The sequence below is a fragment of the Chelmon rostratus genome, chromosome 10 (assembly GCF_017976325.1).
Source record: "Chelmon rostratus isolate fCheRos1 chromosome 10, fCheRos1.pri, whole genome shotgun sequence".
In the NCBI taxonomy this organism is placed as follows: domain Eukaryota; kingdom Metazoa; phylum Chordata; class Actinopteri; order Chaetodontiformes; family Chaetodontidae; genus Chelmon; species Chelmon rostratus.
Genome location: NC_055667.1, coordinates 1,084,835 through 1,153,993, shown reverse-complemented (window position 1 = coordinate 1,153,993; position 69,159 = coordinate 1,084,835). Strand labels below are relative to the sequence as shown.

The following is a 69,159-nucleotide window of genomic DNA, read 5'->3' as shown; positions in this document are numbered from 1 at the left end:
CTGCCCAGGTCCTGTCTGGTGGCGGCCCTCACCTGGGCCATTGAGGACGTGGTTCGTCAAGCTCCAGACCAGTCAGACAATCCAGGTAATGAGCCATCTAATTCCCTGTTTGTGCCTTACTCTGTCCGATCTCAGGTTCTTCAGTGGGGCCACTCATCCCGGCTGATGTGTCATCCGGGGGTCAGCAGAACACTCAGTGTCCTGAAGCAGAGGTTTTGGTGGCACTCTATGGACAAGGATGTGAGGGAGTTCATTGCTGCGTGTCCTGTCTGTGCACGCCAAAAGACGTCCAATCAGCTGAGCTCTGGCCTACTGCAGCCCTTGCCAGTTCCCCGGCGCCCTTGGTCCCACCTCGCTGTGGATTTTGTTTCCGGATTGCCCCCGTCTGAAGGTAATACCACTATTCTTACAGTGGTCGATCGCTTCTCCAAGGCAGCTCACTTCATCGCCCTCCCTAAGCTGCCCACGGCTAAAGAGACAGCGGATGTGATGGTGAAGCAGGTTTTCAGGATTCATGGGTTACCTTTGGACATTGTCTCTGACCGTGGACCACAATTCACCTCTGAGATATGGAAACATTTTTGTAAAGCTTTGGGAGCAACAGTCAGTTTAACCTCTGGTTTCCACCCTCAGTCCAATGGTCAGACAGAACGGGCCAATCAATCTTTGGAGACATACCTTCGATGTGTCACAGCAGACAATCCCACGGCATGGAGCAGTCAGTTGGTATGGGTCGAATATGCACACAACTCATTGGTGAACTCCTCTTCTGGCCTTTCACCTTTTCAATGCTCTCTTGGCTACCAACCTGCCCTTTTCCCAGCACAGGAACAGGAGATTGCAGTTCCCTCAGTTCAGGCGTTTGTGAAGAGGTGTGAGAGGACATGGAGGAGGGCTCGAGCAGCATTAATTCGTGCCAACCGGAGGATGGAGGAGCAAGCGAATCGGAGACGAGTTGTGGCTCCCACATATGCCCAGGGAGACAAGGTTTGATTGCGAGCAAAGGATCTTCCCTTACGGGTGGAGTCTAAGAAGCTGGCACCCAGGTTCATTGGACCGTTCGTCGTGGAGAAGATCATCAACGCAAGCTCGGTGAGATTGAAACTCCCTGCCTCAATGAAGGTTCATCCCACCTTTCATGTTTCACAGCTCAAGCCTGTCAGGGAGAGTGTTCTGGCCCCCCCTGTCCGTCCCCCTCCACCTCCCAGGATGCTGGATGGCCCTGTGTACACTGTGCGGAGATTGTTGGATGTGCGCCGTCGTGGCAGAGGACTTCAGTTCTTGGTCGACTGGGAGGGCTATGGGCCCGAAGAACGGAGTTGGGTTCCACGACGACGGATCATGGATGCAACGCTGATCCAGGACCTTAGACGACGTCGTCCTGAACGGTTCCAACATGCACCTGGAGGTGCACGTAGAGGGGGGGGGTACTGTCACGCCCTCCACTTCTGCCCTCTCCTAGTGGCAATCCCTCTTCCCCTCCCCTCCTCTCTCTCCCTCTTTCTATCACACTCATCCTTAGGTGGGCGTGTGCAGGCTGGTGTGTGAGGCACGGACAGGTGTGGTGATCTGCTGATTGTCAACCCTACTCACCTGCAGCAGGGTGTGGTCTACTCAGCTCCATTGTTCTCCTTGCTGCCATAAATACCAGCTTCAGTCCATGGCTCGACGCCGGACTGTAAACTACCTCCAGTTAGTTTATTCCCAGCTGCTCAAGATCTGTAAGTCTGCTTTTTGTCATTTCGGTGCTTGATCTAATTGTTTCTTTGCTCTGCCTCAGTTTTGGACCACCCTGCTACCTTCTGCTAGATTCACCTCTGGTCTCCGAAGACTCTGCTGCTGTAAACCCTTTGCTTCAACTCCAGCCAAGCCTCATCTACTGCCACACCTGTCCGCTACCATCTGCCTCACCTCCAGCCTTCCCCTCAGTCTCCGTCAGTAACCCTTGTCTCTTGTTGGTCCTGTAAAATTAGTTTCGTAGCTTTAGTTTGTCCCTGGCTTAACTTGGTTCTAAGTCCTCTACGTTTAGTTGTGTTTTCTACATTTAGTGTTTTGTTGCCAGTCTTGATTCCTGTTTATTAGGTTCCCGTCCAATAACTTTGCTATTTAGCCTAGTACTTGTTTTGTGTAATTATTGCTCTGGGTATCTGGTTAGTTGTAGCCCTTCACTGTACATATTATCACACTCGTGGGTTTTTGTATTTAAACTTATTGTAAATAAACTCTGGTGAAAACTTAGTTGTGTGCTGTGAACTTCGTCTGCGTTTGGGCCTCTGTCTGCGAACCCTGACAGATAGAACTTGCAGGGATGATGGGTAGGCAGTGTATGTATAAATGGACTGAGCTAGCTTTTCAAGTATGTCTGACTTGATGTTTGGATAAGTCAGCAGTGTGCCATCTTTTTTGTAAAGTTCATTGGCTCTTTCAAGAACAACATCAGTTTCAACAGAGAACTGTGGAATGATGAATTCAGCTGGCCATGGCTTCCTTTGTGCGCTTCTGTTTGGTGACAGGATGATTGTGCTTGCACAAGAATCACATGAGTCAGGGGAGTCCTGTGCAGTGGAACTTTTGGAGGCTGGAGTAAAGGATTGCTCTGAGGTCACACTTTCGTTGCAGCTTTCATTGTGCGGTACTGGATACAAACTATTGGTTCGATTGTCACAACCTTAATTGTGGATTTGTGTTTAATTTGAGCAGTGGAGTGGAGAGTAAAAAAGTCAGCAAAATCTGGATCTAAATACTGCAGGCTGAACTCATCGTTGATGTCTAATGTCTGTTTGACGGCCAAATTCAGCTCCTCAACAGTATCCGGTATTCCAGACAGAAGAGACAGTTTCTCAATTCTGTGTCCAAAGATCACCCGGAGCATTGCTGAATCCATGTCACGTGGCCTAGTGACAAAAAAAGGAAAATAAAAAGAAAAAACAAAATTTAAAAATCCTGCCGACAGCTTCACAATTTGTGATGGAAATGTAATTTAAAACGTGCAACAGATGTAGCGTCTCAATGTAACCATCCGCTTTCCTGCAAGACAGTAAGCTGTAAGTGGACAGACATCTGGAAGGCTGTGCTGATGAACAATAATCATGTCCCCACAGCTTTCCAACAGAAAAGATCTGAGATGCTCCTGGTACCAAGTATTCAGTTTCTTCACAATGAAATAAAGTACGTTTTATGGGGATGAAGGGAGAGATGAAGGGAGGGACAAAGGGATGAAGGGGGATGAAGGGATGAAGGGAGAGATGAAGGAAGAGAAGGGGGGATGAAGGGAGGGATGAAGGGATGAAGTCAGATGATGGATGAAGGGATGAAGGGAGGGATGAGGGGAGGGATGAAGGGGGGATGAAGGGAGAGATGCAGAGAGAGATGAAGGGAGGGATGAAGGGATGAAGGGATGAAGGAGGGATGAAGGGAGGGATGAAGGGATGAAGGGGGGATGAAGGGAGGGATGAAGGGAGAGATGAAGGGATGAAGTGGGGATGAAGGGGGATGAAGGGAGGGATGGAGGGATGAAGGGGGATGAAAGGAGGGATGGAGAAATGAAAGGAGGGATGTACAAAGAGCCACACTACAGACCACTACCATCATCTACCCCTGCCTCTCACCAACTGCACCAATAAAAGCCCTAACATTTCCTTCAAGAAGCAAACAAAACAGGAAAACAACCAAAAAGATCAAAAAACAAGCCAACTCTGTATCTTACAACGCAAACTCACCTGAACAGGCCGCATGGTCCCAAAGAGAGACTCGAGCTGGCCACAAAGGGATGTAGAAAGGGATGAAGGGAGAGAAGGAGGGAGGGATAGAAGGAGGCAGGAAGGGGAGGCATGAGGGGAGGGAGGTCCCACACAGTGTTTGTGATGTTACTGTTTAATATCAGCGTTACATCAGTCACGACGCTGTGATTAACAGACTCTGACCAGTGAGTCTGCCACTCAGTGATGCTGCAGAAACCCATAAAAAGGTGCCAATGGTTTCAGCTCTACTACCTGTTGGGCTGGAAACTAATGATTATTAGGGACACGGGGCAATGTCCCGAGTCACTTATTGTTATCCCGCGTGTTTCTTCTTCTTCTTCTTCTTATTCGGGACACGGGGCACGCTCCGAGTCACTTATTACTATCCCGCGCGTTTCTTCTTCTTCTTATTAGGGACACAGGGCATGCTCCGAGTCACTTATTACTATCCCGCGCGTTTCTTCTTATTAGGGACACGGGGCACACTCCGAGTCACTTATTACTATCTCACGCGTTTCTTCTTCTTTTTATTAGGGACACGGGGCATGCTCCGAGTCACTTATTACTATCCCGCGCATTTCTTCTTATTAGGGACACGGGGCACGCTCCGAGTCACTTATTACGATCCCGCGCGTTTCATCTTATTAGGGACACGGGGCACGCTCCGAGTCACTTATTACTATCCCGCGCGTTTCTTCTTATTAGGGACACGGGGCACGCTCCTAGTCACTGGCTCCTACAGCTATGAAATAGCTGCAGGAGCCAGTGACTTGGGACAGAAATGCCTCCTGTCTTTAGATCGCCATAAAAAGAAAAGTTGTTGTCTCAGGAATAAAACGAGATGATATTCGGACTCAGGAAGATCTCGGGAGTCCGATGATCTATTGTACACTCTGATAGGAGGTACGGTTCTCTCCCGGGGGGGATTTGTTTAGGAGGTGCGCAGAACCCAAATCTCACTGCATACTGCCTGCTCTCTGCATACTGCCTGCTTCTAATCACTCAAGTTGTCATGGCAACCTCTGAGCAGAACCCACAGGCACAGCTGAGAGCAATTCATTAATCAGGGACTGACTACCTCTGATACCTGCTATTTTCTCAAATTGCAGCCTTTTTCAATTGTCCGCTGCTTCGCCATAGTTTCTCCTAGAGACTTCATTCAAACTTTAAAACGTAGATAATTTTGTCGGCTCAAACACACACCGTGTCCCTTTTAAAATTTCCCAGAGGGAATTTTCTAGTTTTCTTTGTTGATTAATTCATTGATCGGTTATATATATGAATACAGAAAAATCTCCATCTCTGTTCTCAGTTGACTCCAGATGCATCATACCTGTTCACATCTGGTTTTCATATTTTATTCTCCATTGAATTACTGTTATTTTTTAGGATATCTTTCTTTCTGATAATTGTATATTAGGAGTCAAATTTTTAGAAATGTTGGCATGGTTTGCTTTGCAGGATCGCTGGCTAGCACCAGCTAAGGTTAGCAGCCATCCCTGAGTCTGGTTGTTTAGCCCTCTGGCTCGTTAGCTACTCCTGACTTGTGATCCAATCCAAAGTTTAATAGTTTATAACTGACTGTAAAGCATCGGTAAATTATCCATGAATAATTACTATAACCATTAGTTACAACTTATAAAGGCTTTAGAACTCATCAGAAAGTGGTAAAAACTTGTCCGTCTCTGCTGAGAAACCATAAGCGAGCTTTGAACAGTAGCAGCGTTCAACCTCTGCAGCTGCCTGTGAATCCACTTGAGCAAAATGAGTGTTAAATAAAGTTTTCTACAAAAGTACGACATATAAAACTGTTAAATATAGAACTTTAGGCTTTTGAAAATACATTTAATGCTTCATGACAGCTTGGCTGCTGGTGTGAAATGGTTTGCTTGTTGTTGCGGTAAAACCTGCCACGCCGCGACTGCATGTTCTCCACATGTAGGATCTGATTTAATGCATAATGTTGTCTGCTGCAGAGGAACCAGAAATAATTTAGAACACTGCAGATTTTTGGATAAAAACTGCAAACTTTGCACACTGATACCAAACATCTCAGGGAACACTTTCAAACTGGACGTAGTGTGAGTGGAAATGTCATTAGTCCACTGGGTGGCGCTGTATGAGCTAATCAGAGCTGACGTTTACCAAAAACACTGTGAGTCTATAGCCACACCTGCTGCTCTGTGAAACTAGACAGACAGGGCCACTTTGAGCTAATGCTAGTTACAGTTACAATGCTAATATGTTGATGCTAAGCAGGTATATTGTTTTGATTGCGATCAGCGAAGCAGAAGGGGGATGAAGGAAGGGATGAAGGGGGGATGAAGGGATGAAGGGAGGGATGAAGGGAGAGATGAAGGGAGGGATGAAGGAAGGGATGAAGGGAGAGATGAAGGGAGGGATGAAGGGAGGGATGAAGGGAGAGAAGGGAGAGATGAAAGGGGGATGAAGGGAGGGATTAAGGGAGAGATGAAGGTAGGGATGAAGGGATAAAGTGGGGATGAAGGGACGCGAAAAACTGCAATTAATTTTCCATAAGAAATGAATGGGACGGGCAAAAAAAAAAAAGATTGAAATTGGAGTTTTTCAAACATCTGTAGCTCAGGCATACATTCACCGAGAGACTTCATTTAAACTTTAAAACGTAGATAATTTTGTAGGCTCAAAATTAGCCTAAGCACATTTTTTGATATCTCTTATGGTTTTCGAGCTATGACCATCTGAAGACCATAAAGTTTCTCAAAAAATGCTCAGAATCTCTCACCCTACAGTGGATGACATCATCACTTAGAGTGACACAGCCAGTGAGAAATCGCCTGAAATTGTTTTCTAAAATTGCCGTAAAATCCAAACGGTGAGTAGGAGACACATCATTTTTGGATCTTTTTGTAGAAAACCTTGTCCTCTTTCATGTGATGTCCTCAAAAAAAGCAGAGAGACTTACTGAATTTAAATAGTGAGACTTTTTGTGCAGCCAGCTCCCTCCTGCTCTCCCATTAACTCCCATGTTAAAATTCAGAGCTGTTTTGGGAGCAAAGCAGAAATGTCTCCTGTCTTTAGATCGCCATAAAAAGAAAAGTTGTTGTCCAAGGACAATAAAAAGCACACAGTCTACTCAGGAAGGTCTCAGGAGTCCGATGATCTATAGTATACTGAGATAGGAGGTACGGTTCTCTCACAAGAGGCTTTAGTTCAGGGGAACTGCTCTCCATTTTAACCCATACAATCTCCTATTTCTGAATCGCAGCCTGCGGGAGGGTGTCTGTTAAAATCAACCCTTTAGTCATTTTTCTGAAGAATATCTGGACATAAAACACACGTACATCTGGCCCAGACTTGTCCGCACAGTGTAATCGTTTTTTTTGATAGCAGCTACGGTTTTGTCACAATCACAAGTTGTTCGGAAGAAACCAACAGCGAAAAAGTAGCTTTTCAAGGGAAGAGGTAAACAGGTGCAACTGTCATTTACACACATACCGGTCAATAACCCACGCACACACATCTGCAGGACAACCAGCCTGAGAATGATAGGGGCCAGCAGAGGGGCCATAACAATAGTGACTGGGGGGGCTTTGATCCTGCGTGTTTCTTCTTCTTATTACGCACACACAAACAGGGCTAACCAACAGCTAAAAAGTGATTAAAAACAAGCACTGAACAGGAACAGGTAAAAAGTGGGAGAGGTAGAGAGGTAATTATCAGCAGGTGGGGCAGAAGTTACACACGCACACACACACATTCAGACACAGATATACCAGACACATCTCCATGTAGGAGCTGGTTGGGCTGCTTGTGTAGTTCAAGCAGACACACACACACAAACAGACGAAGACACACACATACCCAGTCACACACAACGACAGATACATAAACACACACACACAGACAGATGCATAATGAAAACCCCATCCCCCCATCCCCCCTTGTTAACGCTCTAGCTCTATTAGCTCTGTTAGCACCGTTAGCTCTGTTAGCACCGTTAGCTCTGTCAGCACCGTTAGCTCTGTTAGCGTTAGCGCCGTTAGCTCTATTAGCGCCGTTAGCTCTATTAGCGCTGTTAGCTCCGTTAGTGTTAGCTCTGTTAGCATTAGCTCCATTCATGTTTATTGATTCAGTTCATTAATTCATGTCAACAGAGACACGAAGCAGAGGAGAGAAGCAGACACAGACAGCTGAGGTGATCAACAGAGACAGACAAGGAGAAAGCCACAGAAACACAGCTGAGAGCAATTCATTAATCAGGGACTGACTACCTCTGATATCTGCCGTTTTCTCAAATTGCAGCCTTTTTCAATTGTCCGCTGCTTCGCCATAGTTTCTCCTAGAGACTTCATTCAAACTTTAAAACGTAGATAATTTTGTCGGCTCGAACACACCCCGTGTCCCTTTCAAAATTTCCCAGGGGGAATTTTCTAGTTAGGGACACGGGGCACGCTCCGAGGCACTGGCTCCTGCAGCTCTGCTATTACTATCCCGCGCGTTTCTTCTTATTAGGGACACGGGGCACGCTCCGAGGCACTGGCTCCTGCAGCTCTGCTATCCCGCGCGTTTCTTCTTCTTATTATTATTATTATTAGGGACACGGGGCAACGTCCCGAGTCACTTATTACTATCCCGCGCGTTTCTTCTTCTTCTTCTTCTTCTTCTTCTTATTTTTCATCCTCCTCCAAGTTTTCGTCCCTTAACTCGCCCCGCAGCTTTGAGAAAACCCTCGCAAATTATATATCAAAACGTGCGTATTGTTCGGGATCGGTGTGCTATTACTTTTCTCAAATTTCGTCTTACGACGCGAAAAACTGCGATAAATTTCCCATAAGAAATGAATGGGACGGGCGAAAAAAACAAGATTGAAATTGGAGTTTTTCAAACTTCTGTAGCTCAGGCATACATTCACCGAGAGACTTCATTTCAACTTTAAAATGTAGACCCAAGTCTGGTCTATTGGTGTGTTCATCCACATTTTGATTGGTCCTATAGTTTTTGATCAGTCACTGTTCAATGACAGTGATCGTTTGGAGGGAAATTTTGAGATTATAATGGGTGTGTATTGCGCGGAATGTTCGTGCTAGAGTGCGTGCTAGAGTGGCACAGAGACTAAAAACGATCTGAAAATCTTCTCTTTTTCTCGTCGCTACGGCCACAAATTACACTCTACACGCATAATTTTGGGATCAGTTTGTAGACAAACTTGTCCTCTTTCGTATGATGTCCTCGAAAAAGCCGAGAGACTTACTGAATTTAAATAGTGAGACTTTTTGTGCAGCCAGCTCCCTCCTGCTCTCCCATTAAGTCCCATGTTAAAATTCAGAGCTGTTTTGTGAGCAAAGCAGAAATGCCTCCTGTCTTTAGATCGCCATAAAACGAAAAGTTGTTGTGTCAGGAATAAAACGAGGAGCTGGTCGGACTCAGGAAGTTCTCGGGAGTCCGATGATCTATAGTACACTCTGATACGAGGTACGGTTCTCTCACCAGAGGATTTAGTTCAGGAGGTTCGCCGAACCCAAATCTCACTGCATACAATACAAACTCCTGTTCTCTGAGTCGCAGAGTCTTTTTAAGTCGACCATTTTGTCATTTTTCTAAAGAATATCTGGACATAAAACACACGTACATCTGGCCCAGACTTGTCCGCATCTCACAGTGTAATCGGTTTTTTGATAGCAGCTACGGTTTTGACACAATCGCAAGTTGTTCGGAAGAAACCGACAGCGAAAAAACCGCTTTTCAGTTAACAGGTGTAACTGTCATTAACTGTCATTTACACACACACCGGTCAATAACCCACGCACACACATCTGCAGGACAACAAGCCTGAGAATGATTATCTTAACGAGCTCAGTCAAAACAAGGGCATTGTTTGAAAACAATCTCCGTCCAACAAACAGTTAAACTCAGCTTCACCAAGCGCTTTGCCAAAAAGGTTGAGACAGTAGTCACACAAACGCACACACAAGCAGGGCTAACCAACAGCTTAAAAGTGATTAAAAACAAGCACGTCAAAACTGAACAGGAACAGGTAAACAGTGGGAGAGGTGCAGAGGTAATTATCAGCAGGTGGGGCAGAAGTTACACACGCACACAAACACACACACACACACACACATTCAGACACACATATACCAGACACATCTCCATGTAGGAGCAGGTTGGGCTGCTTGTGTAGTTCAAGCAGACACACACACACAAACAGACGAAGACACACACATACGCAGTCACACACAATGACAGATACATAAACACACATACACAGACAAATGCATAATGAAAACCCCATCCCCCCGCCCCCTTGTTAACACCGTTAGCTCTATTAGCTCTGCTAGCACAGTTAGCTCTGTTGGCATTAGCGCTGTTAGCTCTATTCGCGCCGTTAGCTGTTAGCTCCGTTAATGTTAGCTCCGTTAGTGTTAGCTCTGTTAGCTCTGTTAGCATTAACTCCATTCATGCTTATTGATTCAGTTCATTAATTCATGTTAAATGAGACATGAAGCAGAGGAGAGAAGCAGACACAGACAGTTGAGGTGATCAAAAGAGACAGACAAGGAGAAAGCCACAGAAACAGACGAAGACACACACATACGCAGTCACACACAACGACAGATACATAAACACACACACACAGACAAATGCATAATGAAAACCCCATCCCCCCGCCCCCTTGTTAACGCCGCTAGCTCTATTAGCTCTGTTAGCACAGTTAGCTCTGGTTGCGTTAGCGCCGTTAGCTCTATTCGCACCGTTAGCTGTTCGCTCCATTAGTGTTAGCTCTGTTAGCTCCGTTAGCATTAGCTCCATTCATGTTTATTGATTCAGTTCATTAATTCATGTTAACAGAGACATGAAGCAGAGGAAAGAAGCAGACACAGACAGCTGAGGTGATCAACAGAGACAGACAAGGAGAAAGCCACAGAAACACAGCTGAGAGCAATTCATTAATCAGGGACTGACTGCCTCTGATATCTGCCGTTTTCTCACATTGCAGCCTTTTTCAATTGTCCGCTGCTTCGCCATAGTTTCTCCTAGAGACTTCATTCAAACTTTAAAACGTAGATAATTTTGTCGGCTCCAAATGACCCTCGGCACATTTTGATATCTCTTACGGTTTTCGAGCTATGACCATCGAAGGCCGACGTAAGACGCGAACAACTGCGATAAATTTCCCATAAGAAATGAATGGGGAAATTTCCTCAAATTTCAGCCTTTTTCAATTGTCCGCTGCTCGGCCATACTTTGTCCTAGAGACTTCATTCAAACTTTAAAACGTAGATAATTTTGTCGGCTCGAATACACCCCGTGTCCCTTTCAAAATTTCCCAGGGGGAATTTTCTAGTTATTTTTCATCTTCCTCCAAGTTTTCGTCCCTTAACGCGCCCCGCAGCTTTGAGAAAACCCTCACAAATTATATATCAAAACGTGCGTATTGTTCGGGATCGGTGTGCTATTACTTTTCTCAAATTTATCGCAGTTTTTCGCGTCGTAAATTTCCCATAAGAAATGAATGGGACGGGCGAAAAAAACAAGATTGAAATTGGAGTTTTTCAAACATCTGTAGCTCAGGCATACATTCACCGAGAGACTTCATTTCAACTTTAAAATGTAGACCCAAGTCTGGTCTATTGGTGTGTTCATCCACATTTTGATTGGTCCTATAGTTTTTGATCAGTCACTGTTCAATGACAGTGATCGTTTGGCGGGAAATTTTGAGATTATAATGGGTGTGTATTGCGCGGAATGTTCGTGCTAGAGTGCGTGCTAGAGTGGCACAGAGTCTAAAAACGATCTGAAAATCTTCTCTTTTTCTCGTCGCTACGGCCACAAATTACACTCTACACGCATAATTTTGGGATCAGTTTGTAGACAAACTTGTCCTCTTTCGTGTGATGTCCTCGAAAAAGCCGAGAGACTTACTGAATTTAAATAGTGAGACGTTTTGTGCAGCCAGCGCCCTCCTGTTCTCCCATTAAGTCCCATGTTAAAATTCAGAGCTGTTTTGTGAGCAAAGCAGAAATGCCTCCTGTCTTTAGATCGCCATAAAACGAAAAGTTGTTGTGTCAGGAATAAAACGAGGAGATGGTCGGACTCAGGAAGTTCTCGGGAGTCCGATGATCTATAGTACACTCTGATACGAGGTACGGTTCTCTCACCAGAGGATTTAGTTCAGGAGGTTCGCCGAACCCAAATCTCACTGCATACAATACAAACTCCTGTTCTCTGAGTCGCAGAGTCTTTTTAAGTCGACCATTTTGTCATTTTTCTAAAGAATATCTGGACATAAAACACACGTACATCTGGCCCAGACTTGTCCGCATCTCACAGTGTAATCGGTTTTTTGATAGCAGCTACGGTTTTGACACAATCGCAAGTTGTTCGGAAGAAACCGACAGCGAAAAAGCCGCTTTTCAGTTTACAGGTGTAACTGTCATTTACACACACACCGGTCAATAACCCACGCACACACATCTGCAGGACAACAAGCCTGAGAATGATTATCTTAACGAGCTCAGTCAAAACAAGGGCATTGTTTGAAAACAATCTCCGTCCAACAAACAGTTAAACTCAGCTTCACCAAGCGCTTTGCCAAAAAGGTTGAGACAGTAGTCACACAAACGCACACACAAGCAGGGCTAACCAACAGCTAAAAAGTGATTAAAAACAAGCACGTCAAAACTGAACAGGAACAGGTAAAAAGTGGGAGAGGTAGAGAGGTAATTATCAGCAGGTGGGGCAGAAGTTACACACGCACACAAACAAACACACACACACACACACATTCAGACACACATATACCAGACACATCTCCATGTAGGAGCTGGTTGGGCTGCTTGTGTAGTTCAAGCAGACACACACACACAAACAGACGAAGACACACACATACGCAGTCACACACAATGACAGATACATAAACACACACACACAGACAAATGCTCTATTAGCTCTGTTAGCACAGTTAGCTCTGTTAGCGTTAGAGCTGTTAGCTGTATTCGCGCTGTTAGCTCCGTTAGTGTTAGCTCTGTTAGCTCCGTTAGCATTAGCTCCATTCATGTTTATTGATTCAGTTCATTAATTCATGTTAACAGAGACATGAAGCAGAGGAGAGAAGCAGACACAGACAGCTGAGGTGATCAACAGAGACAGACAAGGAGAAAGCCACAGAAACACAGCTGGGACCAGTTCATTAATCAGGGACTGACTACCTCTGATATCTGCTGTTTTCTCAAATTGCAGCCTTTTTCAATTGTCCGCTGCTTCGCCATAGTTTCTCCTAGAGACTTCATTCAAACTTTAAAACGTAGATAATTTTGTCAGCTCAAAATGACCCTCGGCACATTTTGATATCTCTTACGGTTTTCGAGCTATGACCATCGAAGGCCGACGTAAGACGCAAACAACTGCGATAAATTTCCCATAAGAAATGAATGGGGAAATTTCCTCAAATTTCAGCCTTTTTCAATTGTCCGCTGCTCGGCCATACTTTGTCCTAGAGACTTCATTCAAACTTTAAAACGTAGATAATTTTGTCGGCTCAAACACACCCCGTGTCCCTTTCAAAATTTCCCAGGGGGAATTTTCTAGTTATTATTTTTCATCATCCTCCAAATTTTTGTCCCTTAACTCGCCCCGCAGCTTTGAGAAAACCCTTGCAAATTATATATCAAAACGTGCGGTTTGATCGGGATCGGTGTGCTATTACTTTTCTCAAATTTATCGCAGTTTTTCGCGTCTTACGACGCGAAAAACTGCGATAAATTTCCCATAAGAATGAATGGGACGGGCGAAAAAAAAAAGATGGAAATTGGAGTTTTTCAAACGTCTGTAGCTCAGGCATACATTCACCGAGAGACTTCATTTAAACTTTAAAACGTAGATAATTTTGTCGGCTCCAAATGACCCTCGGCACATTTTGATATCTCTTACGGTTTTCGAACTATGACCATCGAAGGCCGACGTAAGACGCGAACAACTGCGAAGACTTTCCCATAACAAATGAATGGGGAAATTTACTCAAATTTCAGCCTTTTTCAATTGTCCGCAGCTCGGCCATACTTTCTCCTAGAGACTTCATTCAAAGTTTAAAACGTAGATAAATTTGTCAGCTCAAAATTAATACCGGCACATTTTTTGATATCTCTTACGGTTTTCGAGCTATGACCATCTGAAGACCATCAAGTTTCTCACAAAAATGCTCAGAATTTCTCCCCCTAGAGTGGGAAATTTAAAAAGTTAGAGTGAGACAGCCGGTGAGAAATCGCCTGAAATGTGTTTCTAAAATTGCCGTAAAATCCAAACGATGAATAGGAGACACATAATTTTGGGATCTTTTGTAGACAAACTTGTCGTCTTTCATGTGATGTCCTCGAAAAAGCCGAGAGACGTACTGAATTTAAATAGTGAGACATTTTGTGCAGCCACCTCCGTCCTGCTCTCCCATTGACTCCAATGTAAAAATTCAGAGCTGTTTTGTGAGAAAAGCAGAAATGCCTCCTGTCTTTACATCGCCATAAAACGAAAAGTTGTTGTCTCAGGAATAAAACGAGATGATATTCGGACTCAGGAAGGTCTCGGGAGTCCGATGATCTATAGTACACTCTGATAGGAGGTTGGTTCTCTCTCGAGGGGGGGTTGTTTAGGAGGTGCGCCGAACCCAAATCTCACTGCATACAATACAAACTCCTGTTCTCTGAGTCGCAGAGTCTTTTTAAGTCGACCATTTTGTCATTTTTCTAAAGAATATCTGGACATAAAACACACGTACATCTGGCCCAGACTTGTCCGCATCTCACAGTGTAATCGTTTTTTTGATAGCAGCTACGGTTTTGACACAATCGCAAGTTGTTCGGAAGAAACCGACAGCGAAAAAGCCGCTTTTCAGTTAACAGGTGTAACTGTCATTGACTGTCATTTACACACATACCGGTCAATAACCCACGCACACACATCTGCAGGACAACAAGCCTGAGAATGATTATCTTAACGAGCTCAGTCAAAACAAGGGCATTGTTTGAAAACAATCTCCGTCCAACAAACAGTTAAACTCAGCTTCAGAAAGCTCTTTGCCAAAGAGGTTGAGACAGTAGTCACACAAATGCACACACAAAAAGGGCTAACCAACAGCTAAAAAGTGATTAAAAACAGCACGTCAAAACTGAACAGGAACAGGTAAAAAGTGGGAGAGGTAGAGAGGTAATTATCAGCAGGTGGGGCAGAAGTTACACAGGCACACACGCACACACACAGACACACCCCGTGTCCCTTTCAAAATTTCCCAGGGGGAATTTTCTAGTTATTATTAGGGACAAGGGGCAACGCACAGAGTCACTGGCCCCTCCAGCTATTTCATGGCAACCTCTGAGGTAAAGCCAGAGCCACAGCTGGGACCAATTCATTAATCATGGACTGACTAACTCTGATATCTGCTGTTTATGCTGCTGAGCCCCACATGTCCACACACACACACACACACACACACTTAGTGTGTGTTATATATACACACTTACACATTCAGACACACATATACCAGACACATCTCTATGTAGGAACTGGTTGGGTAGCTTGTTCAATTTGATAAATGTGTAGTTCAAGCAGACACACACATACGCAGTCACACACGACAGATACATACACACACACAGACAAATGCATAATGAAAACCTCATCCCCCCGCCCCCTTGTTAACGACGTTAGCTCTATTAGCGCCATTAGCATTAGCGCCGTTAGCTCTGCTTGCTCTATTAGAAATGTTAGCACCGTTAGCTCTGTTAGCATTAGCACTGTTAGCTCTATTAGCACTGTTAGCTCCATTAGTGTTAGCTCTGTTAGTGTTAGCTCTGCTAGCTCTATTAGCATTAACTCCGTTAGCTCTGTTAGCACCATTAGCATTAGCGCCGTTAGCTCTGTTAGTAAAAGGAAACTTTGGATGATAATAGAGATGGCTGATTTCCATTAAATTCATTCATGTTTATTGATTCAGTTAATCAATTCATGTTAACAGAGACATGAAGCAGAGGAGAAAAGCAGACACAGACAGCTGAGGTGATCAACAGAGACAGACACGAGAAAGCCACAGAAACACTGGCACTGAGAGGGTTGAAAATTGGGAGACGCGTGCACGCCATTACCTTTAATATTTACACATAATTGCTGATACAAAATATGTTCAAAGGACACTTCAGTAATTCACAGTCCTGTATTCTGCTGCTGCTCCGCCAGCGCAAGCTGACGCTGTCAGCGTGAGCCTCCCGTAATAATCGCTTGCTTTTTAATTGTAGGGCTTTGTGTTAAGTTTTACCGCGGGACGTCCGAGAATTTACGAGAATTTCGGCTGGTTCGCAAAACACTCTTCAATGGAGACACCTGCAAGTAGTTTTTTTCTCCCGCTGTTGTCAGGCAAACAGGAATGACGTGTACAGGCCATCCATCATCTGATTTGACAGTCAATACAATACGACTCCAATTGGTGACTTTGATTCACGCGAGTTTGTTGTTGGGCGCGGTCATATAAAACCCCTCCGCGGCTCTGCTCTTCCCCTTTGATTGCATCAGAGGTAAGAATACACTTTGTCTTTTTCACTTGCTAGCATCAGAGCATTAGCTAGAACTTGCAGCAGTACCAGAACGTCACTGCTAGTTCGAAATAGTGGGATTAAGTTTGACGTGACTCTGTCGTGTTTCGACTGCAATTGCCTGATCAACATTCAAATATGTTCAGTTGGTTGGGCAAGAATATTACAGCCGCTCAAACGACGGGAAAATGTGCCCCAATATGGAACATCTGAACTTAAACTCGGTTAATTTATGTTTTCATATTTCCTTCTGTTGGTTCAAGTTATTGTAAAGAAATTGTAAATATGATTTCTACACAGATCAATCATTTTCGACGAAGATATTTGATAGCTGCCAGACTCCTTTTAAGAAAACAGAGATTTAAGATGGCTGTACAGGGGTAGAGGGTTCGGCAACCTTTGGCACATCGCCGCATAATCAGCGACACCTGGCACCGCCACCGCTAAATGTCTCACTTATTTTGAAAGGAGAGCTGAAGAGAGAGCGGCCGGTCTCATTATTACTACCTGCTTCATAGTTGGGCCAGGCGTTCATTAACAGTCACCTGTTGCCAGTTTTTTGTGAATAACAGTAACATATCTTCAAAAAATATGTGGCCTATATTGATAGAATAAACTCACATTCCATGTCACAAAGGTTGCCGATCCCTGTCGTAGAATGAGTATTTAGACTGTCTAGTGAGGCAAAGTGTTTTATGTCAAATAAGTAAATATAATGCTTTTGTTAATGGAGACTGGTGTGTTCTGGTGTGCGTCTGTGTGTCTTTTATAGACATGTTTCTTTAAAATAAATTCAATCATTCATTATTGGCCAAACTAGTAGACATCAGATTTAAAAACTAACTTTCAGTGTGGTAAATTAACACAGTTAACACTACAAATATTACATTTTTTGCTTGTGCATGTTCATACTTAGCTACTGGTATATTTGCTGGAGTTAGCTGGGTGCACACACACATAGCATGAAAAGATGTCTAAGAAGTGTCCATAATGCCCCTAGCTTGTTTCTTATTGCAGGTTCCCTTTGGTCACGGTCAGAGATTTACAAACCGCTTGTTGGCAGCATTTGGAGATCGTCTTGAGATTCCTGGAGTTTCATCATCATCTTCCACATACATCTAAACACATCTTTCTCTCTGTCACCTTATCTCTACTCTATCCTTCCTGTTTACATATTAGATATTATAATTCAGCAGACAGTTATATTTGAATCCTCTAATTTTGTACAGTAGTTGTTTTGTCTGAGTTGTCTCCAGCAGGATGCCGAGGAAGGGGAGGTGTTCCCAGGCAGCGAAGCTGCGATGGAGGAAGCCCGACCAGGCAGAGTCCCCACCGGATGGCGGACCCAACCCCTCGTTCCCGATCTCCAGTTAACAGCGTATGTTCTCATCACAACCGACACACACTGTCACAGCCCAGTCCTAATCTGTCCTGCAATCTAACATGCAGGGTTGGTCCTGCATACTCCGGCCCACTTTTCCCTTGTGGCCCTGCCCTCTGGTGACAATGGTCTGAACTTTCACCACACCACCTGCGACCAATCACCTACCACAGCCCAGCTACAGCTGCTTCCTCTCCTTCCTCTTAAAACTAAGCCAAGGACTATGGTCAGCGCTAGATTGTTGTTTGCCATTCTGAAGTGAACTCTACCCGTGTTGCCCATGCTCAAGCCTTGCTTTGCTTGTTTTTGCCTTATTGTGACCCTTCTTGCTACGTGAGTTTTTCTTTGTTATTTGAAGCCTTTTGGAGCTGTTTTTGAGTTTTGCCACGTGAGCCTTTTTCTGTTTTTTGGTCAACTTTGGGACATTTCTGCCTTTTTTCTTTGCTTGTGTTTTTGGCCTTTTTGGAACTTACTGCCATGTGAGCCTTGCCTATGTTTTGCTTTTGTGAAGATTTGCTTGATCATTTATTGCCTGCCTGTGCTTCGAACTCTGCCTGCCTTCGACTCTGATTCTCTGCCTCATCCCTGTCAACGCCTTGCCTGAATAAACTACATTTTTGATTGACTTTTTGTCTTTGGTCTGCTCCTGGGTCCCCTAGCCTTGTTCAGCCTTTCCACCCTGACAGAACAATCTAGCCAACATGGACCCAGCAGACCTGGAGTTGGTGAAGACCGCAGTTAAGGAACAGGGGGTCACGTTAAGAAGCCACCAACAGGGCTTCATTCAAGTTAACGAGAATCTTGGCACCCTTGCTGATCAACTCCACTCTCTTTCTGCACAGGTGCAACAACTTTTAACCATTACCACTCAGTTCCAGACCACCCCTCCACAGACTGATCCGGCCCCTGCCACTCCTGCCATGCACCCCCCCCTCATTCAGAGAACCCAGGCTGCCTGCTCCTCAGCCCTCTGACGGTAACCCCGATAACTGTCACTCATTCCTCTCTCAATGCTCTTTGTCCCTGGAGCTCCAGTCCCTCGCTTTTCCCAAAGAACGTTCCAGAGTGGCTTACCTCATCACCCTCCTCACTGGCGAGGGTGGGGAACTGCTGTGTGGGACGCCAATGCCACCTACTGCCCATCCTACAAAGACTTCACTGAGGAAATGAGAAAGGTATTTGACCGCGCTTGCTCAGGCAGAGAAGCAGCAAGAGAGATCATGGCACTCCACCAAGGTATTCGGTCAGTTTATGATTATACCATAGAGTTCCGAACCCTGTCTGCTTCATGCCAATGGAATGATGATGCCCTGTATGATGCCTTTTTGAATGGCTTATCAGATTCTGTCAAGGATGAACTTGTCCCAATAGATTTACCCTCCAGCCTTACAGAACTCATGGACCTGGCTGGACTCATTGACGCCCATATCAGGCAGAGGGCCCGAGAGAGGAATTCTGCACCTCTCCGACTGGTCGGAAGGGTTCCTGCACCTGAGCCACCACTCCCCGAACCTATGCAGGTTGATCGAGCTTGGGTCACTCCTGAGGAGCGCCAACGCCGATGAGACACAGGTGCTTGTTTCTATTGTGGAAAGTTGGGTCATGTTTGTCTTGCCTGTCCCCTAAAAGACAAAGCCCACCAGTGAGAATAGGGGCCACAAACCTCTCCCCTGTCCAACGCTCCTACCTTTCTGTTTCCCTTTTGTACAAAGACCAGTGTCATGCCCTTCAAGCCCTCATTGACTCAGGTGCTGACAGGAATTTAATCTGCTTTGCTACAGTACGAAGACTGGGGATTCCGCTATCCCGTCTTGATATCCCTCTTTCTGCCCTGACCCTCAATGGCAACAGCTTGGGCACTATCACCCATAGAACAGCCCCTGTCACTTTAAGAATTTCAGGGAATCACTCAGAGTTGATTTCCTTCCATGTCATGAATAATCCCCATGTTCCCATCGTTCTTGGATTGCCTTGGTTGTCCATGCATAACCCCCATATCAACTGGTCAGACAACAGTATTCTGGGATGGAGTGCATTTTGCTTATCCTCATGCCTAGGCTCTGCCTTCACTACTGTCTCTTCCTCTCCAGCTCCTGAAGAGTTTCCTGATCTGTCTAATGTCCCCAACAAGTATCTCGATCTCAAACCTGTGTTTAGCAAGTCCCAAGCAGTGTCTCTACCCCACATAGGCCCTATGGTTGTGCCATTGAACTCCTTCCTGGCACGTTTCCACCCAAGGGCGGTTTGTACTCTCTCTTCCCCTTTGAAAGAGACTCCATGAAAAAATATATTACAGACTCGTTGGCTGCCGGAATCATCCGCCCATCATCTTCACCTGCTGGAGCTGGCTTCTTTTTCGTGGGGAAGAAGGATGGAACCCTCCGTCCTTGCATTGACTATCGAGGGCTGAATGAGGTCACAGTCAAAAACAGGTACCCCTTACCTCTCATGTCCACTGCTTTCGAACTGCTCCAGGGAGCCAATGTTTTTTCTAAACTTGATTTTAGGAATGCCTACCACCTAGGGAGAATTAGGGAAGGTGATGAATGGAAAACTGCCTCAATACCCCTACGATTTATCAGGGGCTACAGTGCTGTGGCTGGACCCCTCACCGCACTCACGTCTACCAGGACTCTGTTCCGTTGGAGTGGGGAGGCAGAGAAGGCATTCACGGATCTGTTAATTTAAACACAATACTTGTGCTCAAAAAGAGGATTCATTCTCAGTGAAGAACCTTGGAGCCCTAATCTGCCTCTATACATGCCAAAGAGCAGTGATTCCTAACACGTCTCTGGGGGTCATCAGGTGGAAACCTCCCTTCAACAGTGTTTCGCCTATTTCGTCCCACTACACCTCCAGGAGGCTAGGCGGTGAACTCTGGGGTCCCAGAGTCACCCCCCCTCTTGTGCCAGTTCACACTGCTCCTACACAATCCAAACAGCACTGCCACGTTCAACTGACCCAGAGATGGTCCAGGTAGTGGCCAGTACCGATGCTATCATTTACCTATTGCTAATGCTAATGCTAACCGCTAAGAAGAACAGAAGAAGACAATACAGTTCCAATAGCTAATGTTAAGTGCTAACCGCTACCTGCTAAGAGGAACAGAAGAAGACAATAAAGCTAGATTCACCTATACTGTCAATGTTAACTGCTAGCTACCAGTACTAACCGCGAAGATACTATCATACTACCACCGCTTTAGCTATTGTTAGCTGCTACAATGCTACCACAGGCCACAGGCCTAGATGCCACATGTAACTGCCGATTGCCACACTACCATCATCTACCCCTGCCTCTCACCAACTGCACCAATAAAAACGGGGTGGGAATACAATTTAGAGGGTTCAAAAGGTGAAGGCCTAAACCAGAAACTAAATTTAACACCCTCTTTTAACATTTCCTTCAAGAAGCAACAAACCCCCCCCCCTCCCTGTTTCACCCCCCAACTACTATTATTTCTCCTGATCCATATCCACTGACTAGACCTAGCAGCCTCATCTGACATCTCCCTCACTGTCTTCCTTAAATTTTGCCCTTGCACTCCCAGCTCCCTCAACAATGAAACAGCTGACCCTGCAACAAAACCTCTACTCCCCACTTCAACCGGACAAACCCTGGTCTTCCATCCCCTCTGCTCAGATTCTGTCTTTAAATCTGCATACTTAGTCTTCTTCCTTTCATAAGCTGCCTCCACTGAATTTTCCCAAGGGACTGTTAACTCAACAAAATACACAGTCTTTTTACTCATGGACCCTAAGACAATGTCCGGCCTCAGATTACTAGAAACTATTTCCTGGGGCACAACTAGCTTTCCTCCCAAGTCGACCTGCATTTGCCAATCATCAGCCCCTACCAGGCGGCCACCTACCTGCCTTCTCCCTGACTTAGCAGCTCTATTTTTCTCCCCCTCTCGAACCAACTGCACACCTAACCTCTCCTTTCTAGAACTTCCAGAATTCACCTGCTTCCTTCTCTCTTCAATGCCTGCGGCTAAGCTTCTCAGCACCTGATTATGCCGCCATGTATACCGGCCTTGTGATAAGCTAATTCTACAACCTGACAAAATGTGCTTTAAACTTGCTGTACCTGAGCAGAGTGGGCACGATTGGTCGCCCTGTACCCAGAGACTTAGGTTCTGCATGGTTGGCAGCACATCGTATGTCGCCCATATCAGAAATTTAATACGGCCTTCCTCCATATTCCACAGGTCCCTCCAACTAAGTTTTCTCTTCTCAACACCTTCCCAATTCAACCACTGTCCCTGTTTGGCTTGACCAACTGCTTTTGCCCCCCTTAACAACTCCTCCTGCCTACGTACCTGTTCCACTACAAGCTTTCTTTTCTCCTTTAGACCTGCTTTATTCCACACTGGTTTGCCTGGACCAAGCCCCAAGCCTCCCCGGCCAAATTGAACATTTCCTACTATTTCTGCATGCCTAAGAGCTGCCTTTGCCTCCTGCACTGCTGCCCTTGGGTTCCATTTCCTCCCCCCAGAAGGATTCGGAACCACATTGCTAACTAACACGTCCTTACTCCCAGATAACAAAAGTTCTGTCCTAACCTTAGTGCATTTAAACTCCTCTGTTAGACTGGATACTGGCAGCTGAAGCATTCCTTTCCCATACAAAGCTACACTGCTTAAGCACCTGGGAGCACCCAACCATTTTCTAATATAAGAGCTAACTAGCCTTTCCATTCTCTCTGCTACAGATAATGGGACTTCATATACTGACATTGGCCACATTAACCTAGGATACAAGCCAAACTGCAAGCACCACAACCTCAGTTTTCCTGGGAGCCCTGATTTATCTATTCTCTCCAGCCCTTCTGGAACATCCTTTCTAAATTGCCCAACCTGTTCAACGTCATTCAGGCCCACATTATACCACCGGCCTAAACTCTTGACTGATTTCTCCCTAATTGTTGGGATTTCCTCACCATCTATAGCAAACTTCCTATCACTTACTTTCCCTCTGTATATTGAAATACTCCTTGACTTACTAGGCTTAATCTTCATACTAGCCCACTTGAGATTCTGATTGACTTTATCTAACAACCTCCTTGTACATGGCACTGTTGAAGTTAGCAGTGTATATATCATATCATCCATATAAGCCCTAATTGGTGGAAGACGCATTCCATTCTGCCGTCTCTCCCCACCTACAACCCACTTGGAAGCCCTAATAATGACCTCCATAGCCATTGTGAAAGCTAGCGGGGAAACTGTACATCCTGCCATAATACCAACCTCCAATCTTTGCCAGCCTATTGTGAGCTCTGCGCTACTTGCACACAGTCTGATGTCTTGGAAATATGCTTTCACCAAGTTAGCAACTATCTCCGGTACTTTAAAGTAGTCAAAGGAACTCCAAATAAGCCTATGTGGCACTGACCCAAACACATTAGCCAGATCTAAAAATACAACATTCAAGTCTCTTTTCTCCCTCTTAGCTGTCTGAATCTGATGCCAAATCATGCTAGTATGCTCTAAGCATCCCGCAAATCCTGGTATCCCTGCTTTTTGCACTGTCGTATCTATCATACCATTCCTTTCTAAGTAATTAGCCAGCCTCTGTGCTACAATACTAAAGAAAATCTTTCCCTCAACATTTAGGAGAGAAATCATCCGAAACTGGCTAAGGTCCGATGACTCCTTCTCCTTAGGAATGAAGACACCTCCTGCCCTGCGCCATGCTCTTGGAATACTTTGTTTCTCCCAAACTATTCTCACGTATCTCCATAGTGTCCTTAAGATGCCAGGTGCACTCTTATAGACACGGTAGGGGACTCCATTAGGCCCTGGGGCCGAAGAAGCCTTTGCACGCCTAACCACCTCCACAACTTCTCTCCACCTAGGTGGGCTCACATCCATCTCCTGCTCCACTTCCCCTAATGGTGGCATGTCAGGTGGAAGACCTATGTTCCTATTCTCCTTTGAATCTGAATACGTCGACTTCAAATACTGTTCAATCTCTGATTTCGTTGCCTTAAGTTGCCCTCCTTTTTCTTGATTAAACAAGCCTTTCACAAAATCTTCTTTCTCTTCTCCCTAAGGTGTTCTGCCCTTCTGAGTACTGCTAACCTGCTTCTCAGTTCCTCCTGCAACACATTAATTCCCTCCCTTTCTTCTTCTGACGCCTTCCTCCACTGCTTTCTTAACTGCCTCCTTTCCTTTACTAACTTCTCTATTTCTCTTTGCCGCCTAGACTTGCCGACTTGCACCCTCTCGTCTTTCCTTTTGACAATCACCCCAAATCTCTCTAGACCATAAGAGTAGATCACATCTCCAATTTTATCCAATTTCTCCACTACATCTCCTCTAAGCCTGCTTAATATGACTGATAAATCTCTATCAACTGCCTCCCACTCTATGCTATCATTTGCCCTCGGCCACCTAACTCTAGCTTTCTGCTCCATGCTTCTCTCCTTGGCTGGCCTGTTGGTTCATTTCTGCACCCATTCTGACCATTCCTGACCCCTCTCTCCAATTTGTTGTGGAGGTAGACGCCTCGGAGTCAGGTGTGGGGGCCATACTGTCACAAAGGTCCCCCAAGGACAACAAACTGCATCCATGCTCCTACTTCTCTCACTGTCTCTCTCCTGCCGAGAGGAATTATGATATTGGGGATCGGGAGTCATTAGCTGTTAAGCTAGCATTAGAGGAGTGGAGGCATTGGCTGGAGGGGGCTAACCCTCCTTTCATTGTGTGGACAGACCACAAGAATTTGGAATATCTTCGTAAAGCCAAGCGCTTGAATGCTAGACAAGCCAGATGGTCCCTTTTCTTTTCACGATTTAATTTTTCTCTCTCTTATCGCCCTGGCTCCAAGAACACTAAGGCTGACGCCTTGTCCAGACAATTCTCCTCAGCCATGGAACCTTGCTCCCTGAGGACCATCCTTCCTCCAAGATGCCTGGTGGGGGCAGCCCTGTTGGGGATTGAGGTCATGGTCCAGGAGGCTCAGAACCAGGAACCTGGACCAGGTAATAGTCCCCCTAACTGTCTCTTTGTGCCTTCCACTGTTCGCTCCCAGGTGCTGGAATGGGGGCACAGCTCTAAGGTCGCCTGCCACCCGGGGGCCGCCAGAACCCTGGCAATGATCAGACAGTGCTTTTGGTGGCCATCCATGCGGAGGGATGTCCAGACATTCGTGGCAGCGTGTGATGTCTGCTCCAGGCACAAGTCAGGCAACAGACCCCCCGCGGGTCTCCTGAGGTCTCTCCCTGTCCCTCATCGTCCATGGTCACACATTGCTCTGGACTTTGTAACTGGGCTTCCCAAGTCTGAGGGTAACACATGCATTTTGACTGTGGCAGACAGATTCTCGAAGGCAGCCCACTTCATAGCCCTACCTAAGTTGCCGTCAGCTATGGAGACTGCTGAACTGTTGATCCTCCATGTTTTCCGCTTGCATGGTCTGCCCACTGGTATTGTCTCTGATAGTGGCCCACAGTTTTCTGCCCAGTACTGGAAAGCTTTCTGCAGACTAATCGGTGTCTTTCCCAGTTTGTCATCAGGTTTCCACCCTCAAACCAATGGGCAGACTGAGCGTGCTAACCAGAAGCTGGAAGTTGCACTCAGGTGCATGACCTCCCGGGACCCCATGGCATGGAGCAAGATGTTGCCCTGGGTAGAATATGCCCACAACTCCCTGCCCACATCTGCCACGGGTCTCTCCCCCTTCCACTGCTGCCTGGGATACCAGCCCCTGCTATTTCCTTCTCAGGAAGAGGAGGTCACCGTCCCCTCAGCTCAGTCCTTTGTGCGCCACTGCAGGAGGACCTGGGCTCGGGCCAGGGCTCAACTCTTGCGGACAGCCGCCTCCTGCAAACATCAGGCAGATAGACGTCGGTCCCCAGCACCTGAATACAAGGCGGGCCAGAGAGTGATGCTCTCCACACGGGATCTTCCCATAAAGACCACCTGCCGCAAGATGACCGCCAGGTTCATCGGCCCCTTCACCATCACCAAGGCAATCAACCCTTGTGCTGTACAGCTCCGTTTACCTCGGACCATGCGCCGCATTAACCCCAGGTTCCATGTCTCCCAACTCAAACCCATTGTCTCGAGCCCCCTGTCCCCTATCCCCCCCTCCTCCTCCTCCCAGGGTTGTTGACGGTGGTGAGGTGTTCACTGTGCGGAGTCTTCTGAAGGCCAGGCAGCGCGGCAGAGGTTTCCAGTATTTGGTCGACTGGGAGGGCTATGGGCCGGAGGAGCGTAGCTGGGTGCCTGCCCGGTTCATTGTGGACCGCACCCTGATCGCAGACTTTTGGCGACGGCATCCTGGGGCCCTGGCTGGGATGCCTGGTGGCCTGGAGGGGGGGTCCTGTCACAGCCCAGTCCTAATCTGTCCTGCAATCTAACATGCAGGGTTGGTCCTGCATACTCCGGCCCACTTTTCCCCTGTGGCCCTGCCCTCTGGTGACAATGGTCTGAACTTTCACCACACCACCTGCGACCAATCACCTACCACAGCAAAGCTACAGCTGCTTCCACTCTGCTCATCAGCCACGGCTTTAAAACTAAGCCAAGGACTATGGTCAGCGCTAGATTGTTGTTTGCCATTCTGAAGTGAACTCTACCTGTGTTGCCCATGCTCAAGCCTTGCTTTGCCTGTTTTTGCCTTATTGTGACCCTTCTTGCTACGTGAGTTTTTCTTTGTTATTTGAAGCCTTTTGGAGCTGTTTTTGAGTTTTGCCACGTGAGCCTTTTTCTGTTTTTTGGTCAACTTTGGGACATTTCTGCCTCTTTTCTTTGCTTGTGTTTTTGGCCTTTTTGGAACTTACTGCCATGTGAGCCTTGCCTATGTTTTTGTTTTTGTGAAGATTTGCTTGATCATTTATTGCCTGCCTGTGCTTCAAACTCTGCCTGCCTTCGACTCTGATTCTCTGCCTCATCCCTGTCAACGCCTTGCCTGAATAAACTACATTTTTGATTGACTTTTTGTCTTTGGTCTGCTCCTGGGTCCCCTAGCCTTGTTCAGCCTTTCCACACACAGAAACTTGTTTTGCAAGACTGTCCAGACTGTCTGAGGATTAATGTCTTGATTGTTTGTTTTCAGATCTTTGGAACATCACTCCCAGGTGCACAGTTTCCAGAACTGTGCACCTGGGAGTGATTGGATGATGTGCGTGCCAACTTTTGTGCACGTGAGTATCCACTTATTTTATCTTCAAGTTATAACTAACTAAAGTAATTAATCATTAATTCATATTCTGTTGGTTAAAGCTTATAAACTGCTTCTGTTTACTTTTATTTTCAGGTTTTCTTGATTCATTAACTTTTTACATTATTTGTTTTGTTTATTTCCTTACAGGGCTCTGTACTGGCTACCGCCACTGAGTTCTGCCATGGCCATATATATATTTTTGTTGTCCAGTTAATGAAGCAAACAGCTGATGTTGAGAGGGGTTGATGACTTTGTTGCTAAAAAAGTTATGTTTGTTGTTGCAGTTTGTTCTGATTGTCGGAGACTACCATCTACGAGCCATTGTAGATGGTTTGGTCCAGATGCCAGAGGAACCCTTTTCCTTTGGCTTCATGTCGACCCCAGGGGCTGCTGCCTCAGCACTGGGGACCGAGGTGCTGAATGCTGTGGTTCCTCGGATCCCTGACGCCGTTTGTCTTCTGGCACAGAGCAACAACCTGACAGCCAGCAGAACCATCGAGGAGGCTGCCGCCGACTACACCAAGCTCCTCATCAGCATTCGCAGCCGCTGGCCCAACGTAAGCTTTTTCATGGCCTGCTTCAATCTTCATTCTTAATAGTATTAGCAATAGTACATTAGCTAGTCGAATTAGATTGAATGAACTTTTAAATCATAATGTGTATGTATTGTAATGATGATGAGATGAAATGAACATGTTTTTGTTTTCTACAGGTTTTTGTTGTTGACTTCCCTCCCTGCCTGAACCAGGACCTCCTTCGCCAGGAATACCACCGTGTTTCAGCGCGCATGGGTACGTAAAAAGACTCTTAGATTAAATGGAGTTACATTTTTAAAATGCAATATGCATTGAGGTGTAGTAATGAGTAAAAAGTCACAATTACATGCATAGAGATTATACTGGATGATTTTATTTTTTTAGGCGTGCTGTACTTCTCAGCTGTGGAGTACTTCCCCCATAACCGGCTGCAGCTGTGGAGCAGTGATGGTGTTAGTAGAATGTCCTTGTGTGGAAAAAGAAATGTTTGACAGCAGCTGCTTTTTGTGGGTAAAACTTTGTAAATTAATTTGGTTATGTAATTTCTGCAGGTCCATCTGAGTGATCATGATGGGATGGGGCTCCTCGTCCATTTGCTGTGGTCAGCCACCATGCAGCAACTGGAGACACCACCACCAGCACCCCAGGTCTCTCCTAGGCCTTCACCACCAGTTTGGAAATTCTCTCCTAAACTGGTTGTGAGGGAAGAGGCCCCTGCTCCACGGTCACCTGACTCCTTTCAATGGCAACCAGCCAGTCATTGCCGCAAGGTAATTTTTACAGTGGAATGTGTGTATGAAAGTGTGTGAAAATTTTTCTCAAGTCGTTTACAATTTGTTTAATGCAATGCAATACTATTTTTCATTTCAGATGAGCCAGCCTGGTGAACCTTCCCAGTCCAAGGGTTCAGCCCAGACCAGGATGGCTCAGCAGCAGGTTTTTTTTCTTTTTTTATATTCCTTAAAATATCTTAATTGGTTATTTTTGTATAATTTATGTATTTGATATGACATATTGTCAGTGGATTTTGCTTTTTGTTTCACAGGTGAGGGAGTGCTTCTTTCCACTGAACCCAGTCTGGTTCAGCAGCCCAGCATTAAGTGCTATGGAGGAAGTGTCTCCTTCTCACCTGTCTTGCCCAGTGGACTACCAGACCCCTCCAAAGCACAAAAGGGTAATTTAGTGATTCACATTTTATCAATTATGTATTATTTTGGGCTTACATACTGCTTAGACTTTTAAAAATAAGCATTGATACAAATAATAATGGTAGTTGGACAAATTCAAGCTATTCTCAAACATATTTCTAATGGATATTCAGTGGGTGACTTGTGTAACTGTAATGATTAAAGCCTAATTGGTATCATGTTTTCTCTCACTGTGTAGGTGGCCTGAGGCCACAGCCAGACCCCACCGCAGGTCTCCAGTGAGCAACGTATGCTACTTTTCCTCACAGCTAACACAAACAACATACACTTCCAGAATACACACTGTCCTCACCGAAGCATTACTAGACTGTCCACTCTGTCTGACATATTGGTTTTCATGTCAACAGCTGGTTGGATCACCCCCAACCAGAATGTCCCCCAAGGCCCAACACTGAAGCACAGCTACTGCACGTAAAACTAAAGAGACGCATTCGATACAAAGGCCACCAGCACTTCTACACTGTCAACATGAAGAATGTGCTAGCTGGCCTGGGTAAACTCAAACAGCTACACTCTGAGTATAAAAATGTGTCTATTGATGACAGTGCCACTTATGAGAGTCTACAAGCTGATGAGTCAGCCGACAAAGAAGACTCACAGCACAACACTGTTGTTGCCGCACAGCCAGAGCAGCACAGCGATGCAGAGGAAAATAAGGACACTGACATAGACCTAGAGGAGGTGTTCAACAGCCAAAATGAGCCAGACCAGTCCAATGCAGCAGCACAGACAGAGCAGAGTGAGCAGCCCAAGGAAGCAGACGAAGATAAGGAGCAGCTGAGACCTGGTCTGGCTCTGGACACCTGCATGCAGCCTCCAGACATTGCACAGGAAATCCTTTCATATGGTGATGGTGTATTCAGTATTGCGCCTGCCCAAGGCAACAAACCAGTAGGTTTCTTCGCCATACCAAAACTAGAAGCCATGGCCTTTCCTGTGCAGTTTCCAACGGGACAGAACACCTTAGACGAAGATAGAACAATCAAACTGTCCCCCAGCATGTACTTCAATGCTAGGCTGCTTTCTGCAGATACAAGGTTTGCCGAAGACCAAAGCTATCTTTTCTTTGCACAGTTTGTTACAGAGACAAACATATCCAGGAACAGTATGTCTATTCAAATGCGCAAAGGAAAATCTAGGACTAGAGATGGCCGCAAAATTAATAACTCCATGCTCCAAGACAAAGAAGAGCTGGAAAGACTCATTCAGACTTAAGAGGCAACACGATTCATGCAACCCCTCAGAGGCACTCCAGCTTATTGGAACAAAACACTGAAAGACGTCCACGCTATGCTCAGACAATTAGGCAAACCAACATTCTTCATGACGTTCTCTGCTGCTGAGATGAGATGGCCTGAATTCATAGAGGTCATTAAAGCTCAGCAGGGTGAACTGGTGGAGTTTTCAGAGCTCGACTGGAATGCTAAATGGGACATTCTGCGCAGCAACCCTGTCACAGTTATGTGCATGTTTGAAAAGAGAGTAGATGCTCTGATGACAAACCTAATCCTCTCACCAGCACAGCCCATCGGTGGGGTATTGGATAACTTTTATTGTGTGGAAGTTCAAGCCAGGGGAAGCCCACACATTCACATGCTGGTCTGGATTAAAGATACCCCCGTGTTTGGAGATAATCTTGAATCAAACATCTACAAGTTCATCGACAAATACATAACGTGCAAGATGCCTGACCCCAAGACAGACCCCGTACTTCACAAAATTGTATCCGAGGTTCAGATGCACAGCCGGAAACACTCAAAGTCATGTAAAAAAGGGAATGTTTCCTGCAGATTTGGCTTCCCTAAACTCCCAATGAGAGATACATGGATCACCATGCCTGTTGTTTCAGATAGGAAAGACAAAGACATCAAAGATTTGTCCAAACAATTACAGGAGCAGAAGAAAAAGATCACAAAGCTGCAAAAGGACGCTAAGGCAAAGCTTTAGCCAATTAGAGACTTGCTCATGGATCCAAACTCCTCATTCACAAGCTTGTCAGATCTGCTCGACCGTTGCAACATAAAACACGAGGAGTACATGAAACACGTTCAACATCTGACAAGTGGCAATGTGGTAATGCTGAAGCGTCATCCAAACGACTGCTGGGTCAATGCCTACAATCCAGACCTGCTCCAAGCTTGGAACGCCAACATGGACATACAATACGTAATGGACGATTACAGTTGTGTAATGTATATAATGTCATACATAACCAAACCAGAGCACGAGATGACTGATTTTCTTAACTCAGTTGTTAAAGACATTAAAAAGTCCAACGTTAATGAGTGTGCCGGGATGAAACAGATTATGCAGGCTTATGCCAAACACAGAGAAGTCAGCGCTCAAGAGGCTGTGGCTCGCACTTGTAGTTTACCCCTAAAAAAGTGCTCCCGCTCTTGTGTGTTTATTAAAACCGATGAGGATGGTCTAAAAATGAGCCATCCCATGACCAGATTAAAGGGCATGGCACCAGATTCAGAGGAGGTCAGGATTGCCAGACAAATACATTAACAGACCTGTTAGTCCAGAGTTTAACGGAATGTGTCTGGCTGAGTTTGCATCAGAGTACAGGGTAGTATACAGCCAGGCAATAGAACGCCAAAGTGCTATACCCCTCCAAAATGGCAAAGGGTTCATTGCAAAGAGATCTGGAGGCAAACCAGCAGTCATCAGATTCACTCGCTTCTCGGAGAAGAAAACACCAGAGAAGTACTTCAGACAGCTGCTGAAACTTTACTTTCCTCACAGGTCAGATAATGAGCTAAATGAAGGGGGGTGAAGGGATGAAGGAAGGGATGAAGGGGGATGAAGGGAGGGATGAAGGGGGATGAAGGGAGGCATGAAGGGATGAAGGGGGGTGAAGGGAGGCATGAAGGGATGAAGGGAGATGAAGGGGTGAAGGGAGGGATGAAGGGGGATAAAGGGAGGGATGAAGGGGGGATGAAGGGGTGAAGGGAGGGATGAAGGGGGATGAAGGGAGGGATGAAGGGATGAAGGGGAAGATGAAGGGAGGGATGAAAGGGGGATGAAGGGATGAAGGGAGGGATGAAGGGAGGGATGAAGTGGGGATGAATGGGGGTGAAGGGATGAAGGGAGGGATGAAGGGGGATGAAGGGAGGGATGAAGGGAGGCATGAAGGGATGAAGGGGGGTGAAGGGATGAAGGGAGGGATGAAGGGGGATAAAGGGAGGGATCAAGGGGGGATGAAAGGGTGAAGGGAGGGATGAAGGGGGATGAAGGGAGGGATGAAGGGATAAAGGGATAAAGGGAGAGATGAAGGGGGGAATGAAGGGATGAAGGGGGGATGAAGGGAGGGATTATTACATTATTATCATCATTATTACAAATATCAGCACTTAATGTTGGTGTTTGTAATGGTGGTGCCTAAGATACTTCATCTCTTTAAAAAGTATACCTCTGAATGTGTGATGTTTAAAGGCACTGTTAGAGAACGTTTCCCAAGACCAGCTAGTGTAAGTTGGAGTTCCTCGTGTCCTTTGGGGGTCTTTGAGCGCTGTTTGTCAAGCAGAAAAAAGTTTACCAAAATATTCTTTTCTGGTCGTGCATATGGTGCAAATCGTCGTTTGCCTTTTGCCTCTTTGAGAAAAAGTCCAGGAAACGATCTGAAAATACAAACATTTTTGATTACTCACCAGAAAATATGAAAATAGTTTAAAAGAAGAAAGACAAATGCACTCACAGGCAAGGCTAATATACATTTATAGCAGAGATTTTCAATTACTTCTCCATGACCTCTCCCCAGACTTTAAATAAAATTGAAAGGAAATTGAAAAAATGTATACAGAAAAATTATTGAATGCTATTTATATTAGCCATTCAATTAGTTACTTGCGACTGAGAAGGGGGACTGGGCAACAAACACATCCAAGGATTTTCTGTGTCATGACTCACCTATATAAAATTGTCAAGCTCAACAATAGACAACAATCTGTTTTGTAGACAACTTTAATGGTATTTTGGAGTTTGTTTCTGCAAACATGGGTTTATATCTTGCCAGATTAGCAGTTAATAGTCAGACAGCGACACACAACCTTAAACAGCGATGACAGAGATTATTACAATGCCGGGGTGATTCCTGGTGACTGACTGTGGAAAGTTGTAACTTTATGAGTTGCATTCTCACAGATAATTTTTACACTGCATAATCTATAATAATACTAGATAATCTATCTATAATCTCATAGTTTACAATTTTTTTATTTATGCACAACTACAGACTAACACGCGCACATTTTAAATACGTGCATGATTTTTATGTGTACACGCATGAAACTTTTGACAGTAATCTTACCCCATACCTGTCACCCATACACACCCACTCACATTCCCTTCCCCCACTTCGGACACTATCCCGCTGGACACTCAAGCTGCTTCAAGTCATCAAGTTCACAAACCTTCGTGTTGTGGGCAACCTGAGCTTTTATTGGGCTCATTACGCGAATTGACTGAACTCACTGAACTCTGATTGGGCTCATTTTAATGGACTGAACTTGTTGAATTCATTTGATTGCATTGAATGTATTGAATGTTAATATTCCTTTTGTTTTGTTTGTTCTATTTTTTCCAATATATGGTACCATTTTAAACCACAAGTTCTGTCTCAGTCTTTTCCTCTCTCCACTCCTAGAGCCAAACTTAGATCTCCTGAACTAGCCCAACATAGTACCCATAGGGTTCCAAATTAAGTGTGCACATGCTACACTGGACTCTCTTCTAGTCTGGAGTTGCCCGCAGTGAGAGGTGGCGGGCTGGTGTGGGCTTGCTTATAGCTCCCCACCTTAGCCACCATTTTTTGGAGTTTTCCCCTGTGAACGAGAGGGTCGCTGCCCTACGACTTCGGGTTGGGGACACGTGCCTCACTGTTGTTTCGGCCTATGGGCCGGAGGAAGTGTCTGGGGAGAGGGACGTGTGCTGCCCCCATGACCCGGCCCCGGATAAGTGGAAGAAAATGGATGGATGGATGTTTGAAACACACACATGCAACATGCAGTGAAACACACAGGAGCAGTGGGGGAGCATATAGGGGGGTTAAGTGCCTTGCTCAAGGGCACATCAGCCCAATGGAGGGGAGGGGAAACTCCACCACACCCAAATTTTTCTGCCAGTCCGGTGGGGGAATCAAACCGGCGACCTTTCGATCAGAAGCCGTCTTGTCTGAGGGAGAAGCAGGAGTGTGTAAAAGTCAAGTCAAAGTCAGCTTTATTGTCAATTCTGCAGTATGTACAGGACAAACAGAGAATCGAAATTGCGTTACTCTCAACCTCTGTGACAGGACATATATTAAAAAGAAATAAATAAAAACTGTACAATCTAAACAATGACACATTCAGAGAGTGTAGTAGTGCAAATGTATATGGTAGTGCAAAAAGAAAGAAGTTAGCTTATCAACTGGTGGTGATTAAAGTGTCTGTGTATTGTTTTCCTGTGGGGAGGATTTCACATTAGTGAAAGAGTTTGTAGAGTCCAGTACGTGTGGGCAGCAGGGGGGAAGCATTTCAGAGTCCAGGGTGTGTGTGTGTGTGTATGTGTGTTTGTGCACATGCACGCTTGTGTGTGAGTGTGTGAGAGTAAGGGGGGGGGGGGGCAGAGCAGGGAGAGAGTTCAGCATCAGGGGGGCAGAGCAGGGAGAGAGTTCAGCATCCTGACAGCCTGGTGGACGAAGCTGTCCTGCAGTCTGCTGGTCTTGGCCCGCAGACTCTGCAGTCTCCTCCCTGATGGCAGCAGGCTGAAGAGGCTGTGTGACAGGTGGGTGGGGTCTCTTGCAATGCAAAGGGCTTTGCGGGTGAGGCGAGAGGTGTAGAGGTCTTGAAGGGAGAGGAGAGAAGGACCAACAATCTTCTCCGCTGCTCTCACGATGCGCTGGAGGTTCTTCCTGCAGGACGTGGAGCAGGCGCCATACCACACGGTGATGCTGCTGGTCAGAACACTCTCAATGGTGCCTCTGTAGAACGTGTGCATGATGGGGGCCGCTTGTGTTGCCTCCACTGTGGGCGAGGTGCAGGACTGGGGGTCGGTGGTGTAGCAGGCCTCTGGAGCAGACTGCAGTCTCGTAGCTCTTCTTCTTGTGTGGGGTTTAACTTGTGAAAACTGGTCCTGTCGACATTAAGCAGGAACTCCCGAATGTACTTGTGCTTGAAGACAGGTAGACGCAACGAAGACGAACAAAAACACTGTGACTCACACAACGAAAAAAAACACAAAAACTCTGTCACGACGAGAGAAAGAGAAGCCACTGCGTGTGCACGCGGCGCCATGGTAACTAGGGAGTGGTGCGCTAAAAATCTCTAGGAAATGAAATCTCTGAGCCAGGCGCTACCAACACCGTGGTAGCCTTTGACTGCAGTTGGTAACTCACAGCTGATTGAAATAAGCTAATATTTGATACACAAACACACATACACACACTAGCTTACACAACAGTGGGCAACAGGAAATTGAGATTTCAGACACATATCATTTTGTGTCATCACTGACAGCTGTAGAGCTATGCAACAGTATTTTTGTATAATATGCTGTGGGATTCTTTGTAGAAAGTAGTGTACATGCCATCGACTACTTTTTTGTTCCATCATGGACAATATTGTGAATTCATTTACACACCCAGAATTCAGACACTCAAGTGAAATGGTGGACAGTACATATAGTGCAGTATATATTGAACGGGGAGTGACACAGTCAATGACATGTAAAACTGCCCACAACCTAACAATACAATGTATTGCTTTTTGTTGAAAAATCATGGAAAAATCATCGCAGTGTGGCTCTATAGCTATCTGTGATGACATAAAATGATGATGATTAGTGCATTAGGTGACTGAAATCTGAACTTACTGCTCAGTATCATATGAATAACTAAGTGTGCGTTATATAGGGACCAGTGAATGAGTGAATGAGGTTTTGGATGCAACATCGACTAGATTCACACTTGGCACTTAGCCATGTAACCATGGCGACAATAACAATTAATGGGATAGAGGGGAAAATCCTAATTTTCTGCACATGTTCTCATCATCCCATGCCTCCTGCTGGGCACAAATGGTGAAAATGTGTTCTCTCCTCTACTCACGCTGTATTTCCCTGTGCTGTGCACCGGAGTGTGCTCCTCAGTCTGATGTTGTGCTTTAGTTTTACCATGAGCTTTGTTTGTGCACTGTTTCCAGAGGCTCCAATTTCACTTTGCAGCGTACATGACACTGTTATTTATTTGCAAGTGTTTGCCATTCACACACACACACATGCTCACACCCCTTTTCTTCATTCATTAACATTGCACCAGACTGATACTGTAGTTTGTCTAGCAGTAGTTCACACAGCCATTACAATACAGATTATTTTTCATTGCCAATACTTTGACGTTATGGTGAATAGGTTTATTATCTTTCTTCCTGGGAGTGAAATGTTCAGATAAATCTTAGTCTCATATCTGTGTGTTGACTACAAAGCTGGAGTCAGGGTGTGGTTACCTTATCTTAGCATAAAGACTGGAAGCAGGTCGAAACAGCTAGCCTGTGTTACAATTTAGGCAAGTGTACTGACCCAAACGGTGTGACATAGACAGAGGTGGGAGAAGGGAAGCTTAATAAGCTTTCCCACAGAATATCAGTCAATACTGAGAGATTCAATCAATCAGACGGCAGGCCAGAGGAAAAAGGTCCAAGAGAGAATCCAGTCTTTAGTGCTGACGAGCAGGCCAAAGCAGACAGGTCAGAGAGAAGGTCCAAACTTTAACTCACGAGGCAGACAGACAGGGTGTAGGATGGAGCACGTGGCAGGCAACTGATCACAGAGAACAAACAGTCAGAGAGGCATGTGGACAAACAGGCAGCTGAGCAGATGATTCAGCAAATACTGATGAGTGATATGTGGGTTTCATTGATAATTGGCAGACTATCTGGGGAATACCTGGTCTGATTAGGAGAGAGGGCATCCATCCAACTTTGGATGTAGCAGCTCTCATCTCTAGAAATCTGACTGAATTTATTAGTGAACCAAACCTGTGACAACCCAGAGTTAAGTCCAAGAGGAAGAACTGCAGTCCTATACACTTTTCTGCGCTTCCATTAGAACAGTTACCCACCCAATACTCCATAGAGACTGTCTCTGCCACCGACCACATAAATTAATTAAATCAAAAGTAAACAGGAGAGGAGTTATATGTAAAAACTTAAATCAATTAAAATAATACCACCACTGCAATAAACAAGAGGAGAATTAAATGTGGACTTCTCAATATCAGATCTCTGTCTTCTAAATTAGTAAATGAGTTAATATCAAATCATAATATTGATTGAGAAGGTGGAGTTGCAGCCATTTTTGACTCAAGCCTATTAATCAACCCTAAACCCTTAGTACTGCGTTTATCTCATAATTAACATTCTATGACTCTGTAGTTGCATCTGCAATCTTCTACACAGTGGTCTGCTGGGGCTGTGGAAGGTCTGAGAGGGACAGGCAGAGACTGAACAAACTGGTCAGCTGGCTCTGTCCTGGACTGTCCTCTAGACATCATTGAGAACGTAGGTGAGAGGAGGATGTTAGCCAAGCTGACATCTAACATTGACAACCCCTCTCATCCCCTGCATGACACTGCGGTGTCCCTCAGCAGCTCCTTCAGCAACAGACTGCTGCATCCACTCTTTAAGAAGGATCTGTACTGCAGGTCCTTCATACCAACAACAGTCAGGTTATTCAACTCAGGCATTGTATAATGTAGCACTGTGTTCACACACATACTATTTTTCTTTGCACTACTGGAAACATCCTTCTACATGTGCAATATTACTTTCTTTTTTCCTTAAATACTACATCTATGCATATATATTTATTTCACTGTGACACTTTTATCTACGGTGCAATAGAGCAAATACTGTACTTAACTTGTCCATACCAACCATGTACAATTTCTTGTTTCAATCCTTATTAACCTACTTACTGTTTTAACCCCACTCTCGACCTTGTTCTGACACATCTCTTCACAGAATCCTCTTTTATCGGCTCATCATTCGATTACTTTTGAATTCTAATTACCAGACTACCCACCAGTAGGCAAAAATTCCTATGTCTCGTCGTGTCTGTTAATGTGTTTTGTTCACTGGCGTCACGTCTTGTTTTACACTTCCTGTTTTCTTGTGAAACCAACCTCTCCTCTCGTTTTAGACCATTGACTTCCTGTTTTCCTTCCCGCCTGTCTGATTGTCTGCCCTGCCCTGATTGTTTCCACCTGTTCCTTGTTACCTCGTGCATATATAATCCGTGCCTCCCTTTGTCCTGAGCCAGATTGTATTGTGTACCTTGTCTTGTGACCTTGCCAGTTTTTGCCTTGCTTAAGTGAATCGTGTAACTTTAGTTTTTGCTTTGATGAAGAACCTTGTTTCTTTTGTTTGCCCTTTTGATCACCAAGCGCTTTTTGTTTTTGCCTTGTGAATACCCAAGAGACTTTTGTTATTAAAACAAGACCTCGAGCTTTTGACTATCCTTGGTGTTTGAGTTTTTGCATTTGAGTCCAAAACCTTTGAGCCTGAGTGCTTGTTACCAGATCTGATAGTGCTATAGCTAAATTTAAGGATGAGGAGAACTGCTGTGATAAGTTAAGTCCCTCCCATATTGATCATCTGGTTTATAGTGCTACAGGCTAGCTCCTTGGTATACCCCCCAGACCCGCAATTTAAAGCAAACATTGCAACAACTTCAAAGGAAATGCTGTTCCACCTATCTGGAAGTATTTTGTTTCTGGCCTGATAGTCTTAAAATGTACAGGAGGGCCTCCAAAGTGTCAGAGCAGCCTCTTACTCTTCACTAATATAGAAAAATAGGACCGTTTGCAGGTTTCTCCTTAGCACTGTAGCCAGGCTGACAGAGCGTCATAATTCAATTGAACAACGTATTCCCTTAACCCTTAGTAGTAATGACTTCGTGGGCTTCTTTTATGATACAATTCTCACTATTGGAGACATAATTCAGCAACTGCAAACTTCAGTGGGTACTGATTTATCTTCAAATACAGAAACCATAGAAGTAGCTGTTTAACCTGTCCCATTTTTAGACAGCTTCTCTCCTGTTGAGCTTCACAAACTATTCTCAACAATTTCCTCATCAAAATCATGAACCTGTATCTTAGATCCCATTCTGACCAAGCTGTTTAAAGATGTTTAACCCTTAGTTGGCTCTTCTTTATTAGATATGATCAACCTGTCTCTATCAACAGGGTGCGTACCACGGTCCCTTAAAGTAGCTGTAATAAAACGTCTTCTGAAAAAGCCTACTCTTGTTCCAGTTTTAGCCAACCATAGATCTAGATCTAACCTACCCTTTTTCTCCAAAAGTAATTGAGAAAGCAGTTACTTGTCAGCTGTGTGACTTTCTACATAACAATAGTTTATTTGAGGATTTCCAGTCAGGATTTAGAGCGCATCATAGCACAGAGACAGCATTGGTGAACAACTTTCTAATTGCATCAGACAAAAAACTTGTCTCTGTACTAGTCTTACTAGAACTTAGTGCTGCATTTGACACCATTGACCATGGTATCCTACTGCAGAGACTGTAACACTTCATCTGCATTAAGGGAACTGCATTAAGCTGGTTTAAATCCTACTTTTCAGAACGATTTCAGTTAGTACAGGCTAATGATGACTCCTCTCTGTTCACTAAAGCAAGTCACAGAGTTGCACAGGGTTCTGTGCCTTGTCTCTTGGCTTTACGTATGTACTCTAAGTTCTTGTGATCAGTCCAGACAATGAATGGCAGTACAGCCCCCTCCTGCTTGTGTCTCCATTCTTCCAGTGCCACCTTGACTGCCAGTAAGTCAGTAAGTAAGCCCTGGAAGGACATGGTTTTAGCATGAAACTCACTCTTTTCTGCTTTAACAAAAAGCTTGTGGTCTAACACGCATTGTACTACAGCCGATACGTGCCTGTTTGTGAGTTTCTAGATCTGGAGAGCAAATAATCATCTAAACAGACGTAAACAAACTGGTCTAGGAATTCTCTTAATACGTTGTCATTGCTTGAAATACGGTGGGGGCATTGGTGAGACCGAATGGCATTACCAAGTACTCATAGTGACCACTGGGCGTGTTAAACCCCGTTTTCCACAAATCTCCCTGATTCTGACCAAGTGATAGGCATTATGAAGCCCTAGCTTAGTAAAATCTTCAGCCTGCTAGAGTTGATCAAAAGCTGATGACATGAGAGGGCATGGGTAAAGGTTCTTAACCGTGATTTCATTTAGGGGGCTGTAATCTATACATGGCCTAAGGGACCCGTCTTTTTTGGCCACGAAGAAAAACCCTGCACCGGGTGGAGACAATAAGGGATGAATAAGCCCCGCCTTCAGTGAGGATTCAATGTCTTCTGTCATGGCTGCTCTCTCGGGTCCGGAGACTGAATACAGGTGTCCCTTAGGGATAGTAGAGCCGGGGAATTAAGACATGGCTTTTGATTTGCTGAATACCTCTGAGCGGTGGTGGTAACAGGAAGGCACAGAGTTCAGGTTGGTCTCAGTGTCTGTGGTAACATGAAGAGAAACATGATTAATAGTTGGCATGTTATCCCCTGGAACGGGGTTGCACTCACAGTGATCATTACAATCATTTTCCCATTCCATTCGGCTGTCGGTTCTGGAGGCAGATCCAAAGGCACTAGCATCTCCTGGATGACCCAACGTGTCCCTTCAGGAACACGTTGTACAGGGCGGTGGAGTTCCACCCACTCTCCGCCGCCAGAGTGCGGAAGTAGATGGCCTAGTCGCAAACGGAGACGCTGCCCTGTCTTAGCCCACTCAAATCTCTAGCCTTCTCTTGGTCTGTGGACACCGGATCGAAAGTTCTCACGAGGGCAGCTTTAAAGGATAACTTTAGTTTTTTTACAACCTTATTTCTAGCATTAAATACGCCCATTTACTCACCCAGACAACTTTGCTGGCATTTGGAGTCGTTTTGAAGAAATTAGCCCCAGTGGAGCGGCGCGTGTATCCGTATAATGCGAGTACACGGACGAGGAGCTTATTGAAAGGAGGATGTGGAGTCAGAGAGAGGAACAGCTGGCCAAAGAACATCAAACGGCTGCACGTCCACGAGTAGACGGTAACTGGTGGTGTTCTTGTGGACAATGTTCATCGATGACAACAGAGAGGGAATGCCTCTGTTGCTCAGAGTGACTTGCGGCCAGGAGATATGCATCTGGATGTGTCAATATACGTCTGTATCACAACACTGGAGGATTTCTGCACAATGATAAAGTGGGCTGTGGTGGAGACTTTTTTTCGTGTCCCAAAAGTGAACTGGAAGACCCAGCCAAAGCCTGCAGGACCAAATGGGCAACTTTCGATGTCACATGTGTGACGGGTCACAGCTATCTGTGAGATGCAGCTCCACACTCCTGTTTCTTCTACAGACCACAGACAACGACCAGGTGGATTATGGGGTTTTTATTACCGCTCCTCCCTGCAACACAGCATACAGCACCGCAGTAGCACGGGAAAGTAAGCATCACAGTCTCGGGACAATCTGAACACAGTGAAGTCCTGTTTTCTCTGTGCAACGAACACTAAAATAAAATACTGAAATCTGTTCATATAAAAAAAAAATAAAAACATCCTTGTGTGAGCGTATAGTGTATATTGTTATTTTGTGACATAAAATATATTTTAAGAACACATTCAACATCTGGATAAACAAATGTGAGCGTTTTATCTGAACAAATAAAAAGGTCACAGTGAGTACTTGACATACTAATTATAAAGTTTAAACATCTGGAACGTTAAATAAAATAATTAATTATCCCGGACCATGCAACAGGACGTCTTACCACAGTGAAGTCCTGTTTTCTCTGTGCAGTACCCAAGCCGACTACTGCACCAATAGATGGCGGTGTTGCACCTTATTTTGCCATAATTTAACAACTATTGATCTACTCCGTTACACATGTATAGATTGTTTATTTGCCTTGTTTTTGTTTGCTTTACGCATAAGCCTGACTTCATGAGTGCAAACTTTTCTCCCTCCTCTGAATTTACTTTATTCTAATCAACTCTACCCTCTGTCCTATAGGCAATGCAGACTTGTAGCATATCACATTGTGCTGGAGTGGGCGCTTGGAGGGGAACGTCTTGGACCTGGCAACAGAAAAATTATTCCCAGCTGCATTGTTACTGCCATCAGGACAAAATATCCATCACCAACAGGCAGCTATGTGGGATTCACTGAAGCAGAGTAGATTTTCAATATCATTTGAATGATACACATGACCAAAATTGTAACCAAACTGTAACATTTCATTACTCATGCTCATAAATAATGATAAAAAAAACAAAAGTTGTTTATTTTTCTTTGTGACACAAATATTTACAGCACAGTTAAGAAATCAAACATCAGTGTAATAATTTTGTAAAAAAAAAAAAAAAAGTGCAAGGCACAACGAGAAATTGCCATGACATCACTGTCAAGCTGTTACATTCAATGAGGCTAATAAGGTGTAGCTCTGAAAAAACGGCCAAAACGACTGGTCCGTCTTGCCAGTAGAACATTGGTATCTGGTCTTTGAACAGGAGCAATGTTTTGGAGCAGTTTTCTGTGGTGATTTTTCCTCTCTTTGCAAGCGACTGTGTAGAGAACATTTGTATCGTCTCTCATCTGCAGGACACGCTCCATGAGGTCTCTCCGGACTGTCTGTGCCGTCTGCACATAGATCGGCTTCGTCACCCATTCTTGGCTCTGTTTGGAGAAGGGGAAGCTCCAGCGTAGTTGTCCTGGGAAAAACATAAAAGCAGTTTATTATAGTTCACCATGGCCAAGAAGACCTTCACTTTTTTCATGAGAATGTGGTTTTCAATATCAGGAAATATATTACAGCACAAAACAGGGTTTTGCAGAGATATAAAGATTGTCAAAGACAGAAGAACACAAAGGCCTTTAGAAATATGCAGCCCCTCAGTACTTCAATTTCATTATATAATAATAAAATTTGGGTGTGTCTCTGGCATCCGTGCTGCTTTCTGCAACAACCTTTAGTAGTTTGTTTATTAATGCTTGTTGAGAACAAAATAGGACAATTGGTTAAATCTATCGCTACATATATTTTCAGGCAATCTCAAGTTACCTTCTTTAGTCTTAGCTTGTGGTCTGCCAACATTCTCATTATGGTCCATGATTGCCAGCTGTGTGCGTGCCCGCATGGAGTCTTAGCTGAATCTCTTTGGAGCGTACTTTAGCACCACAGAGTGATATGCCTCCAGAGATCCTGTGTTGGTGAATGATAGACAACCATAGACAATATGTAATGTGTATTTATTGGACTAGTACATTTTTTATTCTCTTGTGAACTGTAGAGTTTTTTGAATTGAAAGCGCAAGCTTCTGGCAAGACAGGTAATCGATAAAAACTTATTCCAAGCCTACAGCGGCAAGTTGCAGTTCCACACCACATTTAGAAGAAACAATGACAGATTATGGAACAAATATTAAAAATCTGTAAAAGTGACATACCAGTATTTTTGAAAAGTGGCATTTGTCTCATATCCCGGAGATTTGTGTCTGTCACAATGGCTTTAAGGGCGTTGAAAGCCAGTGAACCAGGTTCAATCCACTTCTTCCTCTCTTGCTGCTCATCTGTCAGCGGAGGATGAAGGCAGGTGTGCTCGACACCGTCTTCTTCCCAACGATGCACACCACAGATGTGATTCAGCACCAGTCCATCGAAAGATGCAAAGCTGAAATGGTGAAAATGGACCCTCAGCAAAAATGATGCAACAATTTTCTTTTTTGACACCAAAAAAAAAACAAAAAAAAAAACACACAAATAAAACAGTCACCTGTCAGTAAACAATACAATATGAACACATGCTAGGAATTGGATTGTAAATTACTACTTCTCCTTTCTAGAACTCAATATGCACTTCTATGCTGTGTGTTAGATAATAAAATGTTTGGGCTTATAACAGTAACTTACCCTTGACAACATGCCAGGGGTCAAACTCGTGCCGTATTTTGGGATATTCTTCTCTCAATAGTTTACGGATGGAGGGCGATCTGTCAGTGGTCATCACAGCCACATCCACCCCACAATCCAGCAACTCATTCAGGCCCCTCTGGAATCCCATCACCTCCATTTACAAGCCACTTTTTTTGGCCCATCCTGATGCGTTGTCTCCAGAAGAGCTTACAGACTCCGACGTAGTCCCTGCACTGGAAGGCGAGCTGTAACTAGGTGGTACAAAGCTGGTGTCTGTGGTATCAAGCACCAAGTCCCCAAAACTCATGCTGACATCACACACTTCTGGGTCCATTTCACCTTCCTCTTCACTCTGAGGACACAAGATAGTTTAGGAATTTTTTCACAAACTCACAGATGGTCAACTAATAAATTTCCACTATTATAGTAACATTTAGATGACAACTTTTTTATGCGGACATGTTTGTCCTTTTACAAAGAACAGACAAGCCTCTCAACTCACTTGAGGTGATGGCAATGATGTAGAGACAGGCGAGTGTGCAGTAATCAAAGTGGAGGTTGATGTGAATGGGATCGGGTTCTTCTGCACACAAAAGAACAGTACACATTGTGGAGGGGCAAAATAGATACCAAACTACATTACTAAAATACATTTTTTGCTGCTGTGCATACCACTGATTGTGACCATGTAGGAGCCAAAGCAATGTATTTCCCAGAAAGGGATCGTCTTGTGCATGGTGTTGTCTGAGGTGGACTCGTGAGGACTAGAGTCAGTGCAGAGGATAAATGAGGCCAAGACGATCCAGATGGCTCCTCAGCTGTGTCAGGAAAGTGGGGACCAAGGGGAACTGAACCCCAATGCAGACACACAAGGGGGCGCTAGGTTCAATTAATAAATTTATTAAACACAAGGAAAAATCAAGACAACCAAAACTCATGGGCCTAATGACTAACGATACACAAGGGTAACAGAATTCACACACCAATGACGCAACATGGGGAGAGACAACACATTAACACAAGACACATGAGAGCAAGGGACGAGACTATGAATAACTAACAACGAATAAAATAAAGAACAGAAAACGCTCCCGAAGGAGGAAAACACAAAGGGCTATGGAACGGAACTGTCCAACTGAAAGACTAAAACGGAGACTAAAAAAAACTAACAACTCAAAATACACTCCTATAAACGTAGGAACAAGAATCTAAATAACAAAAGTAATCTAACAGAAAATCACTCTTACATGAGGAGAACAATTCGGCAAGGCTATGAACTAAGAAAAGAAAACAGAAACTAAGTTATTAATTTTACAAACAAATAACACGCACAACGGAACTATGGCCTGGGAAACTCAAAACAGCTAGGGAATGGCAGACAACACTAAGGAGGGGTACACTACATAAAACAAGACATAAACATGAACGAAGACAAGAACAAGACAATAAACTAACTAGAACTGTGGCAAATTAAAGACAAAGACAAACCAAGGAACAACTCAGACCTGAACAGAAACACAGACATGAACAAAGGTGAGGCAACAAGAAACACTTACATGAAACACAACTCAGCCATGACAAAGGAATCACAATGACAAACACTCACTTACTGGCTGTGGCTAAGGCTAGGACAATGACAAGGGATCATGGGCAACAAGGATTCACAGACTAGGCTAGGAGACACAGACAACGACGGGGGAAAGACACAGACTTAAATACACAAGGAGGGAACACTAATGACACACAGGTGAAACACATCAGACAATCACAAGGGTGGGAAAACACAGGAAGTAAAGTAAACCAAAACACATAACAAGAACCTTCAAAATAAAACAGGAAGTAACAAAAACCAGGCAAAGACAAGACACAAAAACCGGCGTGCAGAGCACGGGTCATGACAAGCTGCTCTGTGTTGACTCTTGATTGGAGTGGATTGCGAGTGTGTTTCAAAGTCTGGTTCAGTAAATGTACGTCACCACTGACACTTTCCTAAAAAATAAAATAAGTATGTTACACAGGATCAGGAAAAAGTTTTTATTGAATACACTGTTGACAAGGTTTCTATTTGTAGCCTACATGTAGGTACGGGTGCGTGTCTATTTTCCCATTTGAAATTGCTATTTTATTATCTACAGGTTCATTTTATTCTTTGTGTTGTTATTGTCACTATGTGTAATGCTGCTGTTGCACTGTAATTTCCAAGCTTTGGATTTAGGAAGTCTATCAATCTATTTATCTACATTACACCGATCCATGTGCACAGGTTATAGCCGAATAAAAACATTACCCAAAACTGCATTTGAAATGCATTTCCTCCGTTGTGTCTGTTGTGCCTTCTGCAGCCATGGGGATAGCATTCTTCCCCAGGTTCAGATGCTGAATTTTCTGGCCTTTTCTCATTGGCTTTGGAAGAAAAAAGTCATCCGGCGTGAAGTGAGCACTGCAAACCCGATGATCCGCACATCTCAATGCTTCCACTTCAGTATTCGGGTCAGTTTTCAGCGCAATTAGCCGGAGCTTCAGTAAGTCCAGGTTGCGCTGGTTGGAAGCTGAGCTTCGTCCAATTGGTCATTTTGTTCGGACAATATGGAAATACGCAATAACGATCCATAGCTGTGCCAAACTACAGATAAACTAGCCGACCACCGCAGAGTTAGCTGTGTTGTGGCTGGCTGCTCACAGCGCGCGGCGTTCGGGAATGACATCATCCACGTCAGAAGTAGTTCCCTAGAAACGCCGGATGTTGATAACATAACATGCCACCACGGGCTCAGAAGGGAATAGCACCAGCATATCATAACAAAATATTTGAATATGAACGAGTTTCGCCGCAGATTATGCGTTATATTATACCGATATACACGCCGCTCCACTGGGGCTAATTTCTTCAAAACGACTCCAAATGCCACCAAAGTTGTCTGGGTGAGTAAATGGTCGTATTTAATGCTAGAAATAAGGTCCAGGTTGTAAAAAACGAAAGTTATCCTTTAAAGTCTGTAAGCAAGCTACACAGTGGAGCGTCTCGATCCCACTCTGCAGTCGCCCATGCCCTCGCTCGACCGGTCATGTGTGAGATCATAAAGGCTATCTTGGATCGGTCTGCGGGGAATGCGTAGGGTGCATGTTCGAAGTGTATTGAACAGTTTATCATAAAGGGTTTGCACTGCCCAGGTTCCCTGGAATATCGTTCCGATGGAGCTAGCTTGTGTCCCGCTCCAGCGAGAGGAGGAGCTGAAACTGGGGTCGCTGCAGCGACTGGGGGCTGTGGCGCTAGGGAAGGTCTGGTGGTTTGTCGCAGGTGGTCGACCAAGTCTTGTACTTGAGACGACAGTTGGCCTAGTTGCGAGGCCTCTCCTGACGGGAGAGGCGGGCTTCCCAGGCATGTACTGCTGCCGTCAGCTGGCCAGTCTCTGCTGAGTCCATGCAGGCCAGAGTGTACTGTCAGGCCGGGACTCGATGCAGAGATTTCAATGAACATTCATGGCTACAAAAACTTATGTAAACAAAATCATTCCCGAGGGAGGAAGAAATGAAAAGGTTATGTAACGAAAAATACTCCAAAAGGGAGGAAACCAGACTAGTGAAAATAACCAAAATAAAATTCACTCCTAAAAAACAATGGAGGACCTATAACAGATAATGAACAATGGCTATGAAACAAAAACACTCTTGAAAAAGACAATGACATGACTATGAGCATAACAAAGAACATGAAGGCAAAAACTACAAACAAAAAATCACTCTCAAAGAGGAACAAAGGATTATGTAAATAAATACTGGGCTCTGGGCAAGGGTCTAAGACAGGCTCGGGTGAATCAACCAACGGACAAAGACACTCTGGCATAAGACAAGGGAGACGCAGACTATTTCAACAGAAAGAGGGTAATGGGGAACAGGTGGACACAATAGGTAATCAGGGCGGACGCACTGGTGACACATGAGGAAGGGCAAGTGCTCTGAAACGATAGGAGAGTTAGAGTGTGTACTTGTCCACAATCTCAATGTTCAAATTCTGGATGTTCACTGGTGTAGTCTGTAGCACCTTCCAGCGGAAGTCTATCAGCATCTCTTGCTGGCATTTATGTGCAGGTGGTTCAGTTCAAACCATATGACAAAGTTGGTGATGACCTCCCTGTATTCCAGCTCACTCCCCTGTGATACATGTTCAACCAAGGCTGTATGCCCGTGCTGCAAAGTACCACATCAGACACACAGTTAAGAAGCCATACATACTGTGGTCTGTTGGTGAGGTAGTTGATGGTCCATGTAGCCAGGTGGCAGTCTACTCCAACTCCTTCTGGCTTCCCCCTAAACAGTGATAGCTGGATTGTGTTGAAAGCACTGGAGAAGTCAAAAACATGATCGTCACCATGCTCCTAGTATTCGCTGGGTGGGATAAAGATTGGTGAAGCTGGTCGATGGCTGTGTCTTCCACACCTATACCTGGTCTATATGGGAACTGTACGGGGTCAAACTCACTACTCACCGCTCACCTCTCCATGGTCTCCATCAGGTGAGAAGTTAAGGCTACCCGCCTGAAGTGGTTGGGCTCTCGGGGGGGCACAGTCTTTGGGACTGGGACCACACTGGAAGTTTCCACAGGGCTGGAACTCTCCATCTGAAGCTGATGCCACCAGGGCCTGTATCCTTCCTCACCTGATCTGCTGTTATGGAGAGGCTGGGGTAAGAACTGGTGGTTCCCGCTGAGTCAGGGATGCTCCAGGGGTGTGGAGAAGTAACATTCTTAGGTCTGGCCTCTGAATCTATGGACTGTGCCTATAAAGCCATACTAAAAGAACTGTGATATTGAAAAAAATGAAAGGACAAAGATGAGACGAGGACCTGTGCAAAATTTTGCACATCAGCCAATGGGGTGCCACAAATGCACTCAAATTTCTATTCATTCCTCATACCTGAAAGTTGAGCTCCTCGCTGATCTGCGTAAAAATATTGGGATATCTTCAAGACTGAACTACGTGCAGCCCAGGGTGAAAATTTATCCACAATCAAACTTGAACTACAAGCGGTGAAAACCCAACTTGCCAGTGACAGAGCATCAACACAAGCAGATCTGGGTTTGCTAAAAGGAACTGTGGTGGAAATGGAAGAGACCCTCTCAACCTGCACTGATGATATTGTCACGATCCAAAACAAGATCCACAACCTTATGGCTGAAATGACCAGACAGATGCCACTGGACCCTCCAGCCCAAAACGAGTGCCAGTGAGTGACCGCATGCCATCATAGCCTGACTCCACTACCAGTCCAACTGGCCAAGAGAATGCGATAGGATCAGCATCAGGGATATAACCATCTCCATTTTTCCAGACCACATGGCAAGAACAGCACAAGCCCATGCTGCTTTGAACGAGGTCAGGCGACAACTCTGGGGTATGGATGGTGTAAGATGGTGTACATCTCAATTCTCCTAATTGTCATTTCCTTGCTCCTTGATCCTCGAATTGTAAGTTCTTGTTGTCTTGCAGGCCATCCCAAAGCTCTTATTTCTACTCCAAGGAGAGAGGATCGAGGAGCGAGGATACATGAGCGCATCCTTCCCAGAAGTCTTTCAACTGAATGGTTTAAAGACTCGGCCCCCACATCTGGCACATTTGAATGAGATAGCGGAGAACCTGTTTAAGCGTAAGTTTCCTGCAAGGAATGGCTGTAATTCAGACGTGCCTAACTTAAAGTTACGTTCTCCAAAAAGCAAAAAATACAAGAATATGGGGATCCATCCTATTTCAATTAAATTTATTTTATCCACAACCTGTTTAATTATGTTATAAATCTCACTAACAGCACCCTCCGATATGTGTGTAACATATTTGATCATATAGACTCCAGCACTCTGTTATTTATCAAACTTCACGTGTTGGAAACTACTGTCACTGATATATAAACCATACACATTAGCCTCTAATCAATTGTTCTGTGTGTTTTCTGAGTCAAATAATGTGTTTAATGGCTTGTAGGTTTCCATTTACTGAGAGGTACGAAATATGTCTCATTGAACAGGGAAAGAGGGCACAGCAATGCTTATGAAGTTCAGGTCAGAAAATGTTTACTGTTTACCGGGATGAGGCATCCAGCTAAGAATGAACCCATTAATTCTCATGGGCATTAATAAAAGTGTTACATACTTATTTGCTAGTGCTGGTGGCTTTTTTTCTCATGTAAATGTAAGGCTCTCTCGAATGTACATTTTTTACCATTAAGTCACATCCTATGTGGCAATTGAATAAAACTCCTTTTTTTTTTTTGCATGTTAAAGTGTTACTCACATTACTCATACTTATTACAGTAGCCTACTGTAGTTTAGTTTTTCTTCTCATGTTTAATGTTTTTTCTCAGACTCTTGTTCATATTATGTATATTTCAGTATAAGTAGCCTACTGTGATACACTTTGGCAGACAGAAACTCCCTCCAGACATAATGACTCTGAAGACAGATGTCCGTTTTCCATGGGTTTATTGACGTAAGACAGTAAAACAACAATGCCATTAAAGGGCATAATATGCAGGCAGATTCAACAGGATGTAATTGTTAACAAAAACAGCATCTCTGTAGCATGCTTCTCCTCACTTCCTGGTTATGAGCAAGCTCGTCACCTGATTATGAGTGTTAGTCACCTGACCTTACATGTATTTTCTGTTTTCAAAATAAAACCTGTCTTTTTAAAATAAACTTACAACATAGTGATTTATCGATAACACAACAATGTTACACAAAGTGGTGAAAGGCCCGTGGGGCTCCCAGGTTTCAGGACTCAAAAGCGGAACTCAAAAAACTCCAACAGAAAGTGAGCGCACAGGCTGAATTTATTTAACAAAAAGAATCTTCACAGGCAAAAACAAAAGGCGCTGAGGTTTTCAAAAATACAAAAGACAAAGGCACGAATACAAGGACTGGTTGATCTAGACTGGGCACAGCGAGCACAAGATGTACTAAACAATCTGGCACAGGACAAAGGGAGACACAGACTATATACACACAAGGAAACAATGAACAGGTGGAGACAATCAGGGCGGAGCAGACAATCAGCAAGCTATTATTTCTCACTGGCTCACTAAATCCTTTTCCCACTTACGTCTATTTTTTATCCTCTTCTGTAGAATAGTTCATTTGTGGAATTGAGCAGGCAAAGAAAAGAAGGTATAATCACTAACTATAGGCATGTCTCTTTCAGCCATCAGGCTTACTCATTTTCTAAATTTGACAGTGTTTTGCAAAAAAAAGTATATAATTTGTTATTGTGATATCAATCAACACCAGGCAAAGTTTAAGAAAAATGGTCACAACAGCAGCAACAGTCTATTCATACATACAGTAGATATCACAATAAAAACTCAAAGCCAGAGCCAAAAGTTATAGAGGAATTCAAGTTTCAAGATTGTTTGTCATTCATCGATGTACATAGTACACATCTGAACGAAGTGTCGTTACTGTGGGGATCTGCAGTTTCCCCTCCTTTTCCTATTATGTTTCCCTCTTTATCTGTCACCTGTCTGTCTCTCCCCTGTCTGTCATGCATGTGTATATCTCACTGCATGGCGTGGCTGACAGGTTTGGTCCAGCCCCCTTCTCTTCTGAGCACACCTGCTTGCAATCAGATAAAGATTCACCTGCTGCCACAGTATTTAAGCATTGGTGTTTGAATTGTAGCATTTGGGTCTGTTTGTAATAAACCACAGGCCCAGCTCCTGACAAGCCCAAGGTGCTTCTGGACAAATAATAATAATAATAATAATAATAATGTGCAATAAAATAGGAAAAAAATAAATAGAATCGAAATATGTAAAAGGAAATGTCACACCGCGGTGAGGTCTGTCTCGTCATGGGGTTTTTGTCTTGTCATTTCCTGTTTTATTTTGAAGGTCTAACTCTCCTCTCGTTTCAGAGCACTTGCCTTTCCTCATGTGTCCTGTGTGTCCGCCCCGATCACCTGTTGTCTCCACCTGTTCCTGATACCCTCCACGTGTTAAATAGTCTGCGTCTCCCTTGTCTTGTGCCAGTGTGTCTTTGTCTGTCGGCGATTCACCCGAGCCTGTCTTCCCCATTGTCCTTGCCACAGCCACAGTCTTTGTTCTGTAAGCTCTAGTTTCCTCTTTGTGAGTGTTTTTGGTTTGTAAATTTGATAATATAGTTTCTGGTTTATTTTCATAGTTTAGTCCTTAGCCGAATTGATTTCCTCTTTGTAGAGTGACTTTCTGTTGGTTTTGTTTTGTTATTTGGACTCTAGTTCCTCCGCATTTTAGGAGTGTATTTTGAGTTTATAGATTTCTTTATCTAGCTTCTGTAGGTCATTTCTGTATTCATAGCCTGTTGAGTTTTCCTCCTTCTGGGGCATCTTTTGTTCTTTATTTCATAGTCATAGTGTTTCCTAGTTTAATCCTCATAGTGAGCGTTTTCTGTTCTTTGTTATTTTCCATATTAGATATTTATTGTTATAGCCTTTTGCCTAGAATTATTCCATAGCCTATTTGTTTAACACTCAGCGAAGTGGATCTTGGGTTGAGTTCAATAAAGATCTGTGTGAGTAAATCTCTGCGTCTGAGTCCTGATCTGAGTTCCGGCCTGACAGGAAATACTGTAAGTTGTAATGTTGTGATAAATATAATAGAAAGAGGGGCAGTATGTGGAGTATGGGTGAGGTGATTATGTGCTGGAGGGCAGCAAGGTTTTTAAAAAGTAACTTCTTGGCGAAAAAAGCTGTTGGAAAACCTCGCTCAGCTGGTCCCGATGCTTAATGGCAGAGAAAGACTCAGAGCATCCTTACTATGTGTTGCAGGATCTTGTGTTCCGTTGCAATTCCCAAACCACACGGTGATGCGGACAGCCAGGATGTGCTCCACACTGCCTCTATACAAGGAGGTGAGAAAAGGCAGTGGTAGTCTGGCTATCTTCAGTCTCCGCAGGAAGTGAAGGCATTGCTGTGTCTGCACAACAAGAAACTTGCTGCTTGTGAATCTTTCCACTGTGGAGGCACTGATAAGCCGTGGAGAGTGGTCAGCCAGCGTCCTCCTGAAATCGACAAGCATCTCTATTGTTTTGTCTACATTGTGTCACTACCGAACTAGGACTTGAACCCAAATGCACGACTCAGGAGACAAAGTGCAAAACAAACAATCTTTAATGACAAATAACAAAATAAATCGCTCTTTACAGAGGAAGACAGAAACTACTCCAATAACTAAAGATCGCTCTCAAGGAGGAAAAACAAAAAACACTCTTACGAGGAAAATGACTGTGACAGGAAAAGGCAAGGCAAAGTATCAAAATAAAGCAAGGCAAGACAATGGTATTTAACTAGACAAAGTAACAAAGAAATACAAAACCTGGAAACAAGACTTGGCATGGAATGGCGTAGGTTCAGACTGCACAAGACAAGACGAACTGGCCCGGGACAAAGGGAAACGCAGACTATATATACACATGAGGTAATGGGGAACAGGTGGAAACAATCAGGGCGGGGTAGACAATCAGACAGGCGGGAAGGACACCAGGAAGTCAAGGGCTAAGTTAACACAATGTCTTGGACATGTGTTAACATGTCCAAGACATTGGGACCCCCCCCCCCCCCCCCCACACACACCCTCTAGCGACGGCTCCTGACGGACCAGGCAGCTGGGGGTGACGACTGTAAAAGTCTTTTATGAGGTCAGGGTCCACAATGAAGCTCGCAGGAACCCACGATCGTTCCTCTGGACCATAGCCCTCCCAGTCCACCAGGAATTGCCTGCCCCGGCCCCTGTTGCGCACTGCCAGAAGGGCTTTGACGGAGTAGACAGGACCACCGTCAACCATCCGGGGAGGAGGAGGAGGTGTCCCGGCAGGAACCATGGGACTCTGCTTGACTGGTTTCACCCGGCTGACTTGGAGGTAGGGTGAACTCTCAGGGACCGGGGCAGACGCAGACGAACAGAGGAGGGGCTGATAACCTTGGAAATGGGATATGGGCCTACAAACCGTAGAGCCAGTTTCCTAGAGGCGACATGGAGGGGCAAGTCCCGCGTAGAGAGCCAGACCTTCTGGCCAGGCTCATATGTCGGAGCAGGTTGGCGCCTCTGATCTGCAGCCCTCTTCATGCGGTCCATGCTGCGAAGGAGGACCTTGCGGGCGGCTGCCCAGATGCGGTGGCAATGCCGGACCATGGCCTGAGCTGAGGGGACAGTGATCTCTTTTGCTGTCTCCGAAAAGTCAGGGGGCTGGTAGCCGAAGACGCAATGGAATGGAGACATGCCAGTGGCCGAGGTGGGGAGCGAGTTGTGGGCGTATTCCACCCACACCAGACTGTTGCTCCAGGAAGCTGGATTCTGCGAGACCAGGCATCGGAGGCATGTCTCCAGCTCCTGGTTGAGACGTTCTGTCTGGCCGTTGGATTCTGGGTGATACCCAGAGGTGAGACTGACAGTGGCGCCAATGAGTTTGCAGAACTCCTTCCAGAATTTGGAGATGAACTGGGGCCCCCGGTCTGAAACAATATCCTTGGGAAATCCATGGATACGGAACACATGAGTCATCGTAATTTCAGCTGTTTCTTTAGCAGAAGGCAGGTGGGCAAGGCAATGAAATGAGTCATCTTAGAAAATTGATCCACCACTGTGAGGACAGTGGTGTTACCTTCAGAGACCGGGAGCTTCGTGATGAAGTCCAAAGAAATCTCAGCTCAGGAACAAGTGGGAACGGGGAGTGGCTGCAGCAACCCCATCTGAGCTCTGGAGGAGCTCTTGTTGCGGGCGCAGATGGAACATGCCTCCACATACTCTTGAACCTCCCGCTGCATGGAGGGCCTCCAAAACCTTTGAGAGATGACATTCATGGTTCTTCTGACTCCCGGGTGGCAGGTGAGCAGCGAGGTGTGAGCCCAATGGATCACCTGTGGACGCAAATCAACAGGGACAAACAAGCAATTCGCCGGACAGCCACTAGGTGTCGGGTTCTCACCATTAGCTCGCTTCACCTCAGATTCTATTTGCCAACTCACCGCTCCTACCACACGGTTAAGTGGTAGGATGGGCTCAGATTCCTTGGCAGAAGGCTCGGGGTCGAACAGAGGAGACAGGGCATCGGGCTTGGTGTTCTGGGACCCCGGCCTGTAAGACAACACAAAATCAAAGCGATTAAAAAACAGTGTCCACCTGGCTTGACGTGAATTCAGTCTTTTAGCTTTACAAATGTATTCCAGGTTTTTGTGGTCAGTCCACACAATGAAAGGGTGCTGTGCACCCTCTGGCCAATGTCTCCACTCCTCCAGGGCTATTTTAACAGCCAATAACTCACGGTTACCAACATCATAGTTTCTCTCAGCCGGTGAGAGCTTTCAAGACAGAAAGGCACAAGGGTGAAGCTTGTTGTCCTTTTCGGAGCGCTGGGAGAGAACCACTCCCACCCCATTATTGGAGGCGTCCACCTCCACCACGAACTGCCGGCTGGGTTCAGGAACTGTGAGGATGGGAGCAGTGGTGAACCGTGCTTTGAGCTGCTGGAAGGCCTCCTCAGCTTGAGGGGACCACAGGAATGGGGTTAGAGGAGAGGTGAGTGCATGGAGGAGTGCGGCTATGGCGCTGAAGTTTCTGATAAACCGTCTGTAAAAGTTAGCAAACCCCAAGAATTGCTGAACCTTTTTACGGCTATCAGGTCTAGGCCACTGAGTCACAGCGCAAACTTTAGCCGGATCCATTTGCATCTTTCCAGGGGCTATGATGAAGCGAAGGAAGGATACAGAGTCGGCATGAAACTCGCTCTTTTCAGCTTTGACATACAATTGACGTACATGACCGACATGAGAGTCTGAGTCTGGGGAGAAGATCAAAATGTCATCCAAGTACACATACACAAAGTGATTCAGGAAGTCTCTAAGCACATCATTAATCATAGCCTGAAAAACAGCTGGAGAATTAGTTTCTTTGTTACTTTTTCACGTTACGGCGATTTTCAGTTGTTAAATCATAGCTTGAGTGTTTTTTCCTGCAAGGTGTTTTTCATTGAGTTCTCTGTTATAAATAAACTGGCTTCGTTGACTCTGCATCTAGGCCCGGACTCTCCATGAACTATCCGTAACAAACCAGTTGCTCCACTTCCTCTCTATGATGTTTCATTATTGGTGAGGCCCATCACTGTTTTGTCATCAGCAAACTTAATGATGTGGTTGGATTCGAACTTGGCAGAACAGTTGTGCATGAGCAGCATGCACAGCAGGGGGCTAAGCAGCCTTGGAGGGGGGCCCCCATGCTTAGTGTGATGGTACCTGATGTTCTGCTGCTGATACGTACTGTTTGTGATCTCTCTACAGAGAGAGGGAGGTGTCCAAGTCAAGCATGAAGAGTTTTCCTCCCACCTTCTGAGGGATGACTGTATTAAATACTGAACTGAAATTGATGAACAGCATTCTAACATTACTGTCCTTCCAAAAGGATCTTATAGTTGTAGATCAGTTGGGTAGAACTAATGCCAGGATCAGAATACACAATTTTGTCTTTAATAATGGTCACTGTATCAGATTCAACAATCACAGTGCCGTTGTTGGCCGCATCAAACGGGCTACTTTAACGTTCGATCTGGAATTAGTAATGATAAGCATATTCCTGCAATTAGGATAATGGTATGACAGCATAGCCAGCTACTAAGCAGGCGGATGAAGTGCTTCCACTATTTCTTGTCGACATTTGTCTTTTTTGATTTGGTCATGGTACTTCCTAGAGGCAAATAGGCAGGGATACTGTTGACACAGTTTAACAACTTTTCCTTTTCCCAATCTCCCTGACTGTAAAGTTAACATTATTAATTTTTTGTTATTGTTTTTCTCGTTAAAACTGTTGTTTGTTTGAGAAAAAATGCCATGTTGCTCTATGATTGAGACCTTACTTTATGGTTTAATGTCCATCCATGTCCGTTGCAATATTACTATGTGGTGCATTGTGTTGCAACCATGTTTCTGTAATACAAATGTTGTCTGCACCCAATATCTTGTAATCATGTTTTTGGTCTGCTATGTGTACAACTATACCTTTTATATCATCTAACAGATCTTTAGAATAAATGTCAGTTTTATTTTTTGAATATATGGCAGTCGTCTTTAAATCTTGAATACATATTTGTAAAGATGCCACTCAACTTAAGGCTACATATGCTTGGCCAGCTGATTTTTTTTTTTTTAATGACCACTGCTTTGTCTAAAATAAAACCTTTTTAATCTGTGTGCTGCTCTCAATATGCAATCTGAATCATGCCCGTAGGCTTCTCTGACTTGCATTGCCTCCACGGGCCACCAGGTGCAGCTTGTGCAAGGGACTTTGAACTATCATATTTAATTTTAATGTATTCAAAGCAATTTATTTGAACTTTAGGTTAAGTAGGCATGGGTAGGAATGAATGTTGTTATGGCAACTCAAGTGCACAAGTGCACAGCAATGCATTATCAACTACTACTAAGTAGATGTCTTTACATGAGTTTAAAAGTAGTAAGAAAATTTCAAAGAGTGCAATTGCAAATTGACAACTCCTTCATGAGATTTTCAAAAAGAATTTTGGAAATAAAAGTGCCACATCTTATGTAATAAATACCTACACGACCAAAAAACCCTATCAAATGAGTTAACTTAGGATAGGTACATGGATCGGTGACATCAGTTTGATATACAATGAGTGAATTATGTCAGTATTTGTACCTGATATGACATTGGATCGGATTGGCCCCTACTCTATTTTGTTTAATCCTTTTATCACCATGAATGGCAAATGTAAGCCCCAAAATTCACATTTAAAAAATCCAAAACTCTGCTTATTACCCCAAGCATTTACAATGCACAATACAAAAGTGTTGGTAGTGCTCTCACAAAAGAACAGTGAGCAAAATCTAGGATTGGTAGAGCCCAGAGAAAACTACAGCTTGTGTGCTAATATTTTATTATACCTGTTGGTTTGGAGCTGAATGTTTCTGCAGTTGTTGCATTAACATATACACTATATCAACAAATCTACATACTTTGAGGGGAAACACAGGGCCGCTAACATTGTGTTTATATCTTGTGCTTGTCTTTTTCCTGTTTCAACATGACAATGCCCCGTACACAAAGCCAGCTTTATAAAGAAATAGTTTTCACAGTTTAGCGTGGAAGAACTTTACTGGCCTGCACAGAACCCTGACCTCACATCGACTGTGATCCAGAACTTACCACCCAACATTAGTTTTGGACCTCAGCAATACTCTTGTGTCTGGATGGGAGCAAATCTCTGCAGCCAGGGTCCAAAATTGTAATCTCATTTGTCAGATACAGTATCACAATTTGGATACGTGTCCATGTACCCTCAGACTCCCAGAAAAGTCTTTAGAAAATGCTAATGATGGAGCTGTTAATAAAACAATTATAAATATTTATGTTACTAGTAAATTGTTAAAAAAAATGTAAAATGGACAGAAGTTAGACACTCATGCCATATAAAGTACAGCAGGCTTGACTATGAGCTGTGGCTTACAGTTCATGCAAACCAGTGCATGCAGGGATTGTGGGTAAGGCTCTGTGACAACTCCAAATTTTACTATTGTTAGCTGTACCCAAAATATTATTGCTTCAGTGGAGTACAGCAGGCCTCTGTATGAATCAAAGGTCTGCAATAGCAGAAGGAATTGTTACTTTTAGAAGTAAAACCCACAAATATCTTCTATATCACCTATGAACCAGCACTGCAATGGACCTTTAAGTAAACTGCACATCAGTCTGCCAATGTGCAAAGATACCAGGTTCAATTTTGAATGTATCTTGAGGTACAAAAATTAGGCATTTGCATCAGTACTGGAATACATTTTTTAAAAAGAAAGTAAAATTAGACTATATGAATATTTGAGAAAAGCTCATTTTCAAATCATGACAAACGTTCTTTCAACAGCTAAGATACTGTTGAGCAAGGCACTTAGCCATCAGCTGTAGCAGGGGACCGTCTGAGCAGAGGTTTTGGGTATACCTGAACATCTCTAAACCAGAGGACTTGACACAAGCCAGGAGTCTCATTTTGTAAGAGTTGCATAAAAGCTTTGGCCTGAAATAAGCGTAAGTATAAGCACTTCACATAAAAGATGTGATCTCTAAAAACAAACTTGACACACTGGCTTCCCTGAGTGTTGAGGATACTTCCCTTTGACTTTCCAGCGGTGTAAGCTTGGGTGTTCCCTTTCTACCAGCAGTAGCAGAAATGCTCTAATGGTGGGATGCAATTGTTTTGTATTTTTTTTTCCCTCCACCTTCGTATCAGACCACTTTTTAAAAAATTCTGGTAATATCCTATTTGTCGCACTCACTGCATTAACCGAGAAGAAAGGAGATGAGAAAATGTCGCACAAGCCGATGTTAATAAGAAAACCTTAACTTCTGACAAACATGGAAACATGTTAAAGCATTGCCTTCTTGCGGTTCTTTAAGATGTCTTCATGTGCTAAATTTCATTAATATTAAGCCTTAAAGATGATCAAAAATTTGAAAAAAAAAATTGAATTGATGAGGTCTTCATAACAACTAAAAAATTTCCCATTGGCCATTGTGCTTTCAAAATGACAAGGCACAGACACTCTTCAGTTATGTCCTCAAGGGGCTTTTACAATTCCCTCACTGACTGCTGCTCATTCTAAATTTATTGCACAATAAGAACAGAATATTCTGTTCTTATATTCTTGGATACTATCAAAAGACTAAAGACTTCTGCTTTATTATCTTAGTTAGTTATCTTTCAAATCAAACAGAAGTTATTTTATTATGAAGGAATTCATATTGACACACTACCCTTGACCACCTGTGTAACAACTTTGGCAAAATTTAGCAGTTTGACCATATGTGGTTGAGCCATATTCTAGGTTTCGACCGAGTCTTGTTTTTGCCTTCTCTTGCCTAATTTGACAACTTCTAGCCAACTGGAGCACAAGTTCATGGTTTCTTTTTGAGTTGGGTATATATTTCCAAATGTGAAGATCTCTACAAGACAGGGCTAATCATACATACATACATCATACATTTGTCCCTAGAATACAAATACTAATCTCAGTGTCATGAGCAGGACTACATATATTTTTCAAGAATATATGCAGTGCAATACTACAGTTCTCTGTTTCTAATAAAAATCCATTTCACTGATTAGTGTCTCTGCAGTCAGAACTGTACACAGAAGTAGATATTGCTTCAATCGGTGAACACAATACCAGTGCACAGTGATTCAGGCCTATCTGACATTTTCCAGACCAGTCTGTGATTCTCATGCCAGCTCTAGTGTGACCTTAGATTTGACATGGTTGAAAACTTTCTGTGTGTGGCTTTTTCACCCAGCTTTTTCTGGGATACCAACAGGACCTCTGAGCAATGCTTGCATTTTCTGTAATCCATTTTCCCTTTCCCCTCCTCCATCAGTCATTCCCTTCCTCCTCATCCCCTTTGCTGCCTTTGCTGAGGCGCTGGAAGCAGTGGACTGTAGAGGCGAGGAAGAAGCTGGCCATAATGGCAGCCATTGAGACGGAGATACCAGAGAAGATGACAATGAGGTAGTCAGTTAGGGTAAGGGTACCACGGCACTCGCGGAAACTGTCTGCAGAGAGTAAACTGAGGGGAACACGACGTCGATCCAAAGGTAGGGTGCACTCTATCCCATCCATACCTGGAAAGAGAGAAAACAACAAGATCCAGCTGACAGACAGTTGAGACACTGAACTTTCTCAAAGTCAGTAAAAAAAAAACACCTCACTGATTTTCAATCACATCACATCCATTGCAATATTCTGCCAGGCCAGGCACCTCAGATAGAAAAGCTTTGTGTTACAAATCCAGCCTGATCCTCACTGAGCATTACAGCTGTAATTGTTCCTCTCCCACACACACACACACACACACACACACACACACACACACACACACACACACCATACTGTACATTACACATTCCTAAAATGAACATGAGTGATTTCAAAGCAAAACTAAAGCCATGGGCATTCTCCAGGACAGACATGAACAGCTTTGACACATAGTAGTAGTACTATTAATAGTTTACATAATAGCAAAACACGGACAGGGACTATTTATTTGTGTTAGCCGTCTTGGAAGTTGACAGCAGCTTCTTCTTGGGGTTGCATGGTAAGCACTTGAACAAATCATTTTCTCTGTTGTTTCACTTATTATTATTTCTTGAGATACAACAGTGACTGGGATTGGGCAGTATAGGACTATATACTGTGTGATGGTAGAAATGTGTTGTGGAGACAGTATTGACAGACTCGAGCTATCCCTTAAGTTGTATTTACATAGTGTCATTCACAGTGAATGCAAAGCTACCCTGCGACACAGCAAGGAAGTGGGTGTGTTGATGACTTTGCGCGAGTGAGTGAAGCTGCTTCATACTCTTCTGCTTGCCTGCATATTGCCTTCCACTCTTCCATTGACATTGCAGATACACCCAAATACATGTAGTATTGATATCAACACTGAAACAGTCATCATTCCAGAGACTGAAAATAACAGCAGCACACTCTACACAGGCTCCTCTCCTCACCTAAACCAAGCTGAGAATTTCCAGTAAGTGAGAATATGTTACAGACAAATGTGCTACATGTCTGAAAGGGCAACTCTGAAAAATATCTGGACCTCACTCTATGAACATTGCATGGGAAAACTGTTAGTGTCTCTGATATACATGCAGGGTAAACAACAAGACGTAGCAGTCCAGTGCCTCGGATGGTCACATGATTTGGTCAGCAGGACTGCTGACCATGTTCTCACATGACCTGAAAGCAACAGTTAGTGGAGATAATGCAACTCTATTGCATCTCTGTTGTTCTCATTTTGAAAGAATTATTGTTTTGATTTGTTTTTTTCAAGTGCTGTCTCATGTCAAATTACATATAACATGATGGAAGATCATGGCCAAATGGTCTCACTTAATCAAATATAATAAATCATAATAATACTAAAAATGTAGATGTGTAGTGGATAGAACCATTACTCCTATACTACTACTTGATCAATGAAAGAAGTAGGTTACTGAAAAGCTATGTGATTCAGAGGAGACACTACCACTATGCTACTGAGAAATGTAGTAAAAGTAGTAATGCTGCTACCTATAGCGCCGCTACTGCCCAACATGGGTGGTATTATTATTATTATTATTATTATTGCTTAAGTAAAGGATCTGAATACATCTTCCATCATTGATGTTAAGCACAACAGGGTCTAAATTAATTTACTTCTATTAGGCCTGATTGCTCTGAGGGAGATTATCTTGTAACATTAGTCTGCTGGATATGTAAATAGACAGTCTGCTAACATGCTGGCAATATCAAATCTATAAGGTGATGAAATATAAATGTGTTTACAGCTTGTTTCAAGTGCTGTGACCAAGTGACAAAAAAAATCATGAATGCAGGTTTAGGGGTTCTTATCATTTAATATGTGCTTTAACAGTGCATATTCACAAACAAATTGTCAGCTCAGTTGGAACAAACCAGCTGACACACAGCAAGCAGAGAAGCTGTGTGTTCTCGTCTGTAACGTATCTATGGAGAGTACCTGTGTGGTCTTCACTGCTAAGATGTAACCCCTTAACATACCAATTGAAATCCAGCTTTACACAGCATTTATGATGCAGGCTAGAATGTAGCCCTCTATTAGGAATGACAGCTACTATTATTAGAAGTATTTGAAACCAAAGGCTGAACTTAAATAGTCATAGTAAGTAATAGTAATTAACTCTTCACCGCAACAATACATCTTTTATTTTAGATGTGTATTCGTTCTAGTCTCTGCAAGCCAGGGTTAATAAACACTACATAATAATAATAACATAATAAACATGTTTTTTCTAAACTAAGAAACACAGACTGAGTAGCGTGTTTTCTCTACTAAAGCAGTGTAACACCTTGAAAACATTTTGTCCATTGTGGATAGAAAAGCACTTCCATTTTATCCTGATTCCTCTGTAGCACTGCTGTACCCAAGAGTCACTAGACATTACTGTCAAGTGTATGCATGTGTCTGGTTGTGTCTGGTTGTGTGTGTGTGTGTGTGTGAGTGTGTGTGCGTGTGCGTGTGTGTGTGAGTCACTGTAAGACCAGAAGGGGTTTTCCACATGAAAATGGACTCAATGACCTCATCACTTGGTGATATTCCAGTCACATGGCCCTACAACAGGCAGTCAGACTCATGCTCACACACACATGCGGGAGACAGACAAACAGACACACATCCCCTAACATGCACACACTGCACATACACAGAGAGGAACACAAATAGGACAACATGAACAGAATCAAATATACAAATATGCAGACATTACTACATAACCACAACCACTGAAATATATTCATAATGGTACATGCACAAAGCACATGCAGGTCAATACTGTGACAAATGTTTTAGGATATTAAAAATGTGCTTTACTGTGGCTGCAATAACATACAGGTAAAGGGCTACATATGTACTCATAGAATTGGAGTTACATCCATCCAGTAACTACTATTGTCTGCCAACTCCTGTAAGACAAAGATGTAGAAAGTAACATTATGAGCAATGCATGCCAATTTCTCTGTTGTTGGTTACAAGAACCAACACAAAAATCTACTGCCACCATCCGAGAAAGAGGAGACCCAGTGGATTAACTTGATGGAAATGTCCCCAAAACAACTGGAAAACACTAATCATTGCACTTCGGAGGGCCAATGCAAAGCAGGATTTGGTTCAAAACTGAAGCTCAGACCGTTACAGAAAAGCCTTCTCTGCTGCGTGCCACATCAGTATGCGTGTCTGTTGGTGCCATATGTAAATGTACTTGACTAAACTAGTACACTGACGGTTGTACATATATATTACACTAATGTCTGAAATAAGAAATAATCAGAGACTGTTGTTTCCACATCTTTATAGAGACCTGGGTCCGTTATAACATTCCAGATCAAGCAATTGCACTTGACAGGCTGACCATGTTTTGCACTGATAGAACGCAAGGCTCTGGTCAGATGAGGGGAGGTGGACTGGTTGTTTACTTCATTAATGCTTGATGTTCAAATACAGTCATGTCCATGTAGAGGTGGAGTTTTTAAGGTTAATATGTCAACCATATTCTCTGCCCAGAGAATTAACTGTGTTAATGGTGTTTTGTTGCTGCAGTTTACATTCCTCCAGATGCAACTTCAAAAAATGAGGTGCACATACAGTTCGTATGTGGTCATCAGCAGTCATATGACAAAATGTTAATTTACATTTTGGCGTCAGAACCAAAATGTCAGGGACCAAGGCAACAACCATTTGTGCAATAACAATGGGTGGTAATTACCTACTGACAAAGACAAAAAAGACAAAAGTGTAAGACAAAAAGTATGCAATCAACAATTAGCAGTCAGTGTACTGAAAAAAGTGGTTTATTAAAACTGCATCCTGAATGTGAATTTTCTACAAAATGCAGTCTGATTTTGTAAAATGTGCACAATTCATATTAATTGTTATATTTTAAAGATAAAGTCTATAAATGGTCTGAGGATGACCAAGGGTAATCTGAACAAGTTGCAACATTCATACAGCTAATAGCATTTGACTCACTGAGATCATAAATGCAATCACAAAAATGACTTAAAACACCTTTTTACTCATTAAATAAAAACTGACAGAGGTCATCTTCTACAGAGAAATCTTACTTTCCTTTTCATAACACTGTTAATCCAGTGTGTAGCATCAGGAAACAAAATGGAATGTGTCGATAGTGAGTTTACTGCATCCTTTTGGATTTTAACACACGGCACATACTTATCAACATGACTGGAAACTAAACATTACTGAATACTGGCAAGATAAGTGGCAAGATTTCCCGGCCGATTTCACTGCAAATTATAAACTCTATGTACATTTGTAGTTAGCTAACATTATGCAGCAATGTGCTTCTAAACTTTAAAACACGGGTGTCTTTATAGGTGTGTTAGCCTAGCAGGCTAGCCGTTAGAACCAATCTGGAGGAAAAAAAACATCAGCAGTGCCATCATACACCAGCAAATGTGTTGATGATGTGGTGATCACAAAGACAATAAAATCACCCAGAAAGTGTGGATGAACAGAGAGGTGATGGATCTATCCAGAGTCCAAACATGCTGCCTTCCAGTGAAGGAAAGAAGCACACAACAATGCCGAATCAAGACTGAGAGCTGGCATCAAGGAGGCAAATCAGAAGCATCAGCAGAGGCTGGAGAGAGACCTCAACACCAGCAACTCCAAAGATATGTGGTAAACTATCCAGACCATCACAGACTACAAAAGCAGGAGCATCCCCATCATGTGTGAGGCCACATTGCCAGTGAGTTTAACATATATTTGCTCACTTTGATCCTCTAAACAAAGACTACGCTGACAAGTCTACCACCTTTGGAGGACCTGCCACTGTCAATATAAACAGCACATGTTGAGGGTGAATGTAAGCAAAGCTGCTGGGCCTGATAAAGTGCCTAGCCTTGTACTACAAAACCAGTGGACATTATTACTGACATTTAATTAATTTAATAATATATCACTGTCACAGGACAGTGTTGCCACTTTCTTCACGACAGACGCCTTCATCTCTGACAGTGACCCCCATTCTGATGAAGTGCTTTGAAAAACTGGTTGTCATCAAAGAAAACATCCCAGCATCCTCACCAGTTTGCACTCAGAACCAACAGATCCACAGAGGATGCCATCACTACTGCAATCCACTCATCTAGAGTCTTCACACACCTGGAAAATAATAACAGCAACACCAGAATGCTGTTTGTGTGGAATGCTGAGCTGAAATCAACAATCTCCCCCATTAAACTAATTGGCACACTTGCCACTCTGAGAAAGGAGGGTAAAATAAGGGAGAATTCCATGAAAAACAGGCTTGACAGGCCTCCTTTAGTTGTCTTAAATAATTAGTTGCCAAAGAGTTCTCATTTTCATGGCTGTTTAGATGTGATATGTTAATTCAACTATGTTTGTTACTGAGACCAGGCTCGTTAGTGGTAGTGTTGTAGTGTTGAGCAAAATGTTAGAAACACCTCTCAGTATAATACAGTCCACAACAACACCACTTCAGCACAATGCTTGTTTTGACAAAACATGGATTACATTCAGTGGCAGGACGAGACATTATTGGTGAGCCAAAGTAAGCAACCTAATCTGTTTTAATCACATAGAAAGTTGTATTTTTTTATGCACACTTTAATTTGCCATAAATGTGAGATTGGAGATCAAAGGCAAAACTCTACATACGTGAAAGGTGTTTTCTTGATTCTGGAGTAGAATGTGTGTGTGTGCCCCTGTCAACTAATTTCACACAGACTGTATACCATGGAAAAAAGCCTGATGTTCAGACTTTACAGTATATAATTAAATTTTTTCATGACGTAGCTGCTTCTCTTATTTGACACAAGATTTGCTCAGTCAGCATGAGAGTGTGTCAGCGACCCTATACAATGTTAAATAAAAATGTTATATTACTAGATTTCAGGATTGAGGTACAATTACATTCATGATTTTGCTTTGTAATACTAACCTAAAAATGAAGAAGTTTCAGAGTGACAGAGACACAGTGTCCCTGTAACCATAGTAACTTACTGCAACTCCTGCATGTGTGTGCATTGTTTGAGAGGAGAGGGGAAGGAGAGACCTATGCAACTTTGTCTTGTCTGTCCATGCACTGCCAGTGTCCTCTTTTCATGCAGAAACACTTTCAGTTATATATTTATTTTTCACTGAGTGAGAAAATGTATGTACAGTGTGAGAGTGTGCGAAAAGAAGCAGTTGCTCACTCTCATGGTCAGTGTGTGCCAAACTCAACAAGCAACTCAGTCCAGTATGGCATGATGGGAAATGAGGGTCGTCACTTAAGCTCTAGCTTTCAGCAAACCTGGTACAAAAGAGGCACATGCGTTTATGGCTGACTCTGTCTAGAAAGCAGCATATTCTGCTAAAGGTGGGTTGCAAAATGTAGATAAATAAATGTATTCAGTCCCTTTTGATTGGGCATTAGCATACCCTTTAACGGTATGTTGTCAAAAAACTAGACACAGCTGAAAAGCCTGCGCGAAACTGGTGCAGAAAGAGATGCATAGGTTAAAAAAAGAGTGTATTTACATGAGACGTGCAAGTGCATCTGGTAAAGCCAAACACACATCAGAACCAATCATAATAATAATATGTCACTCCACACAGACAGTAATAGTGTAAAGTAACATGTTACTTTCTAATGTATGTCTAATCTAATATGTAATATGTTACATTTTGTACATAATTTGCCCAATACTGGCAGTGAATTTGACAGTGGTAATAATATGAAAATGAAAAGCAATGCGAAAAAGCTTTATTGTACTTTATATCAAAGTGTCACAATGATGTACTGTATGTATATCTGTATGAATGTTACCAGTGGTTCGCAGTAACTAAGCACTGTTCCTAACTACTGTACTCAGGTGTAGTTTTTACATTCTGTCCTACTTCAAACAAAATTTCAAGCAAATACTGTACTATCTACTAGAGTACAAATATTTGGCTGCAGTTACTAGTTATTTTGCAGATTATGATTTGAAAAACTAATATTAGTAGATGAAATATATTATTATATAAGAAATTACCCAACAGAATATAAAATATTTAAACATTCTTAGTCAAAATCTGGCTCAGTTGTGCAGCTGAGCTAGTTTTGGTTGTCTGTGAACACTAGACTAAAACCGGTCACAATATCAACTGGCAAATAGTCATCTAGGGCTCGGCAGAAAGATCAGGAAGGGCAATGACATCCTACGTCACCCAAGTGACCATTTTTGAACAAAGACAGAAGTCTCCATCTCCCCCATCAGCTGCTATCATGTCACTAATGTTCATACTAAGATCACGCCCTGACACCTGAGTAAACCCTAATTGCTGATTAAGGTTGTAGATACATTTGACAGTTCCAATAAAAGCTAGGAAGTTGAAATAATTTTCCAGCTAGTTGCATAATGTGTAAACACTGAAAATATCCAAAATGTCATGACATTTTGCCTGTGTGGTTTCTGTCATTTGACTATACACACATACTTGATTGTTTGTAAATATGAAATCCAGCTATTACACATTCAAAAGAAGTTGCACCTCTGAGGTTAATCATCAGGGTTAGTTCATCCAAATAGATTACCTTTGCACCTAGCACTTAGCAAATGTTGATCAATGTTGCAATGTTGATTGAAAAATAAAATGGAATATATATATATATATATATGGAATATATGAGAAATCAGTTTTTACCTGAAACGATGGTGATTAAAGTGATAATCAGGTATATCTGGTAATATACTTATTCAGTTAACTACTTTTTTGTTTTCTGTGTTTTGTATGTTTACCTTGACTCGGAAGAATAACACTTTTTATTATATTTATAAGTAATGCAAGATTTTCTCACAGTAAGTCATGTCTGTGTATGCCTGAAAAACACTTCTACTGAGGTAAATCTGGCTCACTCTGCTTTGTCTCATCCATTGTGCTAATGAAGATGTTAATAGCAAATTGTGACAGAGATAGTTTGTCATGTACCTCTGAATCTAAAGGTGGAGACCTGCTCTCAGTCACATCACTGTAACAGATGAGACTTGTTTTTGTATTGATGAGTTTTTGTTAATATCATTGGATTTCCTTTGTTCTAATTGCAACTGCTCCATCAAATGTTAAGAGTAAATATATCTAAGTGAAATTAATGTATTTCCTCTGCTCTGGAATGGGACAAAGACTGCACGTCTGTACTTTAAGCAGCTTATATCTTACCCTTTGGGAGCTTGTGGCGGTTCTCCATCAGCCATACAAACAGTTTAGCAAAGTGGCAGTTGCATAACCAGGGGTTGCCCTCCAGACGCAGCGTTCGAAGGGAGGGCAGGGATTCCAGGATGCTGACGTCCAGCTCTGTGAGACCATTTCTCTCCAGCTCCAGCTCCCTCAAAGAGGTCAGTCCTGTGAAAGCGTCTCTGCCTATCATGTTTAGGTTAGTGTTGTTTCCCAGTCGCAGTTTGATCAGACTCCTAGACTCCCCAAATGTCCCAGAAGGGATTTCTGTCAGGTTGTTGCCCCCCAGGTCCAAGAAGACTAATCTAGAGGAGGTGCTCAGGGTCCCTGGCTCCAGCTGGGAGAGGGAGTTATTTCTCAGGTCCAGGTAGACCAGATCGCTATAGAGTGCCAGGAAATCGGAGGGGATCCCGGGAATCCAATTGTTGGAGAGCAGGAGACGGCGAACGTCCAGGGGGAGGGAGTCCGGGACTCTGGTCAGACCTTGGCTGGTGCAGTCCACAGTGTGGTGGTCTGGACACAAACAAGTGGATGGACAGTTGTGTCCTTGCGTAAGCAAGGTGGAGGAGATCAGGGCAAGGAAAGGCTGCAGCCAGTTAAAGCATGGTAACATTGTCAAGGGGGCGGAAGAATGAAGATGGGGGTGAGGACGTCTCAACAGTGGCTGAGAGGGGAGTTCAGGAAGATGGACGGATACAAAGGTTATGATCACAGAAGGGGAAGGAAAGGTCAGATGATGTAGGTTCAATGTGGCACTGGCATCCTTCTATGCTCTCTGCACTGCAAAGCGAGAACAACCCAAAAAGCCATTGG

General features: G+C 43.8%; 1 protein-coding gene across 1 annotated transcript; it reads right to left on the bottom strand.

The window, feature by feature from the left end:
* Window positions 1-59,954: 59,954 nt before the first annotated feature.
* On the bottom strand, window positions 59,955-68,959 carry lrrc38a (leucine rich repeat containing 38a). Its single transcript, XM_041946655.1, has 2 exons — window positions 68,332-68,959; window positions 59,955-60,202 (listed from the first exon to the last, which is right to left on the bottom strand). Exons 1-2 carry the CDS (start codon window positions 68,957-68,959, stop codon window positions 59,955-59,957), a joined length of 876 nt encoding a protein of 291 aa, XP_041802589.1.
* Between the last annotated feature and the right edge of the window lie 200 nt (window positions 68,960-69,159).

Bases quoted from the DNA above. Each gene is read 5' to 3' on its own strand.
- lrrc38a (XM_041946655.1), bottom strand. From the start codon at position 68,959: ATGTTACCATGCTTTAACTGGCTGCAGCCTTTCCTTGCCCTGATCTCC. The intron at 60,203-68,331 runs GTAAGATATAAG...CTCTCTTTCCAG, and splicing joins CCGCCACAAGCTCCCAAAGG to GTATGGATGGGATAGAGTGC.